Source organism: Xiphias gladius, chromosome 2, assembly GCF_016859285.1.
Source record: "Xiphias gladius isolate SHS-SW01 ecotype Sanya breed wild chromosome 2, ASM1685928v1, whole genome shotgun sequence".
Taxonomy (NCBI): Eukaryota; Metazoa; Chordata; class Actinopteri; order Istiophoriformes; family Xiphiidae; genus Xiphias; species Xiphias gladius.
In genome coordinates this window covers 2,104,379-2,176,048 of record NC_053401.1, presented here as the reverse complement: position 1 = coordinate 2,176,048, position 71,670 = coordinate 2,104,379, and the positions used below count along the sequence as shown (strand labels likewise).

Here is a 71,670-nt window from a genome sequence, read left to right as displayed (position 1 = left end):
TGCACAACACTGTACACATCAAGGTAGGAAACGCTCCTGCACAGCTGCTTGTATTCACACAGCGTTTAAAATTTAAGAACTTTTCCTTCATTTGTTCAATGAGAAAAGGGAGTTTTTGAGGGAAAACACGGTTCCACTCCTCAAAGTAGAATCCAGAAAGCATCATTTTGGTATTTGCAGATATCATAACTCTACCACTGAGCAGTTACGAGTGACAGGTATCGTGTCGTGTCGCCTCGACTCGTGTGTTTCGTTCCTGTCTCTGTGTTTCCTTTCAAACAGATGTCAGTCATCAGCACATCAGGCAGGAACTGTGTCAGAATGAGATGAACAGGGCGCGAGAACATAAATGGGGACAGGAAACCGGTCTGTTTCACTGATTCTTTCAACCCGCATCTGGCTAATTGCCCCAACTGTATTTGAACTGGTTGAAGTGTGTGTGTGTGTGTGTTTTCGGGCCGCTGGCCGCCAGCATCTCTTCTGAAAGACACGCGGTCTAATATTCCTGTTGGTGTATTTGTACACATATGAGAGTGTGTGTGTGCGTCAGTGTGTGTTTTTCGGTGGTATTTCTGCCCGTTGCGTCATTCCTCTACCACAGGAAGGTCTGATGGACACTTTTGAGTCCATGAAAGGACCTGTTTGTCTGCATAGCACGTCTGCACGTCAGTCATCGCTGGATATGACGGCTCAGGGTGTCTGGCAATGCGCGCACACACACAAACACACACACTGGATAGTTTCTTGTCCCTCAGCGTTGTCTCACAGGCTTAAAAAGCAGCCTTAGACACTTGTCATTTCCAATACTGACCTTTTCTCACTGGACATATGAAAGAGCCAAACCGTTGCATTCGGTGCCCCTTTTTTTTTTTTTTTTCACCTGTTCGAGGACAAATTTAAAGCTGTCTTCAGCCGTGCCGGGTCCATTTCAGAACGCAAAGCTCCCAAACACGCTGCGGCTGCAATCGTCGCTGTGAATCTGAGGTTGAATCCGTCCCTCGGGAATCATTTTTCTTTGCTGCCTTTACAGGGACATCTGCTTTGCAAGTTCAAAGGAACCTTTCAATCACAGCCAAGAAGAAATAAGGCGGGACACAGAAGAAAAACCTCCACCAAAGAGCGGAGAGAACTGCAGAGACCTGCTTCCGAAAAATGTGGATGAGTCATACAAAAAAGTTTTTTTTTTTCTCCGCAAACCTGAAGAAAAATATGGTTAAATTTAAAAGGAGGAAGTGGGGGGGCTTAGGAGGTTAATATTTGTGTGGTTGTTTTAGAGAAATATCAGTTCTGGTACAGTCTGATCCTAAGTATTTCATTGCTGCTGTTTCCATATTGTCAGTGGTTTTGTGTTGTTTTGTCGCTGCATTGCTCACTGTCATTTTTTGTGCTTTTTGCTGCGGCTTGGTCTGAAATAAAGAGCGAGAAGAAATTGTGTCTCGCCTCCCGCTGGAGTGTCGAATCAGTGAAGATCAGCACAGAGTCTCCGCATCCGGGCTTTCGGTCCCGCTGATTTCCAGTATTTCTCATCTCTTTCCTCTACATTACGTCTGATTACAGCATGTGTTCAAGTGCAACAAGGGCACTTCATCATCGCATCACTGCTGCAGTAAAACTCGTTTCATTACAGGTGTATTGCGGACAGATTGCACTTTAGTCCAAGGATCACTGTCTCTCTCTCACGACTTTAATGTTCCTCTGAGAATGTGTCAGGATCTTTGTCAGGTTGCACTCAGAAATAATCACATTTTTATTGCTTTTAAAGTCGTGAATGTCTGGACAAAATTTCACGGCAGTCCGTTTAGTGTCGTTCGGGATATTTCCCCTCTGGGCCAAATGACCAATCTTTATCGCCATCCTTAAGGTGGCAGCATGCTGCTGACACCTTAGTGTGTTGTGTTTGTTGGATGGTTTCTCTACTGTGGACGTTTTTTTTCGCACCTGCCTTTGAGTGTGTTTGGACCACAACTCGTAAACTAGTTGCTTGAACCACACTGAACTCTTTAGAAGGTGTTAAAACTGAGATGAGCACCCTGCTAAACAAGGTCACAATCTAGAGTATGGCTTGGCAGCCCTTCATCTGTCTGCCTCTCTCCTGCTCATATACAGTCATTTAATGCAGCTGGATTCACGATAAAGCTGCTCTCGTTTACACGTTTTTCTCTTTCTGTTCTCAGAAAACGGAACGAGTACGAAACGGTGACCGACACGCGGCCCGTTAAGGCCACGTGTTAACCAGCGGTCACTTCCAGGCCATTTCCCGGCTGCTGCTCTGCTCTGATAGAATCCTGATTTCGTAACCGAGACGCCGTCTGACGGAGTCAACAGACGCATGAGTCGAAGACGACGGCTGTGCTGTGATTTCGGCTGTATTTACCTGTAACATGTAAAGGTTAGAAGCTCGTTCACGTCTGTGTCAGCTGCCGTGTGGTCAACTGAGTGAAACGCGTCAGGAGATGTGCCTGACGATGGAAAGCCCGACCTCGCGTTCATGGGGCAACACTGGCGACTCTCTTTTACGGAAAGTAGCAAAGGTTTGTCCAAAAAGTCACAGGATTTGTCGGTCGGTGCTTTTGTGAAGAAAAGCTGCTAAAAGGCTGCAGAAAGTCGGTAAATCTAGCAACAAAAGGCGCTAAGTTGGCAGAACTGCCAGTAAATGCCTCCCTGATGACGCAATAGAAACTGCTCACGCCAATTCATTTTGAAAGAGCAACAGCCAATGGGGAAACTCCAACACTTGGCTGGCCGACCAATGGTCTAACATCAGCGCTCAGTCAGTCATGGACATTTGCGCTTATAGGGCTGGTCCCGCTGTTGTGGTCCGGCCAAAAGAGAAAGGGGCTGTGTTGATGGGGGGCGTGTTACTACAGGTACTGATTAGACCATAAAGATCAGCCTGTTGGGTAAGATTAGTATTTCCACAAAGGAAGTTAGATGTTTGATCCTGTAGATTAGCATATTTCTTTGTTTGCTAGCAGTGTATCTCTTTCATTACAGCATCAAAATAACCTTATTGCACTGAAGTATCGGAACTTGAACTGATTCACGATTCCGGCTGCACCACCACGTGGCCATTTAGAAAGACTTGTTTGGGAAGACGTCTCCTTACAGCGGGGAAATTTTGGAATTCAAGGCTGCTGTCGGAAAGTCCCATGAAATGCAAATCATAAAGTATCACGCCAGTCATGTCACCGGTCGACATATATAGAACATGAACACACATTTATTTACCTTAACTGAGCAGAGAGTCGGGCCTTTAATCGAGAAAGGCTATTGTTAGAAAAACGATCCCCCTGCTTCACACTAAAAGCCCTCCGGCAGTTGGGGATGGAACTGATAACTCATTCTCTCCCCGGGAGGGCCTCATTGTAAAACATCTGCAGAAGTGCTGACTTTCATGAATAGAAGCGTAGCTGAACTGAAGAACGGCAGAGCGAGTCATTTTGTTATTTATTTTATTCTTATTTTATTTATAATACTTGAGAACTGACGGCGTCTCGTCGCAGAGCGTATGTGCATATTTATGTGGCTGTTTTGATGGATTTGCAACTAAATTTGGCACCACTGCTTTTAACCACATGACAGTACCCCGCTGTTCATTTGTAATCTCAACACTTGTAGATTTATTTAAATAAACCGCTGCAGTTTTTCTGTTTTTTTTTCTTCTATTTCACACGCATTTCCCAGTTTCTTCATAAACTGAAGCGATATTCGTATCTGCAGCCAAGTCGCTCCGTTAGATCTGAGCGCTGTCACCCGAGGCTCACCCGCACCTCCAACACACGCGCAAACACGCAGTTTAAATGCGAATGCTGATAGGGTGGAGGCCTGTCACTGTTGACAATGAGACAAACAAGACAGTCTGAAGACCTGAAGACTGAATAGCCTGAAGGGGAGAGAGACACTAACAGAGAGAGTGCATTGCAGTAGAATCACAGGCTGAAAACACAAAATTTGTCATCTGAATGACAGACTGTCTCCATTCGACTCATCTGCCTCCTCTCTGTTCTGTACTTCCTCCGCTCCTCCTCCTCGTCTCCATTTTATCTTCATTATCGTGAGTGTGTGTGTGTGTGTGTGTGTGTGTGTGTGGGATGTCTGACAGATTGGTGTCAGTTCTGCTCTGTTGAGACACAGACTCCCCCTCTTTCTCTTTCCACTCCAAACTCAACTTTGATCGTCCTGTCATGCAAATTTTCTACAATGCGAATTGTAACCTTAAAGACTCGCTCTCTGATTTTGTTTTTGTGCCCGACAGCGATCCCAAAAATCCCCCAAGTTCCCTGCTTGGTGCGCAGGCAGGAAATCCGGGGCACTACACCGCAGTCAGTGAATGCACCTTTGGTGTAACGGCCTCTGGCTTCTTTAAATTTTCAGCAGGAATCGCTCTGCGCAAGCCTGAACGACAACAACATTAAAAGGTAAATTATGGCTCCACCTGGTCCACGATGACTGTTTTTCAAGATGGCGGAGATAAAAATAGCACGGACAGCTGGTGGGCGCCATCCTGTAGCGCGTGTGTGTTTGTGTTGACAAGGTTCTGAAACTTTCGGGCAGGTTCCATATTCGGCTGTGACTCGGTGACCGTGCAGTAGTTTTCTGTTCTCCCGTGTCTCCTCGCACGCCACGGGTCATCTGCCTCTTTTCATCTTGTGGTTGTCGAGTGGCCTGATGCAGCTTCGCGTCTGACGCCTGTGTCTCCTCGGAGCAGGTATACATAAAAAGTGACATGACTGACATATTTCTGCGTCTTGTTTTTAGTTAAGTTTCGTGTTTTCCAGAGTTTGAAGTTGACTCTTTGAGATTCAGCCACGTCACTCATCAAAAGAAGGATCTGAAATATCCGGATGTGTAATGAATTAAACATCTGTAGAAAATCTGCAACAACAGTTTTTTTTAGTTTTGTTTTTTTTATGAGGAACCAGCTCACTTGTTCTCCATTCCCTTTCACCCCTGCCTTCGGTATATACCAGCCCGGTTTCCCCAGTCAGCCGCCAGATTCTTCGTGCTCTGCATCCTGTGGCCTCTTTTGTTCCTGTTATACATCAATCCCGCTACTTTTTATTCTTTTAAAAAAGGCTGCTGCTTTCTGTCCTAACGTGAATGTTGGTTTGTTATAACCTTTAAACCACAGATGGGGGGGGGCAAGTCTGAGTATACTGGAAAGGTTAAAGTTTAAGACACTGTAACACGTTGACACACCTTTTATATTTACTCTCCGACACAAGACACATGGTACGTGCACGTCTCATTTGCTCATTTATTTGCCATATCACAACGTAGAATTCAAATTTCAGTTTTACTTTAAATTTTCAAACAATCCTGCCGAGCAAAAGTACTAAGGAGTTATAAGTGAGAAAAGAAACCTTCACCCTCATGGTCATAGAGTTTAAGTTTAAATAATTGATCTGGGTTAATCATTTTACCACACACGCTAATTCCTAAAGGTAGTTAAGAGGATGAATCTTCACAGTGGTTAACGATGATTTAACTTTCTGCACATCAGCAGGATTCATTTCTAGTATCGTCGTGAGGTAAAGTCTTTCCAAGTAACTCGCAGCAGGATTAAGTCCCACGTAGTTGAACCGGTTCGGCTCAGAGGCAGAGTCGGTCCTGACGTGGATGAACTCCCCCGACACGCGACGTGTAACTCAGCGTAAAGGTCAACATAAAGGTCAGCCAGCTTTTCACGCACACGCGCGCGAGCGCACGCATCCGTCGATTTCCAATCAATAACACAGATCGATGGTGCGCGGTATCGACACACGGAACGGTCGCATCAGTGCAGCATGAACACACAAGCGCACACATTAAGCAGTGTGATTGAAATATGCCTTTTCAGCGAGTGTGTTTTCATAAGCATTCGCAAATGGAGCCGGCACTATGCAGGGTTCAGAGGTGTCCACAAGCGAGAGCGCCGAGCAGTGAGTAACACCATCTTTTATACTGATAAGCTTTCCTCCTCTCATTATTTTGTGTGTCTTGCTTTTATTCCTCCCACACTTTTGCAACAGGGAACATTTTTGCGCGTCCGGAGACAAAAGAACAACCGGCGCGGTGCAGTTTTGACCTTCCCAGGGAGGCGGTTCAGCACCTACCAAATAAGATCAGAGCATGCAGTGCCCATCTCTGCACGGCACGCCGAACGTTTTAAAATGATCATTACCCCGCCGACGACGGAACGTCTAGCTCGGCTGCTGGTTTTCATTCGCAGTTCATTCACGCCAACTCGTCAGACTCGTGTGTGTGGTTTTTTTAGATGTGTCACATCAACAGGACGAAAAAATTTCACATTTTCACGCGAAGTTGCAAACTGTGACCTCAGCGTTTCATCAGGGGAGAGGGACAGACGTGAGGCTGACAGAAGAATAAATAAAAGGAGACAACGGTTGAGTTCAAGAGACAGAGACGAGAGAGAGAAGATACGAGTCTTCTCATATTATGTGGCATTTTTCACCATTGGGGCAACTGTGTGTTACCTGTCCGTCCGTCTGTTTCTGTTGCGAATATTTGCGTGTGTGTTTTGTTCTTCTGCATCGTTGTTGTCCACAAACTATTAGAAAACACATGGATGAGCCACATTGTTGCATGTTCCTTAATCGCCATGAACACACACACACACACACACACACACACACAAACTGTAGTTTATTCTGACTCAGTCCCTCACACACACACCGTCCTGCTGCCCCAAATACTCAGTGGAGCACCAAATGTGGATTAATCTGTCGCTGAAAATGGCCCCCAACATATGCACTGTTTCCTCCCTGTTTTTTTTCCCCTTTATGATTAAAAACTAAAGTTCCCAGCTGTTTTAAGATGTTAAAAGTGAAACTGCATGTTGTTTAATTTTTTTCCCTCTTGCTCTCCGCCATTTTGTGTTCTGAACGCGTTATTTTTTCTTTTTCATACTTGAATTTGAAACGGCCAGGTTCTGCCGATAACAGCACAAAGGCAGGCTAACGCAGTGGAGTAGTCTTTAATACGTAAAAACAGGCTCACGGGCGGATGGGTGGATGAGCAGGAAAGCAGAACAGGAATCCAAAACACAGGCAACAAGAACCAAGGTCAATACATAGGAAAACCCAAAAAAATATTCCGACGAAGAGCTAGAGACAGAGGCAGGTCGAAAGAGTTGCTGGGATGATGAGGTACCTGGGAACAGGTGTGTGAGAGAGGCAGGGGAAGCTAGGTGGGGGGAATATCTGGTGGACGGATGGAGAACGGCAGGTCTGAAGGGGAGAATGTTGGGATTGAGGCCAGCGGGCAGGGGACTGGAGACAGGGGCCAAGGGGGACTGGAGACAGGGGCCAAGGGGGACTGGAGACAGGGGCCAAGGGGGACTGGAGACAGGGGCCAAGGGGGACTGGAGACAGGGGCCAAGGGGCCAAGGGGGACTGGAGACAGGGGCCAAGGGGGACTGGAGACAGGGGCCAAGGGGGACTGGAGACCCCAGGGCCAAGGGGACTGGAGACAGGGGCCAGGGGACTGGAGACAGGGGCCAAGGGGACTGGAGACAGGGGCCAAGGGGCCACGGGGGACTGGAGACAGGGGCCAAGGGGGACTGGAGACAGGGGCCAAGGGGACTGGAGACAGGGGCCAGGGGACTGGAGACAGGGGCCAGGGGACTGGAGACAGGGGCCAGGGGACTGGAGACAGGGGCCAAGGGGACTGGAGACAGGGGCCAGGGGACTGGAGACAGGGGCCAGGGGACTGGAGACAGGGGCCAGGGGACTGGAGACAGGGGCCAAGGGGACTGGAGACAGGGGCCAAGGGGACTGGAGACAGGGGCCAAGGGGACTGGAGACAGGGGCCAAGGGGACTGGAGACAGGGGCCAAGGGGACTGGAGACAGGGGCCAGGGGACTGGAGACAGGGGCCAGGGGACTGGAGACAGGGGCCAGGGGACTGGAGACAGGGGCCAGGGGACTGGAGACAGGGGCCAAGGGGACTGGAGACAGGGGCCAAGGGGACTGGAGACAGGGGCCAAGGGGACTGGAGACAGGGGCCAAGGGGACTGGAGACAGGGGCCAAGGGGACTGGAGACAGGGGCCAAGGGGACTGGAGACAGGGGCCAGGGGACTGGAGACAGGGGCCAAGGGGACTGGAGACAGGGGCCAGGGGACTGGAGACAGGGGCCAAGGGGACTGGAGACAGGGGCCAAGGGGACTGGAGACAGGGGCCAGGGGACTGGAGACAGGGGCCAAGGGGACTGGAGACAGGGGCCAAGGGGACTGGAGACAGGGGCCAAGGGGACTGGAGACAGGGGCCAAGGGGACTGGAGACAGGGGCCAAGGGGACTGGAGACAGGGGCCAAGGGGACTGGAGACAGGGGCCAAGGGGACTGGAGACAGGGGCCAAGGGGACTGGAGACAGGGGCCAGGGGACTGGAGACAGGGGCCAAGGGGACTGGAGACAGGGGCCAGGGGACTGGAGACAGGGGCCAAGGGGACTGGAGACAGGGGCCAGGGGACTGGAGACAGGGGCCAAGGGGACTGGAGACAGGGGCCAAGGGGACTGGAGACAGGGGCCAAGGGGACTGGAGACAGGGGCGGAGGAGGAGGAGGAGATGAAGGGGTAATACTGGCTTTATCAATGCCGAAGGAAGAGGAGAAGAAAGGGTGAAAAAGAAAAGTTTAAACAGGGGAGGTTCTATTACTGTGTAAAGAAGAGGAGAAGTACAAGTTTTATCACTGCCGAGGGAGGATTAGGAGAAAAGAAGAAGAGATTGAGGAGAATAACGGGTTTTTTATTATCACACCACGAAGAGGAGGACGGGGAAAAACGCGAAAGGGGAGAGAAACAAACGAAACGATGAAAAAAGACAGCAGGGAGAGGAGAAAACACTTACTGTGGTGAGAGAAAAGGAGGAAGAGGAGGAGAAGGGGGGAGGAGGAGTAGATGGAAGAACAGTGGGGGTTAGAGGAGGAGGAAGAAAGTAAATGGAGGGAAGATAAAGAAATAGACAAGAAGCAAGAGAAGAAGGAGAAATAGATGTAGAAGAGATGGATGAAAAAAAAGAGACATAACTTCATTTCCTCAGCTGGGTCTCCCTCTCTCAGCACACGATCGATCACCAACCGTGGTGACCGGAGCCCTCGGCATCACCGAGCCCGCTCATTGGCTGGCTGTCCTCCGCTCGGGGCCAGGTGACCTCATTGGTCGGCCGATCGATGGGCTCTGTCGGGGCCCGTCTGTCGGTCGGCCGATGGCTGGATCGGGGATTGACCGGTCAGAGCGCGGACTGCGACGGGATCGATGGACACGACGAAGAACCAAAAGATCCGAGACAAGCGCGGCCTTAAATTCAACGAACAACGTGTTAACGGTATCGAACAGAGAGCGTGAGGTGTGGGCTAGTAGAGTAGAGAGACGGCTAGAATAATGAGAGGTGAAAACTGGAACTAGAGCTTGAACTTCGTTTGGTCTACACTTAATCACATAGATACACCGGTGGAGACATTCCCATCAGCGTCAGGGATGCTGAGCTAAGTTAGCATCCCGACGATATCGTTTAGCTCAGAGCGCCGCCGCGCCTGAGTGCAAGCACGGCCTCGCGGAGCCCGCTGGCAGGGCTGCCGGCTCTCGGCCTCGTTCCAAGTGAGCAACCACTCACAAAACCCGCACAGCTTTGTTCCGAACGTTAGCGCTATTCGTTTAAGTGCCGGAGCGCGCCTATGACGCCACGTTAAGTCAAGTTGAGATAAGCGTTGAGTTGTGGCTGGTTTTCGGAAGGTCGTGTTCCTGCGGGGGGAGGTTCACGTACGCTAGTCGGCTGTAACCGACCACACCATCGAACGTCAGACTGACTTTCGTGAATAGTTTCACCAGCCCAACATCGAGCTCAGTGGTATTGGACGACAAACGTGGACGTAGCAGGCTGTAATTAGCCTGGCACTAGGCAACACAGGCGAATGAACGCAAGCGCGTTCCTGTTTTTAGCGATTTCGTTTATTTTCTCGGCGGAGCCGCATGGGAGACATCCGTTCTCAGGAGAAGTTCCGGTGCAGGCAGAGGTCAAGCTCATCTAATGGACCAGGCCGTGAAAACGTAGCCGGGCTAAGCTTCCGTTTCCTGCGGCCGATGTGGACGCAGCGCGGGCTGTCCGGGTTTAATAGGCTGGATCTGTGATGTTGAATCAAAGGAAGAGGAAGTAAAAGATGTTCTGCTGCCTTTTCATCTTTACTAGTTAACGTTCGCTACGTAGAAAGAGAGAATTTAATCCACTGTGCCGCTCAAAGGCTACCGGCAACTTTTAAGGTGGAATATTTTCTTGCATGTTACTCAATTCACGTGGTGAATCAATCAATGCACCTTAAATGTCAACATGACCATTCTGCTTGTTTTTATTGGACCTGTTGCATGACGTGCGCTTTGGTGATGATCGGATCTTCAAGCGTCAAATAAAATGTATTTGAATTTAAACCAGATTATATGAACTGCAAATATTCTGTTTCGTCGCCTGGGGCATAAAAAGTGGCGGAGCGTCCTCTCGGCGGCATCAGCCCTGTGGCTACGAGCTCATCTGCCGTATCACTTCCGGTTGGTATTGATCTGATTTTCTTATGGAGCTGATGTACTGATGTTTGAATAAAGGCGGTTGGAACTGATTGTGTGTTATGAAGCTGTGCTGTCCAGCATTTACTAATAACACACTCACGGGCCTATCTGTACATGTGGGTGTGTGTTTGTACGTACCTGCTGTGCCTACACACATTTTCTCCTTGTTTGTCTGGGGAGGACTGTCTGTCTTGTTTTCTGTGTATTGTATCTGAATGTGTAGTGTGTGTATATATGTGTGTGTGTGTGTGTGTGTGTGTGTGTGTGCGTGTTGTGCATTTTATCAAGAGCTCATGAATTATTGAGTCCCATTTAGAACCCTTATCACTGTCCCCATGGCAACCAACCCCATGGGGCACAGACACACACACACACACAAACACGGAGTGTGTGTGTGTGTGTGTGTGTGTGTACACATGTTTGTTTAGTTGTTGTTTTTACTAAAGCTCCCAGTGGCCTCTGTTTGTCCTCAGTCCAAACTGGACATTATGTTGGACTCATGTTTTATTCATGTTTTCTAACCCTTTGCAAGTGTGTGTGTGTGTGTGTGTGTGTGTGTGTGTGTGTGTGTGTGTGTGTGTGTGTGTTGTTTCAACGATCTCATAATGTTTCTTGTGTACAACTGAACTCTAACAAAACACCTGAGATCCAGCGGAGGAGGAGCAGCTCTCGGTGGCCTAACAGAGGATCGGAGGAGCGGCGCCCCCCAGCTGCAGGACGTGTAAAGTTCAGGTAGGATGACTGACAGTCAGGGCTCTATTTTCACGAATCAGCAGCGCGTTTCTATCACCACCGACTCTAGCCAAGCAGCCGTCCATTCATAGCAGATGGTTTTTGCGGTTCTGCGGGAAAGTTCATCCTCGACCTCGGAAGTGACAGAAATAGCACAGAAATAATATTCAGCAATCTGATGTTTCCCGGCGCTTTCAGCCGCACCTCGTGGTTCTCAGGTGTCATGAAGATGACTCAGTTGTCATCATGAACCGTGTGATAAGAGACGGTCGTACCCGACACCGTGTGAAGGCTGCCGGGGGCATGGAGACCACATTGTGCCGGAAACCTACTCCCGGCGATATCCAGATATTAATTTTAACTCGAACCTATCTGATAATGCGACTGAACTGCCGTTTCATTTCACTTAATTAATTCCATCTGGTGTTGTGTTCAGTTAGTTAGTTGACTTCTGTTGGACGGGGGTTGGGGGGGGTAATCTTGTTTTGGTTTGCCCGAACCAAATCGGAGGTGAGTGACGTATCCACCCCATGGACGTCGTTTTATTTGATAGTCGCTGAAGTGGATGCTGGGACCAGTTAGTCTTCAACCTGAACCGAAACAAAATGCGCCGTCAACTTCTGTAAGTAAACTTTAAACGATTGGTACAGCTCCGCTGGGATAAATGCATCTTTGTGCCATGTAGTTTGATAGCTAGCGCACGTGCAGGTAAGAGGACATCCATCCCTTTCTTTGCTAAAGCTTTGAAAAGCTTTCGCTGAATGAGAGAATGGGCAGGGATGTGGGATTCGAGCATCTGATGCCAGAGTGACTCCAGCCAGCACTTACAACATAAAAGAGCAGTCGTAAGGACCCTCCCACACAGAGCAGGACTTCAGTCAGTGAGAAGGAGGATAGCAAATCACAGCACACTTAGAGCTGGCCGATCTCTTTGAGGGAGCTTCAAAGAATCCGAGCAACAAAGTGGATTCAGCCGAAAGAAACAGCCACACGAACATCAAATCTTAGTTAAGTCAAGAGCAAAGGCTTCAAGACACCTGTTGGAAGGAGGTGTCAGGCTACAGTGGCTGCGCTGTGAGCCTGCGTGAGTACGACCAGGTGTTACTCGTCAGCTGGCGGCTGACGAGAGGCTTGAACCGAGCGACTTGAACTTCAGCCGTTCAGCTGCTGAGGTGTTCGTGCTTTGCGTGTCTGAGCCCCTTAATGTTTTAATACTGTCGTTCATCTTACTCAGCCATCTCTCCCCGTCGTCACACACCTCCTCCCACAACACTCGTCTTCAGCCTCTCCGTCTTTATCCCTCTGCTTAGCTCAGCAGCCTGCAGCACAAACACACACACACACACACACACACACGGACGAGGACTTAACCGAACCATAACCGTAAACACCTGATGCATTACCGCAGCTTGATGATGACCAGTCAAATGGTCTTCACTATGAAGGTCTAAAACCACATCGGCAGCAGTACAAGAGCACACACCCACACACACACACACACACACACGCACACATTTTAATGTTAATAAGAGATGCAGTTGGTTAGTTTTATAACTCCTCTTAAAAGAGATTTACTGAGTCGGAGAGAGAATTACAGATAGAATAACAGAGTTATCTCTTTCATTCCTCCCTTTCTGAGTGTGTCTGCTTTTCTCAGTCGGAAAAAAATTCACTTTAAAAAGGAAGGAAAGTGAGGAATAAGAAGCAGGCCAAGGCAGAGAAATCAATCAATCACGTTCATTCAGCAACTTTTGTCCAATCTGAGCTCCAGTGCAAAAAAAAAAAAAAAAAAATACCAACAAAACTCACATAAGAGAATTAGACAAAAACTGAGACAATGAAAAACATTAAAGCAGTAAACAAAAAGGGAAAAGAATACAAGGATGATAAAAGGACAGAGACAAACCATTAATAAACAAAGCAGCAGATTCTGGAGGAACTAAAGTTGAATAGACAGAAAAAAAACTGTTGAGTTTGCATTAAAATTTTTTCCCGGTCTCAGCAGATCTGCAGAGAGGATCCTCATCCTGACAGCAGCCTCCGCATCATCACGTATTCTAGGGTCAAAGAAAAGTAAAAACCAACACGCTAATGCTCTGCAGTCAGAATTACAGCCCGTGTGTCGGCTTTACTGAAACTAAACATGTAAAGTTCCCCCTGAGGATGGCACTAGCGGGAAGGCTACGGCGTCAGGAAAATGTGAGGGGTTCATCCTCTGTGGAGAGTGAATGTGAAAACCGGGCCGACATCTTACTCTGGACAGAAAAACAGAGAGACCAGCGCCACAACGTTTATTTTAGCAGCACATTGAGCTAAATGCTAGGATCAGCAACATGCTCACAATTACCATGCCAACATGTTTAGCAGGGATTATGTTTGCCTTGTCCACCGTCTTAATTTTGCGTGTTGGCATGCTAACATTTGCTTACTACCACCAAACAACTCAGGGCGATGGGAATGTCATTAATTTTGTTAGATATTTGGTCATAAACTAAAGTATTGGACGGATTAAAATGACCCGTCTCCACTCTCGCTATTTAACAAGAAAAATGCCCCAAAAAATAATTTGACCCAATGAGATGGAGGGTCAGGGGATTAAAGTTATAATGTGTCATCCTCTGGGGACCATGAAGGGCTGTACACAATTTTTGTGCCAAGTGTATTTTAAGATATTTAAAAACATTCACCTGCTAGTGGCGCTAGAGCTAAAAAAGTCAGAGGATCACAGAAGTCATCAGGATTTATCCTCTAGTGACCGTGAATATCTGCAGCAAATTTTGTGTATGTCCATTCAACTGCTGTCCAAATATTTCCCGTTCAACGCCTCATGTGGGCGCCAGAGGAAAAGTCACAGGGTCACCAGAGGGCGTAGGATTCGCCCGCTGGGAACGGCGAGTGTCTGCACAAAGTTGTACAGCAAGTCGTCCAGTAGGTGTGGAGATATTTTAGTCTGGGCCAAAGTGGTGGACTGGCCAACCGACACTGTCATCATCAGAGACGTGCAGCCACCACGGCCACAAACACACTGATGGGCTCAGCTACCAGTTTATTAGGTACACCTAGCTAAAGCCAATGCAGGCTAATGCACCAGTCCTGCGGTAAATGCCTCCTTCATGAAGGTTCTAAGGTTCAGTTTTTATCGAAACTCTTTCGGAAAGGAGCGGATTCAACTGCGCGGTCTCTCTGGAGGCTGCGGTTTGCGACGCTTTCGAACTGCACGGCCTTTCGCTGACAGTGGGTTCTCCTATTTTGTCCACCCCATTTCTATCAATGAGCGGAGGCTAAATAACAGAAACGCCTTTGTTTATGACGCAGTACAGAGACCATCTGCTGCGGCTCCACAGTTTATAGCTACCTCACCTTGAAGCCTGATTCAGTGGCAGCTGCTTTTAAGTACACATAAAGACTGGCAGGTGTGTGTGTGTGTGTGTGTGTGTGTCTTTGTGTGCGTGTGCGTGCTCTTGTTAGTTTATGATCTTTGACTGACCTTTAATATCAGTAACACACAGACACACATGAAATTCATAAAGTCATAAATTGCGTTTCCATTAACGACCACGATCGACTGGTTTTATTCCGGTTCCTTCCAGCGGAGCGGAGGTTCAATCCCACAGCTCCCGTTGAACGACTCTCCACCTGTGCGATGGGGGAGGGACGGAGGGAGGTGGGGAGGAAGAGGCAGAGGCGATGAAGAGCAGCGGAAAGGGAGAAGAGTGGGAGAAGGAAAGAGATAAGGGAAGGGGAAGAAGAGTTTTGTGAATATTCATCCTTCAAAGTAATGACGATAATCTTCGCTTCCATAAATCACTGTCCTCCAATCACACACACACACACACACACACACACACACACTTTCTGCAGTCTAATTTAGAGAACGTTATCAGGGAAGCAGACGAGCTGTTGATCCAGCGACCTTTGGCAACAAGAAAAAAAACTGTCTTTCTTTCTTTAAGTTTTTCTCTCACTCTCACACACACACACACACACACACACACACACGCCCGCTCTCTCACTTCCCGTCTCTCCTGAGGAAAACACCTTGCTGACTCTTGATAATGACGCTGTCTAACTCTCTCCAACTATCTCTTCTCCTCATTCTCCTCTCTTTGCGTTTTTTGCCTCGGCTCTGATCCATTTCCATTAAAGTGCCTTCTCCTTTTCTTTCTCTGCTTCATCCTTTTTTCTTTTGCCAACTCCTCTTTTCATTAACTGCCTTCTCATTTAATTCGCTACATCCATCTTTCCTGTTTTTTTAACTCCTCCTTTCCTTCACTACCTGATTTTCTTCTTTACCTTCTCCTCTCCCACTTTATCTCCTTCTCTACTTCCCCTTCCTCGTGTTTCTTTCTCCACCTCCACCTTTTTTCCATTTTTCTGCTGCGCCTCCTCTTATCTTCGGGAAATAAACAGCAAAGCGAAGTCCTTTACTGAGGAAAATAGGCAACATATTGCGTGTACTTCTGAACAACTGCCAACCTTTACTATGAAGCGCACTCTTTGTTGTAGTCAGCTACTGAAAGCTGCATGAAGACTCAGTGACGAGCCTTCATATGACGCAGCTGGGTCCCGTTTCAGCTCCCACCTCCATCAAAGTCTTTACATCCAGAGCAAATCCGTCCTCGCTTGTTTGAAAAAAAAACTCTGGCGAATGTGGTCAAGAGACATGAGAAATTGACTCAAGAGAGTTTCAAGAGGTCACGGCAGTTTTATTCAGAACAGGCTGCTACGTAGAAATGAAATGAAATAATAACATGATGATGATAATTACAAGTGGCATGTTCATTTATATCATGCCACAGCCCCCAAACAGAAAAAACTGCGTCATTTAGTGATTTTCAAGCTAAACTTTAGAGCATGGGGTTTTTTTGGGGGGGGGGTTTGGTAATTGGCACCATTAAAAGCAGCCGAATTCACTATTAGCAGCTCCTGTTTGCAGTGAACCCATGGACGTACAGACAACCATCACTGGATTCCTGTGACAGTGATGAAAACTTAAAAATGCAATGATTCTCAGGCAGGTTCTGGAGTTAAAGGGAGCACCTTTTTTTCTGTGTTTTCTAAGCAGATTGATGGATGTGTTATAATGATAATGATATATTCAGAAAGAGTACGTCGCACTCAGTAAAAAAATGTGTGTGTGTGTGTGTGTGTGTGTGTGTGTGTGTGTGTGTGTGTTCCGCTTAGACTGCGTTATACCTCTGAGAAGGAGTACGAATACTAACATCTGAACCCGCAGCATCCGGTCTTTGCCGTGACAGCAGTTTCTCTGATGTCCAGTGAGGGTGAGACATTTTAAACGGTGCCCCTTAGACCGAGAAAAGCGGATTCGAACACATTCATCGCAAACAGCAATAAGAAACAACAACAAATCCGTGAAGAAGAGCTTCAATGTTTGTAAGAAGCAATGAAATAAAATCTTCCATCAGCAGGGTTCTTCCCTCCCCTTTTCAATCATGTACAGGTATTTGTTCTGAGTTGAAAACTTGTGGATATACCTGCACAAAGAAAACCCCCCGGACCACTTCAAATTGTGCATGTGTGTGGTACCTTTCACACACCAAATGATGGCATTTCTGAGTAACCTTAGAAACGGGGGGGGGGGGTCAGTTCAGGTCCGTCTCTGGCTATAAGTTTTCTTTCCAGAAGTAAAACTGAAACAGGAACATCCAAAATTGATCTCTACCTCCTTTCCTCCCTCCATTTCTCCTTCTCTCAGACTCTGTTTTGTTTCCTGAACCCCAGCGGGAAACTGACTGATAACGATCGTAGACGGCCGAACGGAAGAAAAATGAAAAAGTTCTTTTAAATTAAGATAAATACGATAATATTACATTCCGCGATACATAATGAGTGGTATAATTTTTCATCAATCAGCTCAGGCCTGGTCCCCCCGGTGTTTTTAATGATCACGGCTCCCTATAGATCCCGGGCTGAGACTGAACCAACAGCCAGGAGCCTCCGTGATCACGGGGCTGCGAGCCAGCGGTCCGCTGAAATTAACATATTCATTTCGGCTGGCATTTAGCTGGAGAGAGACAGATGGAGGGAGGGACGCCGGTCGCGGGGGAAAGCCATGGAGAAAGAAGAGGTGGAGGAGAGAGAGCACGAGGAGGAAGATGAGATTAGTATTTTAATATCTCACCGAAATTACATTTAATACGGCAGCGGAATTCAACGTAAAGCGGAGAGACACGTTAAAACAATTTCATCGGCTTTCATCTGTCACTTTCCCCATGGCTGTAAATGTCTGACTAACACAGTCAAATGCTAAGCACTGACTGCGCTGTAGTTCTACTGCTAATACTATGAGTACTCTACCAGAGTAGAGTACATTAGCCTGTGAAAACAGCTTCCTGCAGAACACCCATCGCTGATGCCGCTGTAGCTAGGAAATGTTTGAGTCCCTAATGTGGATCCAGGCTGATCCAAAGTTACGTGTTTTCTGTGTTTTATTGACCACCGAGCTCACCGGGGTCTCGTTTCCTCTCGCCATCGGGTACATGTGCAAATCATTGGGTTTCGCGTTGGGTTTGGACCCAACGAAGGATTTGGGCTTCGCCGTTTAGGTCATTTTCCAGAACGCAAAGATGTTTTTCACAGGTGGAAAACAAACTTGTCAGTGCCCCCTGGTGGACAAACGATCTCACGACAGCACTGGTGCTACTTTACCTCAGCCACATTTATGTCACGTCCGATCTGCGACTACCTGTCAGTAGGTTTTCCATCTAACCAGGCAATATCGATGTGTAGGTAAAATATTGATTATGTCATATTATTGAACAGGCCGTAACTAGTATTACCAATCCTGTTAGTGCCCCCTAGAGGCAGTATTCATTGCACCTCTGGGTTTGTTGCAAATGAACGGCAGAATAATGAAACATACTGACGAGACCTTAAGCCTCACCAGTGGCGGAGCTGGCACCATACAGTTTATCCTGAGGATGGCACTTGGAGGAGAGACCATGGGGAGTAAATATTTCATGCCTGTTCATTTGCTTGTTAGATTTTGATATTTCTTGTGAGGAAGTGGAAAAATTCGTCTTGAATAGCGTTGTTCTTTTATCCACAAAATCCTTTCGAATTCACTCGATGTGGACCGTCAGAAAATCGGTTGCAATATTCGGTGAAAACATGGACAGGCTGACAGATGCTGTATCGTCGTCCTTAGCTCCTGAGTAAAAAAAGAACAGCAGCGTAACGCTACTCTGTCCTGTTCACTCCAGCAGAAAACAAAGAATATCACCCAGGGAATCAGATATAAAAACACGTTTGAGAAGCAGAAGACGGATATACTTTGAGAAAGAAAATCTGTACCAGATTATCTCTAGGAATAGCAAAATAATCGGTTTGTCGTTCACTCTGTCCAATTGGTTTTTGTTTGTTTTTTTTTATTTTTTACTGCGAGATAAATGAATGAGAAGAATCCTCAGCGAACTCCAAATTTATAAGGTTCAAAGTTCCCACAAAAGATCCTCCGTGAACCGGTGAACCTTGTAAAACTGCTTCAGAAGGTTCTCGCGTTGAGCGCAGCTCTGAGCAAACAGCCAGAAAAAACATGGGCGCTGTAAGAAAACCGATGAGGGTTTTGTTAGGAAGACGCTTAATGAATTGGTACAGATAAGATCTGATGAATTCCTGATTGGATGAATTTTATCCTGAGGGATCAGGGCCAGATGTAGTTTAGTTTCTCTCTCTCTCTCTCTCTCTCTCTACCATTTAATCAAAAGTTTTTCATTCAGAGAGGGTTTGGCAGAGGTGCTCTAACTTCCACCCACAGGCTAATTAATAACAACACACACACTGTGCGTATTCTTTATGCTGTTACATTATAGTGATGACTCTGCAGGCAACAGGTTTCCTGTGTGTGTGTGTGTGTGTGTGTGTGTGTGTGTGTGTGTGTGTGTGTGTGTGTGTGTGTGTGTGTGTGTGTGTGTGTGTGTGTGTGTGTGTACTTAAACAGAAATTTCAGCTATGTGGAACCTCGGGAACAAGTTGTTTTGTGAGAGTTTGCGTAAATCTAGAGGAACTCTTCACCCTTCCTTATCGCGGATTTCCCTGTTGGAGAAGATAATTACAATTACAGTGCAGAAATCATGTCCACGCAGGTGGCACCAAAGAAATTCAACGGAGGAGAGATGCTTTAGGCAACTTTAATAGGAGCCAAATCGTATAAAAAAAGAAAAACTGCAGGAATAACGAAGACAATTGCTGAGCTCGCCTTGAGCCACGTTCAAACCGTCTTTAGCCCTGCGTGAAAACGCAGCCCGCTCATTCCTTTCAACGGGGCCAGTCTGGCGGCGTCCAACAACAAAGAGTTGAACCAGGCTCACCTTTGCATTGGCATCCGATGCTGTGTTGGCCGGTCACCTGCATGCAAATGCAAATTCCTGGAACATCATATTTCTACTGTTTACCGTGATCGTTGTGACAAAACATAACACCGCGTTGATAGCTTTCCAAAGTTGTTCATTTCTCTCTCTTTCTCTGCAAGTATTATAACCTCTGTGCAGTGTTTTTTAGAGTCTGAGAAATTTACGGATCTCTTCCAAACTGGACTTCGTGGACCACTTTTTTCATTTCTCAGTGGTAAATAAAGCGGGACGCCGCCACGAACACGGCCCAATGTGCGACTTTATGCAGGGCTGAGTTTAGTCTGAATGCCAGCTTACTGGAGGATTTGGCAATCGAAGAGCAATTTTTTTTTCTTTATTATTATTATTATTATTTTTTATTTTTTTTTAGGGAGCACAGTCACCTTCTCACTGAAAGTGAAGAGTCGCTGATATTCAGTTTCATCTGCTGAGGGTAATCTTACTTGATCTGTGCCAGGAACTCAGTGTCCTTTTGCAGAGGCCAACAAGGCGCAACTCTTGTTTGGCTGAAGTCCAGACACAAACTCTTTTTTGTTCTGTTGTCCAATAAAACCCTTTGATTCTGACTCCTTCATTAATTAGGATTTGTACCTCACTGTCATTAACGTTTTTGGGTTGTTTTTTTTGTTTTTTTTGCATAACCTTTTTTTGTCGTTCCACGTAGGCAGCGACAAGTGTGCCACCAGAACCTTTTTTTTTTTTTTTTTTTTTAAAAGGGACATCATCGTGTCCGGGGTGATCCTTTATCCAAATGAGCCCTGTCGTGCATGAGCGTAGCCCTATAGAGTGCGTGGCATTTATCACTGCTGATGGTGCACAGCTGTGCATACATTCATGCGATAAATATTAATTTTCTTGTGGGTATAGGCAGTTCTTCTGCACAGATGTAAGATGGTTTTTCTTGCACGATTTGATAAATGAGACCCTATAGTCACATAGAGTTACTTGAAAACACAAGGGCATTGTTTCACATTTAGTTTGTTCTTGACAAAGTCATATTTAAACTGTCCATTTAGGTTTGGATGACACAGAAGTTACATATAAACCCGCTGCCTTCTTAAAGCAGTATTAATTAATTAATTAATTTATTTATTTTTTTGCTACTTGGGGGCAACACAAAAAGTTGTAAAAGGGGATATTGTTATGTCCACATCCAGCAGACAAAGAGCAACACGATCATCCAATGAGAGTGCTGCTCTGTGTCCAACCTGATGAATCTCAGTCCAGTACTCCCCCTCTTTTAGCTCTGGTTTTGGTCTCCACCAGCTCCTGAGGGAAACATCTGGCTCTTCAGCTGCTACATGCTCCACCAAGTTCACCAGCTGGTCTCTGACTAACTCTTGACTGGCTGATGATAGACTGAACCACACGGTAAATGTATCGCAAAACCAAAACTAGGAGCTGAAAGGGGCTAAAAGTTGGTGATAGATCTTTGTGGATTTATCTCTGGGAGTGACACCTTTCGCATTACACAGAAATTTGACTCGTTCATATGAAAATAAAGTTCAACCTTTTCTTCAAGTAATTTAGGTTGTACTTCATTCCAGCTACATACCACTGTTTTGTCGTTATTGTGTTGTATATTGTTCTTTGGAGGAGTCGACGGACATATCAGGGGAGAAGGACATCTGGCCAACAAATCTCACCTAACCTGCTGCTAACTTTACCCACCTCCTGGGTAAGTGGCCGAAAATACATGGATAGATAAAAGAACAACGCTATGCTACGATGCTGGAGTGGAGTCACTGGCAGAACCACACATTCATTAAAAATGTCACACCCAGCTGCAGCCATTTGTTTCAGCCCAGAGTCCTTATGAGCTAGTCTCGCCACTCAGCAGCCATATTGGCAACGCCCAGTTTATTTTGGGCTAACAAGACCAGGTTTCTATCTAAATAAATGTGGAGAGAGCCATTGCTTCACTTTCAGTGGTCACTGGGACATAAAAACTGCATGTATAGAATCACCTTTTTAAAAAGCGCTTTTTGCCCCGAAAGAAGATCTAAAAATGCTTCGTCTTCACTAGGACTTTCACGGCTGTGACGGGATGCCGTCAGCGCATCCTACCAGAGCACCTGAATAAATGCCAGAATGCACGTCCGATGTTTTGAATAAAAAAAAGCTGTTGCATCACACAATCATTTTCCCCTGGACATTTTCTAGACAGGCTCCTTCCTGCCACAGCATCAGCTGAGGCCGCCGTGAACCCCAGCTGTGCGCTTGCTTCGTCGATCGGCTCGACGCGGTTGCCTGTTCGGCTGCTATAAAGCAGACGGTTGGCTTTTTGGGATGGAGGGGCGGGACCTGTGTCATACAACCACCATCTCTGGCATCACGTACAACCCCGTTAAGGATGTAACGTCTCTGTTCACACCTTCTGCTGCTGGAAGTCAGTGTCTCGAAATGAGTCAGCGTCTGGATACTTTTTAAAGAAGGCAGGGTTTAAATCTTTAAACTGTACATTTATATGTTTTTATGTGGGAAATCAGTAGATTTTTAGCATTTCTTTGACTTTTTTGGGGGGTTTCTCATTTCATGTTTTAATATAATTTCTCAAATGGACAAAAATACAAACCATCTAGTCCTCAGAGTATAAAAAATAAGTTTAATCTGTGTTTAAAACGTGTGTAGAAGAACCACTTGATGTATTCGACAAAAGCGGCCTATACAGCCTTACAGTGAAAACTCAAAAAAGAAAATAAAATGGAAAAAATCAACAGAGAGAAACGGCTGGAGAGAGAGTCTAATTCAATTTTACCTGACCTCTTGTCTCTGAGGGTTGCCACGGTAACAAGGACTTCTGGTCATGAAAATTGCAGGCTAAACATAGCCTGCTAACACCTGTGTGTGTGTGTGTGTGTGTGTGTGTGTGTGTGTGTGAGTGTGTTTAATAAGTTTTGAATGGATGAGCTCCTTCAGATTGCACTTGTGCACACACACACACACACACACACACACACACACACACACACACACACACACACGCACACACACACACTTGTCTCCCACTGAGGCTCATGTGAACAAAAGCTCAGAGTGAAACAGCTGAGGTGACGCCTTCATGATTTCTGGGGGGGGGGGATTACTCACACATGCAGATACGAGGTAAACACACACTGACAACAACACGGCACACAGACACCAGGTCCCGTGGGTTTTATTAGCAGAGGTTTGAAGGCTGAAGGTGGTGAAGGCTGAAACACCTTTGGAGACAACTATGTGTTTGTGCAGGTGTTTTGGGCTTTTTTTTTTTTTTTTTTGCACTGCACTGTGCACTGCCTTCCCATACACCAATCAGCCACAACACGTAAACCGGTAACTGGTTTTAATGCCGTGGCTGATGGGTGTAAACACGTCGTTTTCATTTTGATGCAATTCCTGTCTAATTTGTCCAAATGTGAATATGCGGCGCTCAACCAAATTATTTAACCTCTCAGTGAAGTCAGAAACCCAGATGTGCGACGTCGCCGTGCCCGCCGAACTCAAACGCTGAGACCTGGCAACACGGTGACATCACTTTGACAGTAGTCTGGCGTCTGAATGTGAATGTCAGTTTTTCTCCCTCACTGCTCGGGGAAACTCTGCACCATTTTTTTTTTTCAGACAGGCGAAATAATTTGCCAGAGTCTCTCCTCTCTCATTCATACTGTATGTAGACATACACACATAAAACGCCTGAGGTTTTATGTATTTGCCGATATAACTTGTACGGTGACTTTTTCTCTGATTTTAAACAGAGGCTTACTTTTTTTGGTTTGCTCGATCCTTTTGCTTTACATCTTCATCATGTCAGAAACTTCTTGTGTCGTTTTTCGTTCGGCTCCTGAACCTGTGGCAAGATCTTTCACTAGGACGTCAGAGCTCACCTGTCACCTACGCGTCTGTTCCGCTCAGGCTGCTGCTGACAGGATTTTCAGAATAAAACGATGCCTGACATTAACAAACAAATCAGCCGGTGACGCCGTAGCTAATTTACCTCATAGATCATATTCATGTCTCAACGACTTAATGATTTGCGTTAATAACTCCGCTCTTGATCCACTAAATAACACAACTGGCGCATACCTGTTAACCCCGACTCCAGTGGAAATGGAACATCTGCAGAAGGCGGTGACCTAGCGCGAAGCATCCACACTGTTGCCATGGTTACCGGGGTGCGTGGAGTCATCTCCCAGACAGTGATAGTGAATGATGTTACCCCGTGGATCCAGCTGTTCCCGCGTCACACAGTCTACTGTCAAAGGAGCAGGAAACCCACAGAAGCAGATTATTAGCTTTCCCTCCATGACGACGGTTCTGTCGGATGAAAACACCTGTTTCTAAAACTGGATGAAATTTGTTCTTTTCATTGTGACATTCCTTGTTGTTGTGCTTTTCCCCCCAGACAGTAAACAAAGCCCCTCTTCGGTTGATTGACAGCTCTCATTCATCTCCGTAATTGTATTTCAGTGCTGTCATTTTAAAAAAATTACCTTGCCTTCAATGTGTGTGTGTGTGTGTGTGTGTGTGTGTGTGTGTGTGTGTGTGTGTGTGTGTGTGTGTGTGTGTGTGTGTGTGTGTGTGTGTGTGTGTGCCTGTGTTTTGGCATCAGAAAGCAAACCTCGCCTCGAGGTATTAAACAAGTCAGGCCTCATTACACACACACACTCACACCTTTCCCTCTCCCTTTCTCTCTTTTCTTTCACCTTTCATTTCTTCTTTCATTTCTTCTTTCATTTCTTCTTTACATCAACCGTGTAATCTATTCAATCTTTTTTTAGTTTGTAGAATTTCAGGATGTGCAGTTAAAGTGAACACACACTCAGAATACAGTTTATTCATATGGAAAACAACTCGTACAAAATTAAAAATGCATGTGTTATTTCCACATTATGTATGTAAATGTGAATATCAAAAGCAAACAAACAATGGGAAACATTGGGAGCAACATAAAGACTTGAGACAACCCACCGAGGACAAACGTTGCATCAAGCGCTCGGTTTACATTTCAACATTTCATCCATAAGTCAAAAACAAGAGCTTCAGCGCGACGTTGAAAGGATTTGTCCCTCACAGAGGAATCAAGAGCAACTGCCAAACCAAGACAAAGTAAAATAAAGTAATTCTGCTCCCAACGCAAAAAACAGAAAAGGCCTGTCAGGACTTCACAGACGCTGATGATGCAAATAACAATCAATCAGCAATGAGTACAGGCGCCGGGTAGGATTTAACTGACGCTACTGTCACAGAGTCAGTTGCAGCTGGTCCGTAAATCTACCTGTTATCCAGTCGTTCATCCATTTACTGCTACTTATCCAGGTCACAGACAGGGTGGTAGCAGGCTCACTAAAGTAGCCCAGATGCCCGTCTCCCTGGGTATCCCCAGCTCCTCCTAAGGGGGATCCTGAGGCATTCCCAGGCCAAATTGGATACATAATCCCCTCTGTGCGTTGTGGGTCTTCCCTGGGGTTTTTTTTTTTTTCCCAGTTGGAAACGCCTGGAATACCTCCAGAGGGAGACATCTCGGGGGTTTGCTAATCATAAGCCCAAACCACTTCAACAGGCTCCTCTCTACGTGAAGCAATAGCTTCACATTATCATGATGATTTGAAAATCTATTCATCGTTGCCTAATTTGACACTTGACTAGAAATTGACTAAGCAAGGAAAGACACAAAGAGACAACTGCTGGATGTTTGTAAAATGTTTATGAATTCGTCTTTTTCTCACAGGCACAGAACTGGAAGTGTGGAGGGTTTCCTGCAAATATACGGCTCTGAAGCTGGCTCGTAGCCGGGATGTGACCTGACTCGTCAGTCGAGAGTTTAGCCCTCATGGAAAGCTTCCTCTTCACCCCGGCAGTCCGGTACCATGCCCGAGCCACCTGCCGATCCTGCCTAGCCCGGTTCCAGACCCCTGAATCACTGCCTACATCTCGCTGATGGCTGTTTCCCCAGCTGAAGAAACAATCGACCAATCAGAGCCTAATGGGCGGGATTAAGAGCAATGGACAGTTTTCCGTATTTCTTCGACTGACATGACAAACGTCGGCCGCTCCTATATTCGCCACCACAGCTTCCACGTCACCTGAAAGTGACGCTGGCAGGACGGACATGTCGCTCGCTGCCGATTGTTTAGGGCAAAACGAAGTAAAGTACCTTCTCCTTGGCGACTGTAATCGGTTAACGTGAACACAGTGTCAGGCTCAGTGTTTCCAGTCAAGCAAACAGGCAGTTCGGTTTGGTTCAGGATGCGTCTTTCACTTCAGCACCGTGACACCTTGACACCTTTAGCTTAGCTTGGCACAAAGACTGGAAGCAGGCTGGACCCCCCTACAGAGAGTTTTACGGGTGGGGGGGTTTGTGCCAGAGAATATCTTAGCTCTGAGCAGATGTTCGGCAATTTGTGGAGACTCCAAGAAGTTCCTGGTCCCAGTCAAGAAATAATCCAACACACGAACCCCTGTATAATGGCAAATTGTCCTTTTTACACAATGGTTATTGTATTTATTAAATAAACAACATCAAATGGGGTAAAGCACTGCCTTAATTTACCTCAGCAGTATTAGTCTCCTCTGTATCCACAGAGAAAGAAAACACTATCTGTATCTATAATACTAATAGTAAAAACACTAATGATAGACTAAAAAAAGAGGCCAAACAAACCCAAACCATCAGAAAAAATAAATATTGTGATTTTTCTCCCGCTGTCTCTCACCCTCTATCATTAGTGCTGATGTGTGTCAGCCGGCGTAGCGGTTCGATAGCCATGAGTCTGGTACAAGAGCAATCTGAAGGAGCTCATCCATTTAAAACTTATTACACACACACACACACACAAAACACATTACAAAGGTCATTAAGAATATATTAGAGGTGTCAGTGTCGTTATAAATTCACAACATATTAGAAAAGTCATTAAGAAATGTGGGTCAACTCACACAAAAAAACACACGCATACAGGAAGGTTATTAATGTCATTCCTGAATGAGACTGACAATCCAGAATGACTAAAGCAAAGCCTGTGTGTGTGTGTGTGTGTGTGTGTGTGTGTGTGTGTGTGTGTGTGTGTGAGAGTTTGTGAGAGTGTGAGTGATGGATGGACTCCGGCATGTGTGTGAAGCCCCACCCAGTCACTTAATAGTAGCAATAGCTTGGTCATAAACTCAAGTATTGGACAAATTAAAGTTTTGACCAGATGGTGGCGCTAGATGACCACTGTGACGCGCGACACAAGTCTCCTCGACGTCCCACCCAAAGCAGGGAAGCGTGTGCTGCAGTTGTTAGAAATATATCTGCAAAGGCTGTACACTTGCATGCTGCCCCACAGGTGGTAATCGGGACCTTAATGGAGGCGGCACAGTTTCAACACGAGGACACGGTGTGTGTGTACAGAATATGAGGCCAACGGGAGGGTTAAAAGTCTGCCCAAACCCAATATGCGTTTTTTTATTTCAGTCAGAATCGATCTGAAAAGACCACAGAATAATTAGACCCAGTCCAAAACGTGGTCCCGCAGAACCCAAACAGAGGCAGAACACCAAAACTGGCAGCAGCATGATCCTCCTCCAATCAAGGGGCAGCTACAATCATACAGAGCAGCAACATATGTCACCTTTCCAGAACTCGACAGGCCACACACTCTCATTCTGAAAAAACACATTTTTCTCCTGTGATGACGATGACGCACCAGAGCAGATCTGATAGAAAGTCCACTTTGACATCCTGACGCACAGGGACCTATGACCAGAGTACACTAAATAAAAGTTGGATCTGGCCTGAGGACCCTCAGGATCTGTGTCTCGGTCTCGGTTACAATCTCCGTCCCTCCTAAAGAGTCCCCTCACTTATGCGCCTGAAAACAAACAAAGATAAAAACCAAAAATATTTGACTGCACTTGGACCTGAGCCAGAAGAGGAGAGGAATGTTGAGGAATGAGAAACAGCGCATTTAGAAGGCATCCTGGGAGCAACGCCCAAACTGGTTTATCAACAGAAACATTACAGAGTGAAGTCCACATGTGTGAGTCAAAAGACTGAAGAACAGCAACAGAGCTGTGGTACTGCACGAGAAAGAAAGAGAACAATGTCCAAGAAGCAGTGAACTCCGCTGAGGAAGTCTTCCCCAAACCTCGGTGAGTACGGTTGGTGATTCACTGTGTTTAAACAGCAATGAATATAACATACAATATAGGCTGTATTCAGGACATTTCTCATGTTTTTATATTTGTGCTCACACTGAACACGAGAGCATGTCAGTTACGTATGCTATGAAAGTATGAAATGAAATCAGTCCGAATGATTTTAGGGACTAGACCAGTGATCCAGCTTTTAACTTTGTCAGAGGGCAACTGTGCAACTAAAAGTATTGTAATATCAAGATTTAATTCTTGGTTTTAGAGTGTGGACATGTCAGCTACCAGCTGTGTGCTGACTGAAGAGCAGCTCCTGTGCTGCATCTGCCTGGAAGTGTTCACTGATCCGGTCACGTTGCCATGTGGACACAACTTCTGCAAAAGCTGCATCATGCAGCACTGGGACAGTGCTAGCCAGTGTCAGTGTCCCTCATGCAAGGAACCTTTCTATAAAAGGCTTGATCTGCGAGTCAACACTTTTATATCTGAGATGGCTGCTCAGTTCAGACAGTCAGCTGGGAAGAGCAGCTCAGACCAACAAGTAGCCAAACCAGGAGAGGTTCCCTGTGACATCTGCACTGAAACTAAAATGAAAGCTCTGAGGTCCTGCCTGGTGTGTCTGGCCTCCTACTGTGAGTCTCACCTGAAGCCTCATCTGACAGCGTCACGCCTAAAGAGACATCAGCTAACTGATCCTGTGGAGAACCTGGAGGGCAGGATGTGTACCATACATGATAAACCTCTGGAGCTCTTCTGCAAGACCGACCGAACTTGCGTGTGCATGCTATGCCCTGTTTTAGACCACAAGTTGCATGAAGTCATTCCGCTGAAAGAAGAATTTGAGAGAAAGAAGGTCGAGCTGGGGAAGAGAGAGGCTGAAATTCACAGGATGATCCAGGAGAGACGACTGAAGATTCAGGACTTCAAACACTCGGCGAAGCTCAGCAAGGAAGCCGCAGACAGAGAGTTGGCAGATGGTGTTCAGGTCTTCACCACTCTGATGCAGTCTTTGGAGCAAGCCCAGGATGAGCTCATCAGGATGATCGGAGAGAAGCAAAAAGCGACAGAGAAAAAGGCCAAAGGTTTCATCCAAGAGCTGGAGCAGGAGATCTCTGAGCTGATGAGGAGGCGCGCTGAGGTGGAGCGGCTCTCCTGCTCTAAAGACCAACTCCACTTCCTCCAGAACTTCTCGTCCCTGAACGCTGCCCCGACCACCAAAGACTGGGCAGAGGTCAGCATCTGTCCACCATCATATGAGGGGACTGTGAAGAAAGCTGTGGATCAACTGGAGGAGACGTTTTGCAAAGAGATGAGGAAGTTGCTCCATGAGGCCGAGCTAAACAGGGTCAGGCAGTTTGCGGTGGATGTGACGTTGGATCCTGATACAGCACATCCTGCTCTGAACCTGTCTGATGATGGCAAACAAGTACGTCATGTTGATGTGAAGAAGAATCTGCCAGACAACCCTGAGAGATTTAATCCTAGTTGTTGTGTCCTAGGAAAACAGAGTTTCTCTTCTGGAAGATTTTACTTTGAGGCGGAAGTTAAAGGGAAGACCAGATGGACTTTAGGAGTGGCCAAAAAGTCGACCAAAAGGAAGGGAATAATCCCACTGTGCCCAGAAAATGGCCAGTGGACTATGTGGTTGAAAAATGCAGACGAATACGCAGCTCTTGTTGGTTCGCCTCTACATCTCTCTTTAAATTCAAAGCCCGAGAAGGTGGGAGTGTTTGTGGATTATGAGGAGGGTCTGGTCTCCTTTTACGACGTAGATGCCGCAGATCTTCTCTACTCCTTTACTGGCTGCTCCTTCAATGAGGAAATCTACCCATTCTTCAGTCCTGGGCTTAACGGTGGCACAAATTCTGCACCTGTGATCATTTCTCCTGTCAATCACACTCATTTTTATAAAAGATGATTTTGTGTCAGGATTTTCACAGGTGCCGTGATCAAGAATAGTTTTGAAGGTATTTGCTCCTGGGTTTTCTTAAATTTCTTTGATATTTTGTCATATCATTGGCCTTAATTTGTCTTGTTTTCTCATCAAGTACGTTTATTTCGGTTGAAATGAACTCTGGCTCATGTTCCCAGTTTACAGTTTCTTTGGGCAGATGTGAACACCACATTCATAAGGTGTGGACCAAAACATTTGCGTTGGCACACTAATGAACGCATTCTTGTCACGGCGACAAATCAATTCTGGAGCGCTTCATCTGAAGCGGTAACGTGATCCAACCTCGACCTGACCCAAATACAAGGCATGCTTTCGACATTCCCTCATCAACGGTCGCTAGCAGCTAGCCGGAAAATTAACCAAGGTCTTCCTCGTGCGTCTTCCTTCTCGCTAGCGGAGGGCAGAGCGAACTTTTTTTACCTGACTTTTAATGATCAATTTGCTTCAATTAAAATAAAATAAACCAAACCAAGGGGGAAAACAGTGACTCATTCACTGACTCTTAACTTAAGGTTTGAAAACGCCCTTAAGACACACTTTGACAGATTTCTGGCAGACCACCTGACTTGTCATAGCAGGAACAGCACACATGGGACTACTGACATTGATGATGCCTCGGGCACAGCCATTACCAACCTGTGGTTTTGATGTCATTCGAGAAATGTAACATTACAAAAAGGTGCACACTCCGAATAGGCCAGCAGACATTTCGACATGTCATGCTGGGAAAAACACAGATGTTACCAGTGTCGTTCACTCAGTGTGTCCCTGTAGGCCGTGACAGCCCGCCAGCTTGAACAACAACAACCAGGACCCCGACACTGAAGCAGCTAAATGGACAGCCTTCATTCAGCCATCATTTGTTTGATTATTTACACCCGTGCTTTTCCTCCTGCGACACGTGAGTTTGTCCAGGGTGCTGATTCATTCACTACGTTACGCTTTACTGTCACACATGTCCAATGCAATAAGCTTTCAGTTGACTGCTCGCTCTTTTGTTCTGCCTAAGCTGGTGCTGCCACACTGCTTAGTGCACTGTCACTGCTGGGTTTTTCTTTCTTTAGTTTTGTTTTCTAACATTTAGATCCTTGCATGCCCGCATGTCTGGTCATGCTACCGAGCTTTTCCGAGGTTATGTCGCAGAATGTGTCCCTCTGCTGCTGCCGGCTTCCTTAACTCCATTGTCTGGCTTTCCAGTCGTACTGTATTGACACACATTGAGTGTTTTTTGCAAGCAATTCTCTGAGAACTGTTGTGGAAAGCTTAAAGAAATGCTGTCGCTGTGCTATAGTGTAAATTGTGGGTAAAACCAAAAATATTTTAGATGATTACTGTAAACTGTAAAAGCGACGTAAACCTCTAAAGTTTAAGTAATGCAGTGATGTAACAGTCTGACTCAGTGATTCAGCATAATTCAATAAATGATTGAAAGTTTCCAAAAGTCATTCTTAGTCTACCATCATTTCAACTGTTGACCTCATCATAAATTACACATTTATTTCACTGCTATTTGTGTGATCTTGAGTAAAATGGCCACCGCAGACTGCGGTTTGAGGAGCCTTTCTGTTTGACTCATTTTAATTATTTTAAGGTGCCACAGTGACGAACATACACAACGTTTTGATGCTACTCTCCGATGTATTACATAGTGTTATACAGATGTTTTCATTTTGTGTGCTACATGAGATATTGAGGCCAAAAATAAGAGTACAGAATTTTGTCTTGGGAGTTGACTTGTTAAAATTCTGTAATACCAATGAACATTTAAAAAACCCAAAACACACACGTCAGATTAGCATACTTCAAAAGTGCGCTTGAAAATAGGCTTTTATTTCCTTCAGTTTGTTATGTTTGGAAATTGGAGAGCCGGAAGCAGGCGCACCGGAGAAGATAATCAAACATGAACTCACTCGTCAAGGAAAAGGTCTGAGAATTGAATCCTTGTCACCTGCACAGCTTGTGTTTTCCCTCTCTGCCTTTTCCCACAGTTTTTAAAAGAGCAGCCTGTCAGTAACTCTGAATCACATCTCATTCCTTTGTCGTGGCTGTGTTTGATTAACGGCCATAAATAAACCAGCAGTGTTTGAACAGCGGCGCGTTCAGTTCACCTGCATGTCGACCCAGCGGCGGGACTTAAAAAGATAAGAGAGAGGTAAATGCTAAACGCTGAGTCGCTTCCGTCAAGTCACTGTTTTATACTTTGAGAGCTGTGTGACAACAGAAAGACCAAGCGTGCGATCGGCTTTATTAAAACACTAAATAGGCCTATGACATCTGTCCGTCTCGGTTTTTACAATATTCAAACTGAGAAATGGGCCATAAAACGAGCTCAGTCTTATGTGTGTGATTTTTACCTACCTAACGCTACATCATTTATGACCCGGTTATCTTCCTCTCCACGCTGGTATCACTGCGGGGATAAATGTCTGAGTCTGCACCATAAAGATAAAGTGTGAACTGTTCCTCAGCACATGCAGCCACGCGAGGCAGACCGTGTGGCAGGGTTTGACTGTTCTCTGGTGTGTACTGCCATCTAATGGCCCGTGGCGGGTTCATGCTGTGTGGCCAAAGGTATATGGACACCTGAACTTCATAACCATGTTAGTAGTTGAACATGTGAATCCAAAACCATAGACATTATTGTGCTGCTATCACAGGCCCCATTATCCTGGTTGCTAATCGGATGTAAATGTTTAAAATAAAGTCCTTTTAGTGATTATCTGAATGTTTTTTTGCATTTTTTTGCTCGTTTGTTGACTCAGAAGCTAAAATCTATTAATAGAGCACAACATTGTTGGAGCATACAGCGTATGTGTATATTGTTTTTCTTCTTCTGTCCCTGTAATGCGATGTAGGTGGGATATTTACAGTGTATGTGTATTTTGTGATTATTCCCACTAATAAAAGGATTGGGCCTAATGTCCTCTCGTCAATTATCCAAGTTTGAGATCACGTGTGTCATCACAGCTCAGCTATACACACACACACACACACAAGTGTGTTTACACCCTCAGCTTTACATGAGGAAGACCAAATGGGGTTAAATGTCGTCATGTCCATGTGGATTTAAACAGGAACTGGGAAGTTAGTGGTGCGCAGTTGTTTTCTTGTTTGCTCTTTTGTGCAGGGATTTGCTCCCAGTCCGGCACTAGAGCCTCACTGAGGTCCAGCTATTCTGGCTCACAGTCGGCATCCCAGATCATCCCAAAGGTGTTGGATGGGATTGAGGTCAGGGCTCCCTGAGTTTGTGCACAGGGAAGCATTGTCATGGTGACGCAGGAGACGGACCAACACAAACTGTCGACGCAAAGTTGGAAGAACGCTATTCTCTAGAATATCCCTGTGTGCTCGCTACAACCAGAGCTCAGTGTTGTTCACAGTGTTTTCCTGTTGTCAGCTTGACGGCCATTTCAAAACCTGCCACTCCCTCCCAAGTCTTAAGTAGTCGTCAGTGTTTCCCGCCGCCAGCCATCACCTGACTTCCACACCACCCTGCGCACCTGTTCCCAATCCCCTAATTAGCTCACTAACATAAATACCAGCCACGTTGCATCGATTCTCTCCCCAGATATTCACAAAAGAGTCAAAAGACACTGAGGCTGAGCGGGGACTGCAATCTAGGAAGTCTTCATGCTGGCAGGATATTTTGTTTGAAACCTCTTTTTTTTTTTTTTGTACTCCTCAAATTCCGTAACAGGGGGTTTCGGTTTTCCCTTGGGTCCCCGCCCATGCTATGAATATACTGGCTGGATAATTGACATACCAGTTTCAGTTTCAAGTAAGGCTGGGACCAGAACTAAGGATCATTAGTACAAAGTCTGGCAAGAATACTGGGACATCAGTGGTGCAGGAAGACATCTCTGATAGTAAACAAAAGCACGTACAGCGGCTTGACAGAGTATTCAGATTCCTTCACTTTTTGCACTTTGTGTTGTGGATTTAAATGCAAATGGATAAAATTCATGATGATGAAGTGAAAACATGTTTGTTTTTTTGGAAATATATTAAAAATCCAAAACCTAAATCCCTGATTTACAAAGACATTCAGACTCTTTGCTGTGGCACTCTAAGTTGTAGTCAGGTGCATCCTCTTTGCTTTAATTCTCCTTGAGGTGAGTCTAGAACTTGACTGGAGTCCACCTGTGGCAAATTGAACTGATTGGACACGGCTTAGCCTACCACATGTATATAATGTCCCTCAGGACAAAAGCCAGAGCCACGGAGTCCAAGGAGCTCCCTGCTGGCCTCTGAGATAACACTGTTGCTTGGTACAGGTCAGGGAAAGGGTATAAACCCATTTCTAGAGCTTGGAGTGTTTCCCAAAAGCACAGAGTCAATTATAGTGCAAAGGAAGAAGTTTGGAACCGCCAGGGCTCTTCCTGGAGTCGGCCGTCCGGCCAAACCGAGTCACCTGGCGAGAAGAGTCCTGGTCAGGGAGGTGACCGAGAGCACAACGGTCCCTCTAACGGAGCCTTAGAAGTCCCCTGTAGAGTTGAGAGAACAATCAGGCCCCTATGGTAGGGTGGCTGGTCGGGAGCCACTTTCAGTACGAGGCATATGACGGCTCGCTTGGAGTTTGCCAAACGGCATTTAAAGGACTCTGAGAGGGAAAGGTGTCTCTCCAAACACTGTCTGGCTAACACCAGGCACTAACGAAATAAAAATGGCAATTTTATCCATTTAAAAAATTAAATCTACGACACAGTAAAGTGGTGAAAAGTGAAAGGCTCCGAACACTTTCTGAAGCCACTGTAGGTATAGGAGGACTGCAGGGGAGGAGCCAGAGGGAGGAAGCATGATATATGATGCTAGGGAAGGCTCTGTGGAAAGTGCATAGTCTTTTTTTAATTGACTGTTTGTTTATTTAAAAGAAACAAGCCGAGCATGTTGCATTTAGTTCTGTCTTGTTTTTTGTTTTGCCTGAGTTTAGGAAATTGATTTGGATGAACTTTTTTTTTTTTTTTTTTCTGGAATGTTAAAGACCAAACCAGTTTAAAACACTTTTTTTTTTTAAAAACATAAGGCAGGAGAAATGTTTTGCTAAAATGGTTTTTATGAGAGTCGTCATCTGAGACAGATCTCATTTAAGAAATAAGCCTGTCATGGACAAAAAATGCAAGACGCCATTTCTGTTTACCACTGACCTATGAACTCTGAAAGAGGGAACAGACTGTACTGCTTTTTTTTATAACCAGCCCAGTACTGGTGAAACTTTTATGCTGACAACAAGCTTCAGAGGAATTCCCACTGACACTGCGCTGAATGATAACTAGGCTCTCTGTTTGACCCTGCGGTGGAGTCCAAGCCGAAGTTGCTGTTTCCCAAAAAACAGGACAACCTACACTATATCTCTCTCCTCTATGACAGCAGCAGTCTTGATGGCTACTGATCGTGACCCCTTTTTTACCACTCTAGAAGTGCCTTTTACAAAATGTCAGCCCTCTGTATTCCTGTACCAGACTCCTTAGCCCTCCGTCATCCCTTCAAATGCCTCTCTTAACCCATCAGTACCCTTTGATCAAGTCGTAAAACCCCTTGATCATCCCCCTTTATACTCCCATCAAAATTTGTCTGACCCCCCCCACCCCCAGTGAGGCATCTCCCTGCACCCCGTTGCCCCTTAAAACCCCCATCTTCTGTCGGCCTATATTAGTCTCCATAAGCCCCCTAATAGGCCGATCAAACCCAGCCGAAGATGAGGAAATAAATGTTCGAAATAATGAGAGCAAACAAGGGAGAGTGGGTATTCAGTCTCTAGTTTATTCTGAAATGATATGAGTGCAGATTTCAGTTCATGCCATAGCATTTGTCTTCCATTTAAATGCTAGTCCCCCTTTTTTTTTTTTTTTTTTAATAGTGGTGGGGTGTTCACTGCCTGTGGGAGATCTGAAAACTTAACTAACCCTGAGTTGTTCTTTGGTTTTGTCACCTGGCCTTATCGTCAGCGAAACTCTGGGTGAGTTATGCAATCTTATCTTTCATCGGCGTCTGCATTAGTTATACACGTATATGCTCTAACTTATTTGTTCTCAGTGCCGCACGTTTTGCTGGGATCTCCATTTTCCCAACGTTACCTGCTCTCTATAGAAAAAAATACTTTCCTGATTTTGAAAATGCTGGGTCAGGATTTGCCAGTTAATCATATGGCAAAATGTCATGAACGTCATAATAGCATTCCAGTGGCGTGTTCTTTTTTTACATGAATTAAGTGCTTTACATATAGCTTGGAAAACATGCAAGTTCAATGACATACAGTTTTTACAAACATTCAGACAGGTGACCGCTCACGTGCTCTTCTGACCTGATCATTTTAACCCAAGGAGGTTCTGAAAGTTTTGTTAATGACTTTATGGTGGTAGTGCCTTCAGAAATAATGTCCAGGTTACTGACCACATTCGATTTCGACAATACTCTTGTGGTTTTTATTTAAAAAAAAAAAAAAAACAAACAACACTGGCCACGAGTAGAATCCTCATGTTATAACTTTCTCCGGGCCTTGCCTGAAATACTAAGCGCAGTCATGTAAAAGTTACTGTCAGTGCGGATTCAGATCAGATTAAAGCAACTGACAATTTGTTTAACAAGCCAGCTTTTAAAGCTAGCAGTCTCCCCCCACTTGAGTCTTTGTGCCACGTTAAGCTAAACAACTCCTGGAACTATTTTTTTTTTTTTGTACTGGGTACATCCATAACTGATTTTTGATCATCTTACCGGGCAAAAAAACTTTTTTGCAGCAAACTCAATAAATTGCAATGGAATGGCTGCAATTGGTGGATTTGCTTGCAGCGACAAATTAAATCCGCATTTTGACGCAGAAAAAATTGTGCTGTTGACCAATAACACACCATGTTGACAGTGCTGATCTTTTGAAATTATGAAAAACTGGAGTTCAAAATGGAGGAAGCTATCCTATTAGCCTATTAGCTGTGTTGCACCGTCCGCTTTCATTTAACCTCCTCTGCTGGAGTGCAAATTGCTCCAAAAAACAGGAATGGCTTGTAGACAGTGGTTTTGGTACAAATGTCTTTTGAACAAACCACACGGACTTATTAGCCTGCTAGCTAGCTTGCTAACTGAACTTTAACTGTTTAACTTAAAGTAAAATGACAGTTAGCAAGCCAGGCAATTAGCTGGAAGAGCTATGGTGACAGACTAGTGCTAGAACGTTCCTTGCTGCTAAGCGTGTCAGCAGTTAGCTCGCCAGCTACGCTAGTTTACCACCTAGCCCTACAAGTAGTCACTGCATCACCGAGCTTCTAGCACCACCAGTTTCACAAAGATGAAGAGACGAACTTCACGTTGTTATTCTCTGGTTTTACCAGGGCATAAGATGTAAAACAAGGATCTTCCAAAATATTTTGTTGCTTTTTCCCTTGGTAACTCTGATGACCTCCTTGGGGTAATATAGCTTTAGTCAGATATGGAGAAGGGTTGAGCTTAGAAACGGCTTCTTTCCTACAATATGCCTCTTACATAGGACTACTTCAATACTGCATACCGTCAATTTAACCAAAAGAGAGAGATAATTCAGAAAAATAAATGTTTGCTTTTCAAGCAAGATCTTCTACAATAGAAAGCTGGAAGAAAAACATTCTTGGAGGCAGTGCTTTTTCCCCGAAACGAAATCTTCCTGCAGCATGCCACATCGTCCCGCTGTCTCCTGCTTTCCCCGTAGTTCTCTGAAAAGGCAGAAATGTTGTTTTGTTTTTTGTTTTTAAAAAAAAAATAAAGGAAAGAAGAAGTCATGTGTTGACCACTGAGTCCTCCAATTACAGTGCAGAGGTTGAGGGTCAGGGGTCATGGCTGGTTCCCTTCAGTAGCCCTTCATGGGAATGCACGGTCCTCCCGCACTGTCATGTTTTTTGACCTGATGGATCATCAGGAGGGAGACCATCAGGCCCAGCACCTATAAAGACAGGTTGTCAATTAGAGAGACAGACAAGTACGGTGGACAAACTGTAAGACACCCTGAAGTGAAAGACACTACGTGAGCAACCATCTGTTTAATTCACTCTCCACACAACTGCTGTTAGAAATTCATATGCTGACTGGAGGCTGAAAGCTGCTATAAAGATGTTTTTTATTTCCGTTTACAGGCGACACTTTGTTAGTTTAATAGCGGAGAAAGCTGTTGAGCTTCCTGATCTCCTTTCAGCAGATGAGTGGAGTTAAAAAGACAAACTGTCTTCACCCAAAATACAGTGTAAAAGTGGGAGGCACCACTCCACTGAAGTGTTTTTTCCCCACTTTAAGTTTAAATCTCAATGATTTTAATGATATTCTAAATGTTTCTTAATACAGAAACACTGAGGTTTCCTGGATAACAACCGGTTTGTGTTAATCAGATTTAATTATTTCAACTTTGTATCTAAGAAATCGTGATTTCTTTTTTCCACCAGTTTTGAAGGGAGGATTACAGTTCTCCATGGGCCTGAAACTGAGATCCAAACATAGGCTGCCATTAAGACCCAACCCTAGTGACCCACACCAGCCCAGCTATACTTTTGCTTTACTTAGACTATTATTGACTGTTAGCTCGCTAAGCTAAACCCACAGAATTGGCTTCACTAAACACAAAAAAAAATAAATAAACAAAAACCAAAACCTGACATCAGCTCAGTACTTTCCACAAGATAACAGCCCAATCTTAATCCCATATCTCATATTTTGTTGTGACCCAACTACTTCCCACCTGTTTGGAATTTGAGGCTAACGTTAATAGCCGTCTGTGCCTAAAACTAAACTGGTTAAGAGCTATGTGTTAAGTAGTTAACATGAAATCCAGTGGGAACAGAATCTTTGCATTCAAGATTTGGTAGGCTAAAGGTTGACTTTCAAAATCAATAAACAAACTAATGTTGGCCATTTGTCATAGATGGGTGGCAAAAGCAAAGTTAGCCTGACATTGCTGCTGCTGAGAACTACACAATGACTTCTTTAGGCCTTAAAGTGCAAAGTTTAGAACTTGTACTTGACTTGAGAGGTGCTCAAAAGATTTAAGTTCTAATTGTGTTGCAGAGCAATGACTTTGTCCCACCACTGAGAGGACCAAACTCTGAGCTCTTGCAAATTAAATTAAGATTAATGCTTTATTTTTACAGTTGTGAATAAAAGACTGCACCATGGTTGCTGAACCCTTCAAAAACTGACTGAGAACCTGGAAGTGGACTGAGTGAAACTGCTAAATATTAGCAGGTTGCTACATGGTGTAATCTTTAGCTTACGGTCACTGTTAGCAGCACATGCAACACAATTTAAATCTCAGTAAGCAGGTGATGTTACAGCACTTCCTCTTTTTACATTTTTATCTACACGGGCTTATACCTTCTGACTTTATATCAAAGAACCAGATGTTTTCTAGCACAGTTGCTCATCTGTATCTGACATCTGACTTTTATTCCTAGGAGTGAACAGACTCCTCAGGTAAACTCACCCCAAATACAGTATCACTCAGTTCAATGTACTGAAAGGGTTTTGAACAGGAGGAACAAGCTCAATCTCAGATGTTTACAAGAGGAAATGAGGAAAACAGAGGTTACACTTCCTTTTTTTTTTTAAATTCTTTTTTGATTTATTTTCTTTCCTCTTGAAGCTTTATATGGCCATAGTGATAGTGGATCTGGAAAGTTTGCTGGAGATTGTCGACAATACGCAGTCACAAAACATGATCAACAACAACAAAAATAACAAAGGAGAGTGACAGCAGAGCTTACTGCAATAACAGCACATCCAAAGAAGAAGCCCATGGCAATCTGGAAGATGATGTTGAACCACGCAAAGATGACATCGCTGCAGGTCTGCAGACAAGGAGATGGAGAAAGGGTCATTATCATAACCCGACTGACTGGTTGATTTGTTTGATTGATTGGTTGATTGAATACCTGTTCATAGATCTGGTCTGGGCCAGTGGTTCCCTGCAAGAAAACAGCAGCAAAAATATGGTCACCATAATTAGCAAAGAAAAACAGTCCACCACTTATCTTCTGTCAAGATGGAGTGATTTTAAAAGAAAACACAGACATCCAAAATATAGGCCTCAGTTACAGGACATTATTATAGAGATGTCAAGATATCTCAGCAACCACATCCCCATGTTCCCATGATTAAAAATCGACCATTTGACGTATCTTACTCTGGCATCATCATTGGGTCAAAATTTTCACTTGAAAAATATATTCTCCTGTGCCGAGCGCGTTACTTTTCTTTAGGTTAGTTACTGGTTAAGAATAAATCATTTGTAGGTGGGTTTTTATCATTTGGGATTTTATCCAACTGTTTTTATTTCAATTTGCGCATTAAAAAAAAAACTAGAATAGAATGGAATTGACGACAAATTCTGAAATGTCTCGAAATTTCGCAAAAAGCTTTCTACACATGGCCGAGTTGGAAAAGCTGGCGTTTCAATGGAGGCAAAATACAACAAAGTGGGATGAAAGCAGACTTAGTGAATAATATTGACGGAGATGAAGCATCTGGTGACTCTTGGTCTCCACTGAAGAGATGAAAAATAGCAGCAGATGCAAACATCAGATCTGTGTGGAGCAATGAAGAGACCGTAACCTTCCTCAAATTAATACATGTAACAAACAGAAATGCCATATTTCCATCATATTTTATATTGTTTTCACATTTTACTGCTCTTTTAACTATGCAATGTTGTTTCGCCCTCTTCTTCTGTAATGGTTTGATGACTCCGGCCTAGAGCCACCAGCTGTTTATTTCAAGAACCAACTCCTAATATTTGCATAATGGTAGCGGATGGAAACACACGCTAGTTTGCTTTTTTTTTTTTTCTCTACTTAATTTCTCTAAACTCAGTTGAAATTTGTGATTTGCTTGGATGGAATCAAATCATGAAAAGTGATCCACCATGTTTGGCAGTTTTTACAGTAGTGACACATGAGCAAGAGAGCCGGCTCGCTGAATTCCTATATTTCTAAACTCGATATTCCACTTTCACTGGACAAAACTCACCCATGGTTTGGATGTGCATTTATAGGTGGATCCAAGGACTGCCATTTCTCCTGCGTATGGATTGCACTCACAGGACGTAGGGATTTCATTACCCCAGTCACTGGGGCTCACCACTCCACAGCAGTGGACCTGCAACCGCACGAGAGGATGAGTTTGGGAGTGCAAGAAATAATTACAATAAAGTATTGATCACAGATTGAAACTTTTGAATTACTGCACTATCCTGAGATAGTGGGTGGTGGTTTTATTTAGCTCAACTGTGAGAAGTGTTTGGGGAGAGGATTTAATTTTTTTTAATTTACCTTTTTGTATATTTTAACTATGTATCCTACATTTACCTTAAAATTCCCTGCATGCTGGGGGAATATTGTTTATAGGAGCATGGCAGAAAAATTGGTTGGATTATAGGAATGTTAAACGTCCTTGAGAGCTTTTCAAAGTGTGGCCTGTTTTATTGAAGAACATAGCAGCTGTTACCGTGACTGGTGCACAGTACAGTACGGTACATTAATACACAGAGAACATTACAGATTGCTGTAGGCCATCAAGCAAATCTCTCAGTCCCTCGTCTTCCATGAAGGGCTTTGCCACATCAGCGGAGGCGTTATCAAAGTTATCTCTGATCTGCAAAGAGCGAGAGAATAACCTTTAGCATCAAGATAGATGGAGAGAACAAACAGAGTATAAGCGAGACAGAAACCAAAAAACCTTGTGGTAGATAGAGAGATGTTGAGACAATGTTTTACTATCACGGCTAAGAGGAACGTTAGCGTGAAGGTGGACAGATTCTATGTCTGAAATGACTCCTTCGTTTTAATGCATCGGGTAGCAAAAAGGAAGCGATTTTGGACCTACTGTTAGCATCGGGATACAGAGAGAGAGAGTTAACAAAGGTAGCATCAAGATGCACAGCGAACGTTAGCGTCAAAGAAGACCGTCAAGGCTTACAGTGATTCAAGAGAGAGAGACGGCGAGAAGGTCGACCATTACAGTGTCAAAACACATGTAAAGGGAGAACTTTGTATGGATAGATACAGAGAGACGGCATTAGCATCAGAATAAACGGACAGAGAGCAGTAGTAGCATCAAAATAAATGGAAAATGAGACAGAACGAGGGCGGGGATGTCAGCAACAAGATAGAAAGAGGAAATATTGGCATCGAGATAGACAAAGAGAAGGAGAAATGCAAATATAAATATGAATTAAACGAGAGTGAGAACGGAACATGCTGTGTGTTGTGTCTAAAATACTCAGTTTATTCAATGTTATGATATTTTTACTCTGCAGAAAACTAAAAAATAGTGTACATGCTAACGTACAGGCATACGCAAATAAATAAAATGGCAGAAAGTAAATTGAATGCATCAAACAAGTTAGAAGAATGCATAAATTAAAACGAGTTAGCATTAAACAACCCTGTCTCCTAGAAATTACATTTTACGTACAACTAATTTGCAACAGCACATGTGTTTTGAAGGAAACATAATTGTGACCAGATTAGATTTTCTGTTGCGTAATGAGGATATATTGTTAATTAAAGTGTTTTTATAAATGCAAGTTGCGAATACGTTGACACTGAACCTGTCAATAAAATGTTCACAGACAACACATTTGTTTTCCACCAAGTTACCTGATCTTGCAGCACAACACTTAAAGACGTTTCTATGGTTATGATTAGGCACCGTTTGGTCACTGCACTGAGGTCTGGTTTAATACAGAAAAAGTTCACCGTGACTCCAGACAGTGTGTTAATTCGCATTTAACCAAAACCCCACCCCAGCCACATCCTGGCAACTCAGCTGACATTAATAAAAGTAGCGCTGATTCATTTATTTAAAAAGGGAAAATGATAAATAAATAAAAATCACACGCCCGTGAACATAATCCAAACAGTTTAGTTGTGTATGAAGGCCATTTCTAGGAGCTAGGCTGCATCAACATATAGAGGAAGAGAGTTAACAAAGGTAGCGTCAAGACAGAGATACAGAACTGGCATCAAGATAACAGAAGGAGAGAGAGTAATGTAAGCGAGAGAGAACTTTAGCATACTAATAGATACAAAGAAAGAGAGAGAGAGAACGAAAGGGTTAAGGTAGGGATTCGAAAATTAGCACCATAGATAGATAGATCGATAGATAGATAGATACACAACCTTGTTTCTGGTGACAACGACAATGATGCCAAAGATCAGCATGATGATCAATCCGACCCCCATGAAGCCTGCAAACTGTATACATGAAACAGTTTAAACACTATTCACAGATATCATGACTCACTTCCTATTTTGTTCATTGACGTGCTTGATTTCCCCCAAAAAATTAGCATATCAATAAATGACAGATATCATGATTCAGTTGAGAGGTTGGTACTTGAGCTCCTGCACGTACGATTTTTAGGGCCAGGGATTTCTCAGAGCAGCCCGCGTAGATTCCCAGGCAGGAGATGCCAAGGACGCCTATGGCAAACACCCAGGCCCAACCCAGGCTCGGGGTCCCAAATGCCGTCATCTGCCCCGCCACGGCAGGAAAAAAAAAAGACACAAGACAAACACTGAATTACTGCCGAGCTACAAACAGCGGATCAAATTACAAATCTGCCATTATTTTAAATTTTCCTTACGTGAACAAATCCTGCACTGTCTGATTTGCCCTGTAGATTATGTAGAACTCGATGCGCGTTGAAAACACAGTCAAAATGCCATTGAATTAAAGGCCCCCCCACACACACACACATAGTGAATAACTCTGCTTTCACTGTCAAAACGATAGGTTTTAGTCTACAAGGCTTTGGCATCACAGAGTAGGATCAGGTCACTGCTGATGTTGGTGGTTTTCATGGGATTTGTTGTTGAGAGTGACAGAGAAAGAACGAGACTGTTGAAATCAAACAGTTATTGGGTTGCTGTTTTTTGTTTTTTATTTTTTCTATCGTAATTTCCAGACAAAAACAGTGTTTCATTGGGGCTCTATTCTTTCTGAAGCGCCACATTGGTATCAAGTTTCAGCCCATTACCAAGTTTAAATCCTACCCCCCCCTGGAAAATGGATGCTGGAATGCAGGAAATCTAAAACCTGTGTTGTGTTTTGGAAAATGCTCAACAGTAATGGAAGGTAAATTTGATTAGTTAAAAACGATGAGCTAATACGCTGTGTTCCATAAGGACAGATCTTCCGTCTCGAGCCCCTGGTACTTCTGATCTGATAACAACGTGAGAGCGATCCTTTTTTTTTTTCGGTCGCGGAGACTGGGCCGTGACAATGGAAACATCTGTTCTGCGTTTAGAAAAGAAAGCAGAGCCGCCGCTACATCTGGGCAGCTGTTCGCCTCCTTGTAAAGACTAATAACCCTTCACCTCAACGTGTTTCTAAACATTTCTAAAGAGGTATTCGTGTTCTTAGATGTGTGCGCCATACAGGATTATACATGTGATGTCCTGACTAACAGAATCCGCCTTGATTTTCACAAATGCAAACCAACTGCCTTCGTTTTTGATCCAGACTATCACGAAACGCTCCGAGAATATGAACTTTCTGCCATAACCGAGCCTGAACCTCGCTTTTAGACTGCCAGCTGTAAGTGGTTAGGCCAGGATCTTTAAAGGTTGCCGTAAACTAGGCAGCCCTCAGCCAAACCCCCCTGTTCCTCCCCTGACACTTGATTATTTTAATTGATGTCCACATCTGACTCTGATTTCATTGTTCCTACCCTGTGAGTGGCGTAAAAGTAAATCTGCCGCTCCTCCGTTCTGCCAAGAGACGTCCCGTAACAGGGATGTTGGAAATACGTGTTTGGCAGCAAACACTGGCCTGTCAAAGATAATTAAATGGAGGGAATTCAACTGGACGATCACAGCACAGATGTATGATTTCAAAGCCTGCCAGATAAACAGCGCCATGTCCCGTTTAGCTTCTGCTGACAGCGTCTGTGATCCGTTCTAGCGCTTAATATGGCCTGTGTTTAGGTCCTCATGACAAGTGACATAAGTGGGTGAGGCGTGATGTAGAGTCGGAGCCAAAAATAGTCAAGCACATAACCCTGCCTAAAGGTTCACCTGGCCATTTTCACACTTCACCGTCCCTGGAAAGTTAAAAAAAAACAAGAAAAGAAAAACGAGATGCAACACGTTAATTGCATTTTGATTTTTAAGAGGAGCCGGCAGGTGGATTTTGTTACCTTTTGACAGAGCCATGCTAGTTGTTTCCCCCTGTATTCAGCCTTTAGACCAAGCCAGGCTGGTCACCCTCTGGCTCCAGCCTCATGTCTATCATACAGACCTGGCACCTACTGTCTTATCTGACTCTTGGCAAGAGAGCAAGCGTTTCCCAAAATGTCAAATTGTTCCTTTTAATGCTACACAATATAAAACCCATAGCGTTGACGTAGGAGACCAGAGTTCGTCTCCTACCAGCTGTGACAGGAAAATTCAGGTTTATTGCAACTTGGGTATCATATTTATAGGTTTAACCTTTGTTGCAATCTGTCATGATAAAATACCCGGATCCAAAAAAAGCGAGCGTAACTGAAATGGCAGCAATAATCCCTCAGCGATGAAGGGAAACTACGCGCTCATAACGACGACAACTACTCTGGGTCAAAGCGAACTGTGGTGGACGTCTACCACAGACGGTCTGGGCAGTCACTTTACTGGGCACTTCGTTGAAGCCGTCAAGTAGCTGGCTCGCTCGGATTTGATGTTTTCTGAACACCTACGAAATTCTGTCGTTAGTAGTCTTGCTGTCGTTACCTGGTAGCTGTAGGCGGTGGCCTTCACCGCCCCATAGATCAGCAAACATCCGATGATCTGTGGACGCATCACAACCAGTTAGCTTGCGTTCAGCAAAATAAAAGCTTAGTGCGCGGAGGCTGGAGTGCTGATTATTAAAAAAACAGAGAAATCAAAATAAGAGAGTGGACGAAACAGAAACCGTGCACAAAAGGTTGAACGACACAGGATTGACAGAAAATGAGAAGATATATTAAAGGAAATTTTCAAAAATAGGTGTTTTTAAAATCATTTCATATGTATGTATATATTATGTAATGATAATATGAAATGTATTTTAAGTAAAGTTAAAATTCATCATTTAAAGTCTTGATTTTCCCTTTTTAAATTTAATCCGACCCTCCAGTGTCTCCAACATGAAAAACTCATGTTTTAACGCATAACTTCATCTCATATTCTAGTGGGAGTCCTAAAGTCTCTAGTTACGGAAAGGCCATAAAATGATGCGCAGGTCGTCTATGAAATTTCCCTTCTGACCGCATGGTTCAGCCTTGAGAGAGTGAGAAGAAAAAGCATCATACACTGGCTATGAGTATGTCGTTCAGGCAGACAGGAAACTAACTGAAATGAAACTTAAGACTGCCAGACTGGGTGGTGGTCCCGCCTAGGAGGACGTGGCGAGGGAAGAAAACATGTAATGACAGAGAAAGTTTGGGGGATGTTGCTCAAAGGGACTTTAGATTCAATTTAAAGGGAAAATCGAGACTTTAATTGATGAATTTTCACATTTTTATTTATTTTTTTTTTACCTTTTTTACAGACAAAAAAGAAAACCGCAATACAATTACTACTACACACATCCGATTGTGTTATCATTACTTAAAAGAGCATGTTTGACATTGAACAGCATTTTTTAAAGGGTGGCAGGAAAATGGTTTCCACTCTCAGAGGAGTGTGAGAGCATAAAACCACCAATCCAGTGAATAATATGTGGATTTCACCACTTCAAAAGTGTGTTTACTACAGCAGCCATTCATGCTCATCCAACCGATATATTTGCAGCGGTTGGTCATGGTCTTTTTTTTCCTTTTTTTTTTCCATCTCGCCTCGATGGTCATTTCTGCGCCGAGACAGCGGAGGGAGACAGAGACCAAAAACGCCGAGCTCCCGAGCCGTTCCCAGTCGAAAACCCCGTGGTTCCACCTGAGGGCTGGTGCAGACGCTCACATTGCACAGCTGTCTGCCGCTGGTTTTGAATGTCACTTTAAAAGTGAAACTTAAATGTTCCAACGGCCTCCACGAACACCACGACCTTTTTGAAGTGACTTCCTTTTTTTTTTTTTTTTTTTTTAAATTTTTAATTTAGCTTCCCCACCCATCACTCTCAGTTTGAAAACATGTCTCTGCGGCAGAGAGGAAGGAGCCTTTATTGTGGAGAAGAAAAGGGGGCGGTGGGCGAACTGAAATATGACCCTGTTCTCTCTGCTGCAGAGATTTTCCTGTGCTTCTCCCCTTGTCATGAGGGGTTTTTTTTTTTTTTTTTTTTTTGGTTTTTTTCCTCTGTCCCCCTGTTACTGGAAGCAAAATGTTAACTAAACATGAGGAAAAAAACAAACGAAAATAAATGAATAGAATCTGGACTCGCCAATTGTCCTAGAAAAAAAATGACAGAAACAAACACGGGTTTGATGTTTTACCACTTTACTCTTAATTTGATCAAAAACCACGATGTTTTTCTTTCTTTTTCTTACACATGATATATGCGCTTATTTTAGGAATTTAGATTTAATTGGTCGAATATCAAAGGATGTTTTTTAAATTTAAATCTGTATCTTATGTCGTTTTGAGCACACTAGACTTTTTCGACCCTCTCAGTTTTTAGTGAAAGCTGAAAATCAAGGTTAGCAAATCTTTTTCTTGCTTTTTCACCTTGCTCATATTGTCATAGATCATGCATCCCTCTTCCTTTCTGAAGATGTGAAACTAAGCATGTTCAACAAGAGATGCCAATGAGACTACAGGAGGGAAAAAAAAAAACAATTACGTAACTACTTTTTTGGTGGAATTTTTCTTCTTGTAGTTTTCTTCTCTTTTTGATCTTTTGTCCCAAATACAAATATTAAAATAATGGAAAAACAGAAAAGATGTTCAAACACACACAAAACATACAAATTTTACAAAAACATTAAAATAGAATCAGAAATGCTCCAAAAACAAAGAAAAGTTTTTTGACTTACTGCAAACAGCACGTTGAAGAAGATAAAGAGGCATTTGAGGCATCCATTAATTTTCCCCATTTTCAGTTTTTAGTGATTCGCCGTCAGCAGATGAAGAAGTGAAGCAGTGTGGAGGAAACACGCTCTGTGTGATGATGTGCAGCAGTGTGTGCTGAAATAAACTGTATGCAGAGCTAACGTGCCTGAGGATGAGCACAGAGCTGCGACACACAGATCCGATCTGCAGCCCCAACACTTGAATCGCGCATGTCGAGTTGAGGCTTGAAGGGCCTCGCCTAGAATTACAAAGCACTAAACACTGAAAACTCATTTTGGCCTCAAAAAGAAGTCATGAAGGTTTCTAAAGGTATTTTGAGTTTAAAAGGGTTTTGAAAGTTTCAGGTTCCAGGAATCTGGTCCGTAACACATAAAGTTAAATTGCAACATTCACATATTGAACAATAAGATACGACTCCATAGGCATGAACAAGATAAGTTTGAATAGACTATTATAGACTTTAATGATCCTATGAGGGAACATTTTTCATTAAAACATGTCTTGACACACTGGAGATTCTCCGTCCAGTCGATCCGGTGTGGGGGCTCTTAGAAACAGGAAAAAGTGCTCGCCAGACGTGGGCAGGAGGTTTACCGGTGGCTTCAAAAGGCGATGCCGCCGGGATTCGATCGTATTGTTTTTGTCTCCATGAGAAGACCAAAACCAACCGCACCTCACAAATATATGTGGTTTCGTTTTTTAAGAAAGGTTTGTTGCTTTCTAACGAGGAAACGGTGCACTTGTTGGGGACTATTTTCAGCAGAGGATTAATCTGGTGAGCATTTCTGGCAGCAGAACTGTGTGTGTGTGTGTGTGTGTGTGTTCATGAAGGAACATGTCTCCTGGTGCAACAGTGTGACTCAATGATGCGCTTTTAGTAGTTTTTGGAAACAACGGAGCTCCGTGGATCGGAGGAATAAGACATATCGGGCTTCGGATACATTGGATTTTCTAATCTGCCACCTCTGTGCTTAGGGTTTGGTTAAATTCAGGCAACTACAAAAACTAAAAAAAACTTCAAGAAAACCAAAAAGAAAAGCTTGAAAAAGTCAGAGGGGTTGAGCTGTTTGTTGGTGGATTTTATTCACTACCAGTCAACACCTCCATTTTTGTTTAATGTCTCAGTGTTTCTGAAATCAAAGCACAGAACAACTCGTCCAGCGACCGCACACACTCGTGACGTTCCTTTCTACTGCAGAAATGAATCACCGCTGCGGGGGTTCCCACGAACCTGTTGCACCTCCAGGTCGCTTTGCCTTCACCCTCTGTCCAGTTCATCCCAAACCGGCTCCGTGGGGTTCGGGTCCGGAGACTGCGCTGGTCTCCCATCACGCGAAGCCGCCGCCCGGTTCTGTTCCTCCGACGTTCTGGGTCGTTACCTGGCTGTGGGACGAACAGCTTATGGTGACTTTTTTTTTTTTTTTTTCTGGTTTTGCGTCGAACTCTGTACCATTCGAGGTTGTTTACTGAACTTAAACAGATTCAATTTCGATAAGAACCGGATAAAAGGGGGGCGTTCTGACACTTTTGACCGTCGGTGTGTGTGTTGCAGACCCGAGCTACAGATTTGAAACTCATGTGCAGAGAAAGTCTGAGAGTTAAGAAAACTGGCAGGATTTTCACTGCAGTGACAGGAAGAGATTTCACACCCGCTGCAGACCAGATTTGCACGCTTCCTCAAGAACGTCTGCACAACCTCGGATCACGTGAGATAGGACTCGGCCGATCCCCGAGAAGGAAAGTCACAAAGATAAAAAGGTATTATGGATTTTCAGAAATATATTAGAAAATTAACCTTCATTGTTCAAACCAAACTTTTCAAAAAGTCATATTATGAGAAACAGAACATTTTTCCTGTTTGTCCTCATCTGAACTGAACAAAGCAAAAACTGCTCTCTAGGTGAAGGTAAAACGCCGCACGAAACACTAAAATGAATAAAAGACCAAATGACCTGGGAATCGCTGTTCCCATGAAAAAGGGGGAGGAAGAGGAGGAAAACGGTGCTTTACAGGAAAACAATGCTCAATTCCTGTTGCTACCTAAATTTGAGGCTCTCTGCTTCCTCTCTAACTGCTCTAGGTCTACAAAGTGTTTACGCCACTTCTGATGTAGGAGAGCACAGCCCAAGTGTCTGTGTGTGTGTGTGTGTGTGTGTGTGTGTGTGTGTGTGTGTGTGTGTGTGTGTGTGTGTGTGTGTTCGTCAGATAAGGGCTCCATTTTTCCCGCTGCTCTCTGAAATGGGGAGGTCAAAGAAGCTAAAAAAAAAAAAAGGAGGAAAAAAAACAAGAGACACTTTATGCCCCTTCAGCCCAGGACGGCTCTCTGAAGGAAATACGTCACATTTCAAGTCCGTGGTTCTGAGTGAGATCCCGTTTTTGCAGTTGAACACAAATTACATAAGCAACGGGAGTCTGAAAAGACAGGTCCACTGACAGTAAACTGGCTCTATCAGTTGCATGACAGCTGGACTGGTTTCCGAACAAAACAGATTGGCATCAACGTAAGTTAATTTCCTGCCACTTTCATGCAGAGGGGCATGTGACCTCCCGTCTGGAAGACCTAGATTTGCTTTGCTGCTGTAAGCTGAGCCAGCGTCCGCTGATAAAAACTTTGTGAAACAGTTAGGACAGAAACGCCGGAGCGATTAGCCCCTAGTGATGTCTCACCACTGGTACGTTGTGAGTCTTCTGCCCGTGTGTACATGTGGTTCCTTGACCGACATTTGAGGGGGCCGTGGTGAGATACCAACCCCCCCCCGGGTCAGCTGATTGTGGGTCCTAGAGTCTCCAAATGTAGAATGGGGGGCAGAGCCCTCAGTTATAAGGCTCCTCTACCGTGGATCCAGCTCCCATTGGATAAAGCTTACAGGGGATGGCTCAGGCCGCTACAGGCCTTGACGTATCCCATTAGTCTTTGTTGCCAACTCAGTGTCTTCTCACTCCTGTAGTTTCGTGCTTTTCGTTTTTTTCCTGTTTGAATACGGACCTACAGAGTTCTGCATGCGGGGCCTCCTTGGGACGCTTGTCCCATCGAAGTGTGGTCCCGATGACCGTGCGGACCCCAGGCCTCACTACCGTAAAGGCCGATCGGTTGTATTTCACCAGATATTTTAGTCCAAATTCTAACTGGTGGGCCTCATTTTGTAAGATAAAATGCTCTACACGGATTTTGCCTCAGTGCGTCGCTGGCCAGGTCCTCTGGGTAGTGGATCCCCAGACCGTCCAGACTGCGACCATCAGGTTGTAGTCGGTTCGGGTCCATTTTTCCAACTGACAGATGTTACTGCTCTGTTCTCCACTCTTTAAACAGAAATGTTCCTACCCTTCAGGAATGTTACGTAGTTAATCCTGCCTCTTCTTGTCTCTCTCTCCTTCTAATCTTGGTTGTTGCTTTCTGCCTCCTTTTTGCTTTCATTTTTGTTTAGTTTTGTCCTGGTCTAGGTCTGAGATTCCCTGGGTGGTAGCTGACAGTTGACAGTTGGCTTCATTGAATATCTCTCTCGACCCGACCGGTCAAGCCACCCACCGAAAGCCCGGCTTCTTCCCGTTGAAAGGGAGTCTTTCCCGGTCGCTGTCACCAAGAGCGTGATCGTGGGGGGATATTACAAAGAGTGCTGTCCAGACCTGCTCTGTATTAAAAAGTGTCCGGAGGTGACTTCTGATATGATTTGGTGCTATATAAATAGACTTGGCTTGACTTGCTGCTGTTACCTGGACTTTGAGAGGCGTCCCCGTGTACAGTTTTACCAGATACCTGCCTACCAGTCGGGATCCGGGATTCTTCTCGGTGCTGGGAACCGCGCTGTCTGGAGTTTGTCTCCGTGTTCAGGAATGTGTAGGTCTGCGCACAGGTCTGTTAGAATTTACGAGTCTTATTGTTAAAGTGTTTACAAGGGGGAAAGCTACGTTCACACAGACCCCACAGTTTAACAGGATGGAGCAGACCACAGGGAGGGTGGCGGGGGGCTGAAGGGGTTAAAACATTTTTTTTTCTTAAATGTACACACAGAAAAATCCTCCAGAAAAAAGTTGAAGTCATAAATTGAAAGTTCTACCACAGTGGAGGTGGTAAAAGGTGTTTTGCAATACTTGAAGTACAGGTTGTACATGCTCCGCTCATGTGAGAGTGAGATGCTTCAACAACTGTTGGCCAGACCTCCGTGAAACTTGCAGAGGATGATCATTATCCCCGAAGAATGGAACCACATTTGGACTAAATTTCCACTTGCACAATAAAAAAAATAAAGATCCAGTTGTAGCCTGGTTGCAGACTTTGTTTTCTTGCCCACATCTGTGATTTTTTTACTTTTTATTTATTTATTTATTTATTTTCTGCAATTCAAATAGTTCTGGTGTGGTGCTGCCGACTGACGGAAAACAACCAATCCGAGCCGAGGAAAAACGTCCTCAAAACGTTTGACAATGTGGACGAGCGCGCCCATACGTGTTGCTGAAAGGTCGACTGGCGGGAACAAGAACCCTTAAATTGACGGATTTCTTTTGTTGACGTCAAAAACGTCGGCTGCTCCTAGCAACAGCCGGCCGCTAACCACTTCTGTGTCGACTGAGAATGAGTTTGACGGGACTAGGTTAGCGTGAAATAAAGCTCAAGAACAGAGACGGACACAGAAGAAATCTGTCAGTGAATGAGTGAACGTGAAAAAGGCAGTCAGCTGTCATAATCCGTTCCGACTTTATTTACAGGAAAGTGTCGTTTGTGACATTAAAGTAAGAATTTGAGATCAATCCATGGCTGAGGTGTAAATCAAAAATGATCTTTCATGAGAAACTTTGGGAATTCCTGCTCAGATCTGTGTCAACGCCTTCCAACAACTAACGAGCTGTCCAATTTACATGAAGGAACAGAACACGTAATACTGAGGCATTCTGTGGTTCTAGCAGCCGTTGGCGCCGGAGCTAATTGTCGTCCGCCTACGACTGGAGAACACTCACTGCACACAGCATCTCCGAAGTCCTGTCCTCGTGGCGGGGTTGCCAGGTCTGAGCTCTGTCCCGACTCTGCGGTCAGCTAAGGCAAGCTGGCCGCAGGATGGTACTGGTAACAAGCTTTAAAAGATACTCTGAAAAGATACATCCGATATAAATCCGGTAGTGTTGGAGTTGAAAAAAGGCGAACCTGTCGTTACTGTCCACAACAGGCTGCTCTGTGGTTTTCAAAGGAGAAGTTAAAAGCAAGTTTTTAGGAAGTCAAGTATTTGACAATGTTCTCATCATCAGGCTGGTACTCCTTTTAATTTCCTGATTCAGATTCATCCAAAAGTCTCTCTATCTGCAGCTGTAAGCTTTCTGTTCATCAGTGGTTTCGTTGTAAGAGTTGCAACGGGTAAGTAATTATTTCAGTCCCCCTTGAAGCATGTGAAACTGTCCGGGCTGAATCATCCACTGAACGATACAACGTGTGCCAGGTTTTCCCCAAAGGGTCACTTTTAGAAATTACAGCGTAGGTGTTGTAAATGACACCACAACAACAACAACAATGATAAACTTTACTCGTCCTTTTTCAAAACACAGTTACAAAGGGCTTTACAGAACAAGATAAAACAATAGGAAAAAAAAATAAAAACATGAAACATAAGACCTGATAAAACACGAGAGTAATAAAAACAGGGGAAATAAAAGTGATGAAAGAAGGATGGAAACTAGATAGAAAAAAAAACAGCCTTCCAGTAAAAGTGAGTGTTGGGGATTGATTTGAAAGAGGTAACGACTTCCACAGCTGCAGGACTGTGATGGCAAACATCCGGTTTCCTTTTGCAGCGGTGGGAGCAGTTAGGAGGTCTCTACCTGAGGGGCCTAGGCGGCAGCCAGGCTCATTGGGCGCCAGCAAATCTGTGATGCTAGAAACGCTCCAATCACAATCGAAGCGTAAACTGTGCCTTTCACATACATCATCGTCTTCGGATGCACCTGGACACATTATCGGTGATGTTTCCCGGGGTCATCGGCTGTTTTGGGTCTTTCAGCAATCAGGCAACCTCACCCAGGCTTCCCCGGGTTGACTTCCCGCTCCCAGTCTTTCGCCGGTACCGGCAGGCCAGAGGAGGTGGTCCAGAGCTGACGGTGGCTTCACCCCAGCCCCGATGAAAGTAACGGTCTTCTGTACTGGTCGGGGTCGGGGCTAATCTCACCGCAGAGGGTGTCCGCTAGGGCCTTGAGGACTTGGTCGCGACGCCGGTGGTGGTGCCCCTTGCCCGGGGCTTTCAAACAGCCGCTGAGAATGCGCTTGGGGGTCCCTCTCTTCAGGCCCAGAGGGGCGGGCAGCTGAATCCGCCTTCCCCCAGCAGAACAAGCCAACCACTCCCCCGTTCCACTCACCGAGATCTGGTCCCGGGTCATGAGTGAGAAACCTTCCAAACACTATACACGCTGATGTAAACTGTGTAGTCTGCGTCGGCTCTCTTTGCTGTTAACAGGATTATAGCTTGATCTCAATGTAAGGGCCTGTGTCATCCAATAATGTTTAAATAAACAAAGACATAAATCTACCCATAGTTCAACTTGGCATGTTTGGGGGTTTTTTTGGGGGGGGGGTAAAATCGAGAGAAACTCAAGAAATTCTGTGTTTCATGTCGTATGTTAGGTCGAGTTATTTTTCTTTTCAAACGACATCGGCTTAACCGGCAGGGCCCAGGTGAACCGATGCAACAGATAGTTCACAGGTTCGTTGGCTCTTTGTACGTCCGGGCGTTGCTTTGGTTGTGGTTTTCACAGCCGCTCCGAGAAAAGTCCGGACACGTCGGCTTCCTCAGACCAGAGCAGGAAAAAAGACACAGTCTGCTGCTCTGCACCAGCAGAGGAAACACCACTGGTCAATAAATAACAACAAACGGGAAAAGTTTAAACATACAAGGAACCGGACTCGTGTTTCCAGAAGCTACAAGGAACCGGACTCGTGTTTCCAGAAGCTACAAGGAACCGGACTCGTGTTTCCAGAAGCCCCGAGTGTACTCGCACACTGTGCCGAGACTGCATGTACAGGGGGATGAACAGAAACATAAACACACTCGCACGCCCCCACACACAGATGAAATTCTTAGAGTGTAGTGTGTTCGTGCAGGACTGTGGTCTGGCTGATACCGCTTTATAAAAGCACAATCACAGTCTAATAACATCACGTAATCAAAATTATGTACATTAACTTTATTTCCTTATATTTAGTGTTTTTAAAGTAGTAAAAAATGACGATAATTATAACAGCAAACGGGCAGACGGCCTGAATATTTAGTTTTACGTTGGCAGTTTTAATAGTTTAAACCGTATGAAATCTACAAACAGAAAAAGCCACAAAACAAACAATCAAACATCCTTCAGCAGCAGTGAGAGCACAGCGACGTGCACTGGCGGCGGGTGAAACCTGTGTAAAAGCCTCATTAGAGAAAGGGGCCCAAAAATTTCAAACAAAAGACAGACATTTAAACACCCCCCCAACGTTTTTTGGGGGGTGTTGAGATCAACTAGGTTGTAAAGTAAAAGCATAAAATTGGACAAAATTCCAGAGAAAGATTTTTCAGCTTAATTTGTTTATTAAATGTTTCATTATTGTATTTTATTTTTGTTTCACGTTTAAGTTATTTTCTGCCAATTTTAAGGTTTTGACCATGTCCACGTACTGCGCTTTGCTGTAATAAATTCAGATCCAATGAAAAAGTGAGAAAACACTTTAATCAACAAAATGTTGCTCATATTCAAGGAAAATTAAAAAAAAGTAGGACATTAGAGACATGATGCATTGTTCTGTAGTGTAGAAAAACCGGTAATGCCTATAATACATCTTCTTTCAGTTCACGCAGATGTGGCCTGAGGCGGTTTGGCGAGAAGCGGTTCCTGGTGCACACTTCACACGTTGCAGCTTCTCCATCTGAAACCACGGCAGAGGGGTGACAGGAGACTGACAGTAGAGGCCGTGAAGAACCGCGTAGCTGCCGCTGTAGGCTCGACCGGGCTGGTTGAGGTGGGAACAGACTCAGGCTTCACTGTTCTTATTGAGATCTCAAAAAAAAAAAAAGGAAAAGCAAACCAACCCTAGAGTCACAGGTGCAACTTTCTCTCTCAGCGGGGTCCTGCCATGCAGATAGCGTTGGCTTTCTTTGCCTAGGTTCAACCTCGGATGTTACTGTGAGGGCAGCAGAAATAGGTAGGTTCTCTGGCTCTGACTTGTTCTCTGGCGCCGACTTGTTCTCTGGCGCCGACTTGTCTTGGCCGTGAGCGTTTAGTGACTCAAACTCTCGCAACACATCTCCTGGTCCTGTACATTCTGTGTCTTGGATTCCTCTCGGTCTCAGACTCAGACTTGTCTCAGTCTTTTAGGCCTTGGGACTCGGGACCTCTCTCTCTCATGTCGGTTTCCTGACTCAGAATGTTCTTGGGTTTCTTTGTTTTGTTTTGTTTTGTTTTTTTAATCACGCTAACAAAGTAATGGTTAATTTAACTTTGTTTAAACGATGCATTGTTGAATTTTTACCGTCCAGTCCAGTTGTAGTACTAGAATATGGACAGAGAACGCCAGTATCATGTTTCATCCTGGACAGATTGTTAAAAAAAAAGAATAAAAATGAAAGACGCTTGCCTGGAAGTGAGGTCGAACTCTTGTGGAATGTACTGTATTTTAGCCACTATTTCCTGACAGTGTCTCAGTGGAGGCGAGTGAGCTTGGAATGTGTTTGGCTGCTCTGGAGGCAAACAGAAGGAGTCTCCACACAAGAGTTCGCTCATCAGACCCCGACCTTGACATGCCTAAGACACGAGGGTGAGACTGGTGAAGAGGCCCGGCTCCCCCGTATGTTTCCCGTGTTTGTCACACCAGAGACAGGCCTGCAGGCAGCTGCGGGAATCTCCAGAAACCTTCAGCTCCTCGCTCTAAAACTGTCGAATTTAAATGTTACGAACGCACAAACGGGGTCATTTGAATCCCCTGGTTGGAAGTTGATATTACATAGCTTACCACAAAGTTTACACACTTTTCGATTCCACCTGAAAAGTTTTCAAGATCCTATAATTAGTAAGCGGAGAAAATCAATTTGCAAATAACTGAAGAAAAAAATAATAAATCGGACGTTGATTTAGCCATGAAATTGTTTTTGTTGAGGTGGTTGCTACGATGGCGTAACAGTGCCGACTTTCAGTTGCCACACAACGAAAACACCAACTTGCGATAACTCGATGAAATTTGGATCGTGCTGAAGAAAGCCCCACCAAATGTATCTACGATCGAAAGGATTCGTCCTTACGTCCTCAGTAAATGTCATTATAGTCCACCCATTACATGTCGATATTCCCTCTCGTACGAGGGGAAAATTTGTCCCGACGGTGCCACTAAAAGCAAAGGTCAGAGGGTCATCGATATAATCAGGGTTCAGCCTCCGGCAGCCGGGACTATCCGGTGTAAGTTAAAGACAAAAAGTTCTCCTGGTTGGCCTGAGACTTTGTAAACTTACTCCGGGCCAGAGGGCCGATGGGCATCCGTAGGGCCCACTTCTGGCACGGCAACAACACCACAGACAAAGCCAAATCGTTAGGCACGATTATAGCAGTTTGATCTGGTCGCCCAAATCGTTAAGATTCACCCTCCGGGGACCACGAATATCACCGACAGATTTCACGGCCTTTTGCCCAGAAGTCATCGTGTGATTACTTTGATTTCGTAATTTGGACGGTGCTAGAGAAAACGCTCACCGTGCGTCGTGCGGCACGGCAAACAAAAGCCGCTGGCAGCGGCTTACAAAGGTTTAGTGATGGTGGGACATAATGGAATCTGTGAGGAGGCAGAGAAGAACCGCAGACTAAGGGGAGTCAGCACTCTGCAGAAGTGCTCCCCACGGACCTCCCTCCAGACTCATTAGCTCTCTGCTCTGAGAGGGCACCACACCTATTAAAAAAAACGCACAGCAGTGTTCGGCACGTTGAGGATGTGCTTATAGGGGGGTGGACTCAGAACAGAAGATTCAAACATCTGCTCTGGCAGCGATCTCTGAACCAAACATATGGTATCTTTAAAATGTAGGTTTTTTTTTATCCTGCTTTCGGCAGACAGATCAAATGACGGCAATGTTTGTCTGTCACTGTGTCTTTTTTTCCACCAGTTCGGTCCAGAACCGAACACGAAATTTACTGCGGGTATCCAGATTTAAATACGCTTGATATTATTAATGAATATCGTCTCCTGATATCTAGTCGTTTAGAAAATAAGACTAACAAGTCTCTCAATACTTTCTGACTCAAACGGTATAGCGTGTGAGTCTTTGGCTCTCAGGCCCAAGTCTCACTAAAGATATAAATATTGCAACAACAAAAAAGAAGAAGAAGAAGAAGAAGAAAAAAAAAAGCATCTGGTTTCGTTTTCCAAAAATTCTCAATAGTTTCCTAAAACAGCTGGACGCTGTAGTTTTCTAACAAAAGTTACTCAAACAGGAGGAAATAGTGAGATTCTTGACTTCCACACTTGGTGCTGTAGTGAGTATTTAGGGTGACAGGATGGTGTGTGTGTGTGTGTGTGTGTGTGTGTGTGTGTGTGTGTGTGTGTGTGTGTGTGTGTGTGGAACTGAGTCTAAATAGACTACAGTGTGTGTGTGTGTGTGTGTGTGTGTGTGTGTGTGTGTGTTGGCGCTGAAGGAACCATTCTACCAGAGCAACAGTGTGACTCACTCATGTGTTTCTGATCTGTGGCAGCAGAGGAGTAAGATGTACCAGGCCTTCGATAAAAACACGACACGCGCTAACGAGATCGTCTCTTTGTTGCTGATCCCTTTAATGTATTTTCTTCATAAAACCGAAACAGTCCTGGCGGCGCCCGTCGCAGGCTGATACGCTCGTCGGACCCCAAGGTGTTGAAGTTCAGGACAGACCGAACCACGTTCTCACTACTTGGCTCCACCCAGAGCCTCACAGGTCATAGCATTTTTTTTTTTACCCATTCTTCAGCGTCAGGTTTTCTCATCAGGGTAATCTCTTGATCCCACGGATGTTTTCTGTCAAGCCAAGAAAATGTTTGCCCGGAGGGAGACCAAAAGACACATGGGAAAACACAATGGAAAATTACATTCCTGTTTGTTTCATGTCGAATGTGACCCGTATAGATACGCCAACTTTTAGACCTCGGCCGAGCTTCAAAAATTCTCTTTGGTATTTGTTTGAAAATGAAATTTAAAAAAAAACGTGAATAAAAACCACCTTTTAGTCTGTGGAAGTATAGGATCTAAACGTTGGTTTAGTAGAGATGTCCACAATCGGAAAAAGGCCCTCTGTAGAGGCAACCGGCCGCTTCATGACGGTAGAAGAACGGGCTTGACTTGATTTTTTTTTTTTACCCAAAGGTTTAGGAACACAAACATGGGGCTCAGGCAAGAAACGTGTCTGGGAAGTAAAAACGCTTGTCCTGAGGGTGGCGCTAGAGCAAATGTCATAGGCTTGTTAAAATCTTGTGGGGAGCACGAGACGTCATCATTTAAGCAGTGAATTTCTCGTCCAGCTGTCTTCATTGTAACGTGCCATGCACCATCTCCAGTTGCTAGTGGGTCCCACGGGGCCTCGAGACGAAAGACTCGGCGGATGGAGTCCGTGAATGGGAACCTTCAAAGTTTGCTCTGCCGCGTCTGGGAGGAACCGCTGTCGGACGGTCTGACTGCGTCAGATCATCTCTCAGCCTGACCCGCAGATGACGGGGTTGCCACATGCGCGTGGCGGCTAATCGAACCCCCGGGGGTTCGATTCCGTCATTAGCCCGCTCGTTTCAGCAGAGCACAGTCCTCAGGAAAAGAAATGGAGGAACGGCGTGAATAAGCCAGAAAGAGGATGTAAATAGACGGTCCCGCACAGGTCTACCGCTCGACGACCGTTAAGCGGTCAACATCCTACGACGCCCATTGTATGTCACGTCACGCCCTTCACCCGACCAAACACCGGTGGGAGAGTTTGGAGAACGCGTTGAAACCACCATCACTGCGACACTAAGCGAGGGATCATCGTGCTCTTGGGGCTCGTGGTGGAGCAACACCTCACTACGACACTTGTCGCCCGTCTGTGCGTCCGCCGGGGAGTTTGGGGGCCACTTGATCACCGGCGCCAGGCTTTTCACTCCTGTTAGAGCCGCCACTGGTGCCGACACCATTCCCTCAGGGGGAGCGGCCCCGGTATTCGCTCGTCTTATCAAAGTCTTTTACAGGAGAAATAACGCGTCCTTGGCGAGAAGTGCATTGGTTACACGTTGAATTGATTCACTGATTCGTATGTGGGAAAAAAAAAAAAAAGACCCTTAATACTTGTGCTCATAGAGATTCGAAGTGAAACCGGAACTTCCAGGTTGTGGTCCAGAAGTCAGAAAACCACTGACATCTGTGACAACTCTAATGACTAAAAATCCAGCCTTGGAACAGAGGCTGCCGCAGCGGTTTGTCTCAAATCGCGCCTCGCGTGATAAGTTAACATCGTTGTTTATTCAATATTTAGGTTTTTTTTTAACGGGCAGCATCTCCCATCAGCCCCGGACGACTTCAGAAAAGTAATCGCTGCCGAACTCCGTTAAAATCCCAAATGTTTGCTTTTCTTGCGGCGGCTGATGTAGTGGAGCCGATTTGTAGAAGTCGTCACCATTACATAATAGTGTGACCGCTGTGAAAACTTGCCTCTTTCATATCACCTGTTCGGTGTGTGTTAGGTTTTAGTCTCCGTTACGTTGGGAAAATAAAGTTCCCGTCGATGAGTGACTCTATGTAACACAAGTCCCATCGCTTTCTCTTCCGCTCGTCCATTTATTACTCTTCCCCCACCCTCACTCCTCCCTCCTCCAGCCCATGACGCGGAAACGATTGAGGTCAACCATCAGCGAGGATGTTCCAGTCCTTTTTTAAAGTGCATCTCAGAGCAAATGAGGACAGACCAACCACGGGCTTCAGAGGTCTTTTTACTGGATGGAAACACCCCCTCAGTCGGAATTAGTGTATTGATCAGGCAGACGTCCTCGCGGGACAGTAGGAAGAGCAGTCGGGTTTCCGTTCCGACTGCGCCCCAACCTGGACAGGCAGGAACCAGCGGCGGCTCTCATTAGCAGAGCGCGATCGTGACCATACTTTTAGGCAGCGGCAGGAAGCGGTGCAGCGGGTGCAGCGGGTGCAGCGGGTGCACGTCAAGCATTCCAAGCCCCGAGCCTTGCCTCTCAGGCAACGAGCAGTCTGCCCCACCTTACTGGTTGAGGGTGTCGAAGACCCCACTCAGGGCCGGAAGAAGAACCTGCACTGTTTCTGCAGTGATCTAATTTAATTTATAGTCAATACACTTCTGAAGAAATTCAAAGAACAATCAAAGATAAGGCCGTAAAGCAAAGTGTACTCTTTAGTAGAGATGCAGGGACATTAATATTTCATCAAGATTCATGTCTCTATCCACGGAAACTAAACATGAATTGAAATTCTACACGTCCTGCTGCGTGTATAGTGTTTTTATTTATTTATGAATAACATTCATTGTGTCCTCTTTGTTTCTGAGACCAAACTTACAGTCGTAGAATCATACAAACACGTGCAACTATATATTTCCCTGGTTGGGCAGAAGGCTTTTTTTTCCTTTTCTTGGCTCACTTAGGAAAACTAAAAAGTGTCCTGCACAGCTGCAGCGTCCGGCCAACGGTCCTGCCGCGTCAGCCTGAGGCCGCCAATCACAGCCTCGTGTACCAGTAGCCTTTCGTGGGCAGGTCCGGTTTAACAGTCCGGGTAATTTTCTTCCAAGCTGCGGCGTTCACCACATTCCTGGCTGAAAGGAAAAGACCAAAGGTCTGTCACTTTTTCAGAGGGTTCGGCATCTCGACGATCTGCTCGACGACGACGATGATGTGAACCGCCATGTAGTAGTCACCGAGCCGGCAGGTTCAACAAAGGAAAGGCGGTAACGGTCGGTCGGTCAGTACGTTTACATGCGCACTAATATTCCACTATTACTCCGAATACGACAAGATTGAAATCCGGCTTCGTAGCACCCGGCGTCAGGTGAGCCGAGTGTCCCCGATGACTCACAAAACCACCACATCGCAAAACACAGACGCAGCCCATGAAAATTTTAGATCACACATTCAACCACAAGCAGTACTTGACCTTTTTTGGGTTTTTTATTTATTTTATTTTTTTTTTATTTTCTTTTGACGTGGGTAGATTCCTCGGTTTGACCTTTCAAAGAGGAATTCAAACTCTCCAGGCTCCACATGTTGAGCGAATTAAAAAAGGTCTCATTTTCGACTTAAAGAGCTTCAGGACCTGCACAACAAGCCACTTCTCACGTACGAAAGTCAACTGGTAACAAGACTCACTAAATACTGCGTTGGACGCATTGGTGTCGCCTATTTGTCTCTGATCGGACACGGAGAGGACTGTTACAAACAAACAAACAAACACGCGATAAGCTTTTAAAATAGACACAAGCCGAGAGCTTCTGGGCGCGTGACCTCTCATGCAAAGCGTGTGGTTGTGTCTCTTTGTCACGTTTGAGCGTCTATGAGAGAAAACTCTCCACTTCGTCCCATAAAAGCAGAGATTAGAGAAAAGTCTTTTTAAAAAAAAAAAAAACGAGTATAAATCTTTTGACCCTTTGGAGGGGCCCGACCCCTACGTTTGGAAAACCACTTGAGCAGCTACAACAGTGAAATGCTGCTCGGTATCAATAATGAAAATAATAATACGTCACTCGCAGGACGAGGTGTTTATCTCTCGATACTTTAAGGACATTTTGCTGAAAATACTTCCACTTTAACTGAGGTGGGTTTTTTCTGAATGCAGCACTTTTAGTTGTCACGGGGAATTTTTGCATCGTCGTGCTGGTAAGTGAAGGACCCGAGCGCGTCCTCCAACGTTGCCACGTCCTCTGCTACACACACCGCTATGGTCCATCAAACACGTGGAGGGCGTCTTGTTTAAAGCGTGAAAAAGAGTCTGAACAAGCTGGTCGTCAGCCTGTTGTGACTCCTCCTGTGGATAGTCAACCGGCGCAGAGCTCCAGATAAAGTTCACGGTTCACGGTTTCTCACCGACTGAAGGACGTTCGGAAAAAATTCTGCCGAGAAAAACCACCTGGTTTCAATGATGAAGACTGATGATGCAGATTTCTTCCCCGAGGAGCAAACATTTTCGTGCCTTCTTGTTCCTGTTGTGATGAATTGAGAAATGTAGTTTTTCCAAACGCCACCATTTAACAATTTCTTATTCTTTTTCTTTTTCTTTAAGGTTTCAGCGGAATTGCTGGAACTTTTCACGCCGGGCTGACATTTGGTGAATCTGCGGCGCTGACACCTGAGCGCACGCAGAGGACGTCGTCGTAGCTCATCAGCCGCCAGGCCGATCGCTAGCTGCTCCGCGGGCGCCGGACCCCCGGTTCAGGCCCGGCGCTGTGTTCGCTGGGCATTGACGGAGCCAATCGGCGTTTCGGGGGCGAGATTAAGAACGAGTTGGGTTCATTTTACCCCGTTGTGTGTCTGTGTGTGTGTGTGTGTGTGAGCACAGCTGCAGGTCGTGACATGAAAATGTGGGAGTTTGATTTAGACTGACCCACCAAACTCGAGCAGTGAATCTGTCCTCAGCCATACGCGTCGAGCGGTGTTAATTTACACACTCCGGCTGGGCGGCTCGTTTCCCGCGTCACTCCTGTAACGGCGCACACGCTATTTTTTTTATTTTTTTTTTATCCTTCATTATACAACTCACAGTGCGAACTCTGGACCTGCATCAAAACCAGTGAAGCGATTTAGATACGGTTTACAGCCGGACAGCTCTGCAAAATAAGAAAAAAAAACAACATGCTGGGTTCCCATAGTAGTTTATATATTGTTCTGCAGTGTCCATACAGAGGAGGTGTCAGTGTGAAGCTGCTGGAGGAAGGTCAGACTGCAGAGGTTGGTTCACCTGAAACAGATGAAAATCGGGCACTCCGCCTGCATCGTTCACCGCCGCTCGCCGTCCTGTAGTGAACCAAAACCGGCTGCTGGTTTTCTTTTATTTTTGTTTGTTTGTTTTGCTTTTTAAAAACTCTGCGGCTCCACGGCTCAGTCACTCACTCGCTCGCTCGCTCACTCAATCACTCACTCACTCACTCACTCACTCACAACGCTGCGGGGCGTTCCTGCCAGCTGTCAGTCCAGCAGCAAACATCTGGGTTTGTAACTGTTCGATAAAGCCCTCGGAGTCAACTCTCGTCCCTCTGCAAGTCTAATTCAGCCTCTGCAGATGGTCTCCAACATTCAGAGACCGAAGGTCTCCACGGCAGTGGGCCAAAAAAAGTGCGAGACCTAGCAGAGCATTTATACCCCGGAGTGAGAACGGAAGGGAGGGGTTGCTGTGTAACTGCCCGGAGAGATAAGACACACACATTTGCTTTCTTCCATAATTTAGACGACCTGCAGCTGCAGGGAAGAAGCTCGACCGCCTGGTACCAACTGGTTCGTTTTTATCTCTGAGGGTCAGGCTGCGCCTCTCAACTGAACACTGAGCAATCGGTACTTTCCATAGATGATATTCACCTGTTAAGCTGTAGTTACAGTATCATGTCAACAGTATTACAATGGCTCGTAACTACTCATCTAAAAGCCTGGATTGGTCCCGATCTCGCTCCTGGGAATCAGTGGGGGACGCCTTTATTTCACTGCGTTTACAGGCCGAAAATATTCCACTTTTTTACCCTTATTCCGAAAAAGACAGTATTCCCGCTAAGCTGTGTACCTGGCTAATGAAAAGCAGTATTCCACCAATATTCCCATTAACGCGCAGCCGCGCAAACGCCTCGCTAACCAACTTAATGAAAAGGCCGGGGTTGCGATATTTGCTCATAATCCAAAAACCTGCTGATATCCAAGTCTGGCGAAATGTTTACTAACAGCTGTGTTTCTCCCTCCCTCCGGAGATGCGTCTCTACCCCGGCGTTGCAAACCGTCGTCTAGGTGGTGTGTGTGCACAGAGTGGACCCTAAACAGGCGAGAGTGCCGTTGAAAACCCCGATCTGCTGTTAGTTTTCCTTCCTGGTGGCTGCAAGCAACGTCAGATCCATTTCATTGTGCTTTCGTACACTGCCGCGGGGCAAAGCCTTGTACGTGTTGGACTAATGGGATCTGACAGTTAGACTACTTACCCCCTCGAATTATGTTTTTATATTTATTTTTCATTTGCTCCAGAGTCTGTTTGGCACCGCCGGGGTTGCAGCTGAAAGACTAAAGCTAAAATCTTCATACTCGCCGTTAGAATACCTCAGACTTTTTTTTGCCAGCTGTCCTCCCTGCATTTTGCAGCTACACCTGTCGGATTATGTTTTTCCCCTTTTTCAGAGTTGTCTAATATTAGTTTGCTCTTCGCTTGTAGAAATATGGCGCTCTGCTGCCAGCGGCCTTGTCCGCCGCCCCTGCGGTGACCGCCACCGCTCGGCCTGGTTGCGTTTGTTTGGCTCAGCGAGGCCAGATAATGAAAAGATATCCTGGGTACATTGAACTGGCTTCGTGGTGCAGGCCCCTGGTCTGGCTGCTCTTTCTAAGTGTGTGAATTTCAGTCAGTCTGCCTTTATCTCCTCTGGTTTCTGTCCTTTTTTCCTTGTTTTTAGTTTTTTTCCTCTCTTGCTTTTGTTTAGATTACAGCTCATGTTTCCTCCCCTCTTTTGTCCTCCCTGACCGGATTGTGACACTGTCCACACACAGATTTAACAGAACATTCGTGCTGATATCAGGGCCTTAAACTTTATGTGCTGCAAAGACAGGACAAGTCTGATCATGTGGGGCACTAATCTGTTTTTTTCCCTCATGCCTGACTCTTCCAACTGTTGCAAATTCTGCAAATTAGATTTTTTTTTTCCGCCTGAAGGTCTGAATGCTGTCGATTCTGTTCGCTGGGAAGCCGTTGAACTGACATGCACAGAGCGTAGAAACACAGAAATCAGCCCGTACTCTGGACACCGAGTTTTTTTACCCATAGAATGGAAACTCCCCCTGTGGCTGCAAAACCCTGAAAAAAAACAGTGAAATCAAAACCTCGCTGTGTTTAATCGTAGCAGATGTCCTGAACAGACAGCGACATAAAATCAGATCTCTGCTGCAGGGGGCCTGCAGGAAGTGTTTATGCTCCGTCACTGATTGTGACGACGGACTGCACATAAAGACGAGTGCAGACTCTGGTTCTGAGCATTTATCAGATTAAGAAGGGATCTGTATCTGGATGACTCCGTGGTTACACCTGGAGCCAAAACGCGTTGTCTCGGCTTTGTGATCGGATCTCCAGCGTCGGAAGAAGCACTCAGGTCCCTTGCTAAAGTTTAAAGTGCCGATACAACAATATAAAATGGCCTCAAAGGTCAAAGTCCTGCAGCTCATCGACAGGCCACCGCCTAAAGTGGCCTGGCGCAGTCTGGATGCATCTGGGAATCCGGCTTGATTAAATGACTGTATATGTGAGCACAGAGAGCAGCAGAGAGGCAGATAAAGGGCGAGTCCAGACACGTGCTGGGGTTTGACCCGGTCTTGACCTGCCTCAACATTCATTTCCGTTTGACACAAACTGCAGCCGAGATTGTACGAGATCCACCTGGCACCTGTAATGAACCTGCAAGATCGCCGCGATCCCGGAGGGGTGTGGGACGTGTTTGTGAAGTGAGCCCCTAAAAACCGCAGAGGCTTATGAATGGTTTGCACTATTAGTGGAGGGGGGGGGGGGATTCAGAGATTCAGATAAATAGACTGTCGGCCAAAACACACACCCATGTTTGTCCTGCGCCCGTTTTCCCCGGTTTGGGCCTCTCGGAGAGGAAGCCTTAAAGCCGCAGCGCGCAGTGCTGCTTTACACAATAGTTTGTTTCCACCTTGTCTGACTGCGGCGACGGTGTGAGGGGAGGCCCTTTGCTGCAAGAACGTGGCAATACTTCACACCCAAGTCACAGAAAGAAACGGCGGCTCCGGTCTTCCTGCGTGCGGACATAAATGTTAGCATGACCGTAATAAAGGATCTTGGGTTCCTCAGCTTCTCATGGGCCATCGGCAAAAGTAAGTCAGGCAACTGCAGTTGTACGTGTTAATAAATCAGGGATAAATGTTCTGCAATAATGCGTCAAGTCGGCGGTTTTGGTCCACACGTCCTGCAGGACTTCTCCAGAAGATCGGGGGTCAAATGAACCGAAGGGCTGAAAAGGCAAAGAGTCCTGCCGGAGGAGGATCTTCCACAACCTGGCAACCCAAAAGTTGTTCTTTTTAACGGCTTATAACCTTTTGTCAGTAAATGATTTATTAACACGCCATTAATTAAGTGGTGCCTGATCAGAGAGTGGTACTGAAATGGTTAGAACCCGACTGGCCTGCCCAGCCCCTGACCTCGAAAGCCTTTGGGCTGAACTGGAGAACCAGCCGTGAGCCAGGCCCTCTATTACAATAATGTTCAATTCTCAAAACGCAACGATTAGAGCAAAAGTCCAAAGAATGAAAACAGCCTCGTGCGGCAGAACTTTGGTTTTTCCTTCTTTCCCCCTCCCAGGAACCGACTCGCGGACCCCTCAGATTTATCCGGGGACTCTTTTGGAGGGGCCCCGACCCCAAGGCTGGAAACCACGCCACTGGTCGACTGTGCGTAAAGTAGCTAAAACCAGCTCCGCCTGCGGGAAGCACCGACGCATCCGTATCAAAAATGTAACATCTTGATGCTACATCAGCCACAGCTGCACCTGCTCACGACCACTAGAGGCTTGAAGGCAGGACGTTAACTGGTAACAGAGCTTGGTTTTTTTTGACATCGCTGGTTTGGGTCTTTTACTCGCATAAAGGATCACCGGCCCGAAACCAAATATCTGGAGGCTTCCGTAGCAGCAGACTGATGCCCATGGTTTGTCACTCACATCTCACACTGCCACACATGGGTGTAATGTTCGGACGCTTTTTAATAGTTGAGGAAGCGAGAAGCTTAAACTGCGACTGTCCTGTGAAAACCCTCGTACAGGCCCTTGCTTGAGCGCGGGGAATGAAACGATCTCCCGCTGCCGGTCCTCACGCGGGTCGACTGACCGAGTCAGTTGAGCCCATCACGAGCCGCGCCCCTCCTGGGGGGAAGAGGCGCCGCGGAGCTGACACACGACGCGGCTGAAACACGGAGAAGCGCTGGTTTCTCCTCCAAACAACGTCCTCGCGTGCTCAGGCGGGATGATTTCATTTCCTCCCGCTGGGCAGATTTTAAAAACCCCTACCGAAGCCTGGGTGGTGTCTGATGCCAAACTTCCCGTCAGCTCCGTTTATGACAAGCCTGAACATCCCCTGATTGGCTAGAGGGTCAGACTTTATTAGCGAGGGCCTGAGACAGGACGTCCACATGCGCTGCAGCAGGAAATTCCACCCTGAAACACAATGGTTAACACGGGCCTCGCAACCCTGGGTTTTTTAACTCAACATCAAAACTTCGTTTTTCGGCTGTAAACGGTGGTCGATTCATAACGCTCATGGTCCCCGTGAGCCCCCCCCCCCCACGTGCCGCGGACTAGGCCGTGTGAGTCAGAGATTCAGCCTGAGCGGAGTCAGACAGCAGCAGAGCGACACGACGCATGGAGCCGGGCTGCTCGTCGGAGCATCACGGGAGTTTCCGGCACAGTGCTGGACTCAAAAAAAAAAAAAAACACGGGACAATAAGCATAATTAAAAAAAATTAAAACATCTAATGAAGGAGCTGGAAACTCTGAGTTTTTCTATTTTCTCCTACTTTATACTTGTTCGTGTGCTTCACCACTTTCACTACTTCACATTTACTTCCCCTACATTCACGTTTAGTTCCCTGTTGCTCATCATTTCGAACTGAAAAAGGTACGATGGGCTCATACGACACACCGTTTCCGCTCCTGCGCCCTTTCTACGCGGCGGCGTCCGGGTGCGGCTCCTCGTCGTGTTCCTTGTTACTGGTTCCACTAAAGAGACGCTTTCTGTCTAAACTTCTCAGACTGTTTTATTTGAATGACTGTTCAAAGCCCACATGTTGTAAACTACAATCCCCATGTTTTTCTTAGTGAAGGAACACGTCACCCAGTGCAGTAGTGTGGCCCACTAACGTGTTTTTAATAGTTTTACACAACACCGAAGGCATTCCAGGCTTAGGATACACACACAGCGCTTGTTTGCCCGAGACGTTCATTGTTGATTTTGGTCTTCTAATGAGATTTGATGGCAATAAGAAAAATATTTTAAAAATCGTCGGTTTCATGCTCCAGCAGTCATCCCAGGGGAGAGTTTACTGCGCAGCAAATACTTACATTTTGCTGACAATGCTCGACTGGAAAAACACACAAATAAACAGAGGCAGCAGATGTTAGGATCGGGATCTGGCATCAGAAGCAGGAATCCATGGACCCGACCCGCCTCGCGTCAACAGTCCAGGCTGCTGCTGGTGGTTTCATGGTGCAGGGAGGTTTTCTTGGCTCCACTTTGGGCTCCTTAGTACCAGTCAGTCATGGTTTGAAGGCCTCAGCCTGTCTGAGTGTCGTTACCGACCATGTGCTTCACTTCATGGCCACAGTTCACCATCTTCTAACGGCTACTTCCTGCAGGATAATGCTCCATGTCACCGAGCAAAAGTCGTCTCAAACCGGCTTCGTGAACACGACCGTGAGTCCAGTGGACTCCGGTGGCCTCCCCAGGGTCTGGATCTACTGGATCCAGACCCCGAATCCAGTAGAACACCTCTGGGATGTGGTAGAACAGGAGACTGACAAATCTGCAGAAATGATGTGATGCAATCGGGTCAACATGAGCCAGAACCTCAGAGGAGAGTTTTCACCATCTTGAGGAATCCAGACCACAAAGACCCGAGGCTGTTTTGAGAGCGAAGGGGAGGAACCACCCGGTATTAGTGTGGTGTTCCTGATAAAGCGCTCGGTGTGTGTATAGCCTTAATGCTGTGCACTGTAATAAGAGAGTGTTCCCTGCAGAATGAAGTCATTTCATCCTCGAGATGTTTACAACTGCAGCTTTAAGTGACCGAAGCTGAAACTAGAAACAGTAGAAACACACCCTGACCTGCCGCACAGTTTGTTATTGCATCACATTACTGACATCTTGTGGCTGCGGGAGGAAACTACAGCTAAAGACCACACAAAAAAAAAATGCACTGATGCGTTTGAGGAAACAGGAGAAAACGTTTATCTGTAAAGCAAATTTCAAATACAAGAGCCGACCATTCCATCACAACCAGCAGCCGTTTCTCCTAATTAGGATAAAGGTCCTTGTCCCAGCAGTCCTCAGCTGGGTTTAGAAGAGGAGAGGTCTCCCAGAGGAGTCCTCTGCTCCAGCTGCTGGTCCAGCTGCTGATTCTCCAAACGAAATCACATATTAAACACCACCACTGGATAAAGTTTTCAAACATCTGTTCGAAAGCGGAGACGAGAACTTTTCCGAGCTCTTCTCAACACCGGCATGTTCTGCGGTTTCCGGACCCCTTCCCAGCTCAGAGCCTGGTTAAAAACCTGGCGCCGGTGAAACAGGGGAAGGGCGAGGCGGGCGGCCCCGTTCGGTTCTTGTCCACCTCGGACTGACAGAAAGCCCGGGGCGGTGAGGCCGTGCTCTTTGCTGTGTGTGGTACGAGTTGGCAGCGTCTTTAGAAATTCTCTTATGATTACATACAATAGTCACAGATATAAGCCACTGCTTTGTCAAACATAAATAAGCTGTTTTGGAAAACCCGGATGAATTCTTGCGATCTTCACCGGCCCTATGTGCCGAGGCCTCGGTTTTGGGCGAGGGGTCAGGGGTGTGAAGTCAGGTGAGGGAGGGTTTGGGTTGGTATTTCACCCTGTTGTAGTCGTCGACTGTGGTTTCTACCGGCGGCGTCTTCCAGTATTCCTCCAGACCCAATGCCAGGCACAGAGCGATGGCCGCCATCTGCAGGACACACAGTATTCGACGGCATTTGTTACGTGGAGGCCTCACATGGTTTCTACTGTCTAATGCAGTACTGCTTATTCTTACGAGATGTACCTGTAGCTCCTACAGGTGACATCTAGAAACCCGTGGATTCCTCAAGAAACTCAAACTCGACTAGAATCTTTTTAACACAAAATCCAAGCATGTCGGAAAACTCACGCAGTTTTCTTTGAACTGGCAACGCTGTCTCATCTCATTTAGAAACTTAAAAGAATAAAGAATTTTTATAAACTGTGCCATAAACTCGTAAGCACTTCTAGAGACCTGCAACTCCTCTCTATGCTGCTCCTCTGCTCCCGGAAACTCAAACTGCATGAGAATGAAACCTCGAAACCTATAAACCTCTATAGCATCTTGAAAACTCATAAAAACTCCTAGAAACTCTCAATATCCTCTTAAAACTCCGAACGCTTCACAGAAATTCATACAGCCTCTCGTCCCAGAACTTCCAGAACACGTCTGGAAACTTAATTTCCTTCCTACTTTTACGCAAAATCATCTAGAATCTCTTAAACTCTTTCGTAAACTCCTGGACATTTCTAGAAGTTTATGACTTCTGGAAATTCATGAACTCCTTGAAACTCGTAACAATTCTGAAACCTTGACTTTTTCTAGAAACACGTAACGTATCCAGAAACATCAACTTTTCTACAAACTCCTGACGTATTTGGAAACTCGTAAGCGTTGGGAAAAACAGGCGACTGTTCCGGAGACCTACGGTATAAACTATTCTGGACGCTCCTGACACTTGGGGACACCTATAAACTGTGCTGGAGTAAAACTAGCATTTCTCTAATCCGGAATCTCATCTCAGAAACTTGTAGAAACTCATACCACGTCCAGAAGCTTGTAATGCCGCCGCAGACTCGTCAACCTCTTGAGAAACTCATCTAAAGAGAAGTAATCTTTAAAAGCATCCTGCAAACATCTATGGCAATTTAAGACAAACCAGCAACTCAACCCCCCCCCTGGAAGCCAGTGAGAATTTCAGAAGCTCTGACTGTTTTAAAGTCACACAAACTGGTCGAGGATTTTGTAAACTTTTCCAAAAACCATGAACTCT

The 71,670-nt window shown here is 45.3% G+C and overlaps 3 protein-coding genes across 5 annotated transcripts in view; 1 reads left to right on the top strand and 2 right to left on the bottom strand.

Moving 5' to 3' along the window:
- The first annotated feature begins 27,700 nt into the window (after positions 1–27,700).
- LOC120796789 (E3 ubiquitin-protein ligase TRIM21-like) lies at positions 27,701–30,506 on the top strand. The gene is made up of 2 exons (XM_040139861.1): positions 27,701–27,772; positions 28,038–30,506. Exon 2 carries the CDS (start codon positions 28,047–28,049, stop codon positions 29,688–29,690), a length of 1,644 nt encoding a protein of 547 aa, XP_039995795.1. The 5' UTR covers positions 27,701–27,772; positions 28,038–28,046; the 3' UTR covers positions 29,691–30,506.
- Positions 30,507–35,541: 5,035 nt separating this feature from the next.
- LOC120799078 (tetraspanin-17-like) lies at positions 35,542–47,822 on the bottom strand. Its single transcript, XM_040143960.1, has 10 exons — positions 47,662–47,822; positions 45,446–45,502; positions 43,089–43,208; positions 42,854–42,928; positions 41,229–41,324; positions 40,701–40,829; positions 39,608–39,640; positions 39,440–39,523; positions 37,500–37,632; positions 35,542–37,405 (listed from the first exon to the last, which is right to left on the bottom strand). The coding sequence occupies exons 1-9, from the start codon at positions 47,719–47,721 to the stop codon at positions 37,540–37,542; spliced, it is 747 nt and encodes a 248-aa protein (XP_039999894.1). The 5' UTR covers positions 47,722–47,822; the 3' UTR covers positions 35,542–37,405; positions 37,500–37,539.
- Positions 47,823–68,760: 20,938 nt separating this feature from the next.
- The window catches only part of LOC120796824 (23 kDa integral membrane protein-like), a 9,398-nt gene continuing 6,488 nt past the window's right edge, over positions 68,761–71,670 (bottom strand). Inside the window, exon 8 of one of the 3 annotated variants that reach the window (XM_040139943.1) lies at positions 68,761–70,565. In XM_040139943.1, coding sequence (XP_039995877.1) covers positions 70,443–70,565 — 123 coding nt within the window. In that variant the 3' untranslated portion in view covers positions 68,761–70,442. The remainder of the gene's footprint in view (positions 70,566–71,670) is intronic. The other 2 variants (XM_040139935.1, XM_040139926.1) reach the window with 2 other exon arrangements.

Coding starts and splice junctions, on each gene's coding strand:
- LOC120796789 (XM_040139861.1), top strand. CDS start 28,047: ATGTCAGCTACCAGCTGTGTGCTGACTGAAGAGCAGCTCCTGTGCTGC.
- LOC120799078 (XM_040143960.1), bottom strand. CDS start 47,721: ATGGGGAAAATTAATGGATGCCTCAAATGCCTCTTTATCTTCTTCAAC. Junction 42,929..43,088: donor AATCCCTGGCCCTAAAAATC/GTACGTGCAGGA, acceptor TCATGTATACAG/TTTGCAGGCTTCATGGGGGT. Junction 39,524..39,607: donor CAGACCAGATCTATGAACAG/GTATTCAATCAA, acceptor CCTTGTCTGCAG/ACCTGCAGCGATGTCATCTT.